This window comes from Brienomyrus brachyistius, unplaced genomic scaffold (assembly GCF_023856365.1).
Source record: "Brienomyrus brachyistius isolate T26 unplaced genomic scaffold, BBRACH_0.4 scaffold60, whole genome shotgun sequence".
Lineage (NCBI taxonomy): Eukaryota > Metazoa > Chordata > Actinopteri > Osteoglossiformes > Mormyridae > Brienomyrus > Brienomyrus brachyistius.
In genome coordinates, this window is record NW_026042335.1 from 1,125,619 (window position 1) to 1,187,235 (window position 61,617).

General features: G+C 43.5%; 2 protein-coding genes across 3 annotated transcripts; both read right to left on the minus strand.

The window, feature by feature from the left end:
• Positions 1-32,679: 32,679 nt before the first annotated feature.
• LOC125725054 (kelch-like protein 10) lies at positions 32,680-42,201 on the minus strand. Of its 2 annotated transcripts, none has more exons than XM_049001654.1 (6): positions 41,491-42,201; positions 40,474-40,963; positions 39,499-40,110; positions 38,745-38,894; positions 37,790-38,117; positions 32,680-33,759 (listed from the first exon to the last, which is right to left on the minus strand). In XM_049001654.1, exons 1-6 carry the CDS (start codon positions 41,649-41,651, stop codon positions 33,689-33,691), a joined length of 1,812 nt encoding a protein of 603 aa, XP_048857611.1. In that variant the 5' UTR covers positions 41,652-42,201; the 3' UTR covers positions 32,680-33,688. The 2 variants fall into 2 exon arrangements, with proteins under 2 accessions (XP_048857611.1, XP_048857612.1); XM_049001655.1 differs by lacking the exon at positions 32,680-33,759 and adding an exon at positions 36,256-36,814.
• A 4,212-nt stretch (positions 42,202-46,413) lies between these two features.
• LOC125725055 (kelch-like protein 10) lies at positions 46,414-50,729 on the minus strand. The gene is made up of 6 exons (XM_049001657.1): positions 50,543-50,729; positions 49,516-50,005; positions 48,542-49,150; positions 47,872-48,021; positions 46,877-47,237; positions 46,414-46,789 (listed from the first exon to the last, which is right to left on the minus strand). Exons 1-5 carry the CDS (start codon positions 50,701-50,703, stop codon positions 46,932-46,934), a joined length of 1,716 nt encoding a protein of 571 aa, XP_048857614.1. The 5' UTR covers positions 50,704-50,729; the 3' UTR covers positions 46,414-46,789; positions 46,877-46,931.
• Positions 50,730-61,617: the final 10,888 nt, after the last annotated feature.

Sequence of the window (61,617 nt, forward strand, 5' to 3'; positions counted from 1 at the left end):
TTGATTAAGTGCCGATCTATGGCGGGTCGAAGGCCAGCTCTAAATCAAAGAGCGCTGGAAAGTCGCGGCCAGCTGGACCGTAAAGTACCGCCACCTCCATTTCATCTTCTGGGCTTGGAGTGCGGAGGAGTTTGAGGTGCACCTTACCAAACGCACTGATGGTAGTGCAGAGTCCATTTTTATTTCAGAACAAATGCCACTGTGTCCATTATTTATGTTGAATTGCTAAGCAGACCTTTGTGCTGAAAGTTCCTCCCACAGATTACCATATCCATGTTCTTTCAGAGGATGTTTCACTGAAGATATTCGACTTGAGGATCAAACCATTTGAAATCTTCGCTCTTTTCTTACAGCTGTACATCGAAAGCCTCAGTACCCGCAGCTGTCCAAGATTTCCACGCTAACAAATGTAGTTCAATTAAACAGGCTGTTCATTCATTTTCCAAACCAGTCCGAGATCATGGCGCCCATCTCAGAGCAAAGGTGCACCCTTGGTATGATGCCAGACCATCTCAAGACACATATGCTCACACATTAACACTCTATGGGAAATTTAAGGCCATGGCAGCGTTCACCTCCATTCAAACAACACATTGGGGATTGGGGGCCTCCTGTTGGCCATGAACTGTTACTACAGTGGCGGGGCATAAATTTCTGACCACTCCTGTAGTCACCTCACATTAAAATGACAAAAACGAAATATGGATTATTTTATTTTCTAAGCAAAACGTAGAAGAGTCAAGGTTCAGTGGCTCCCTGTAAAACTTCACTTTAGGGGCAATACTTGTATTGCAGACGTTGAGCTTAACAAACATGCCATTTCCTTGGGGGGGGGGGGGGGGGCAAGGTGACTTTTTGACCAGGGAGAAAAAATAGATGGTAACTTACAAACTGCACTTACACAGACGGGGAGGCGGGAATGGAACCCACTCCTCCATTGTGGAGGTGGCAGGTGGCAGCCTTACCCACAGCAACATCACACCACACAGGGGTCCGGCGTCTCCAGCAGCGCGGCCTCGAGGACCATGACGTTACTGATGACAATCAGAAGGATCCATTACGTAACAACTGAGGGCAGTAGCGAAACTACAGAAGGACCCGGAAGCAATTCATGTGACATGGTTAAGAAAGCCGATGTGGAACAAGCCAGATGGAGGAGTGAAAGGGGGCCCTCTGAGGAGCCAGGGACCCCACTCGCCTGACACCCCCACTCCGCAAAGCTGCACGCCTTCCAAATCCATGGAGATGTAAAACTTGCTCGGTAAACGTTTACACATCCATTAAATGTGAAATATTCACAAAACTAAGACTGATTCGAAGAGCGATTATAGCTACTTTTGCCCTGACTGCAAGGGCAACAGGACTGGGATAAATAAAAAGGGTTTTAATCAGAAAACGGAGCAAACAGGCAGAAAGATGTCAATGGCAGAACTGGGGATACATACTGGAACGCGGACTGAAATACACAGGACTAATCACAACAATCAGAAAGAGCTGGTGAACACGGGGAATCCACACGGGGTAGATGAGGGGGCGTGGCACACAGGAGGGTCGGACGATCGGGGCATGACAGCTTTTACATTAAATATACGTATTGTTAAATGGCCTGATGGTTTTGAACAGGGTAGCAAGCAAACGTTCACATGCTGACAGGGTGTATTTCAGTGTGATATTAAGTGATTGTGCTACTGTGAGCTGAATAATCAGTGAGTTTGCAGACATTGGTAGTGGTATCATTGTCAATAAATGCTTAGGCAGACTGTGTTCAGACTGATGAATTTCAGAGCTGCACATCATTTAGACAGATCGATATTAACAGACGGCATAAACGGATGAGTAAGACTGCTCTGTCCCTAGAGCCTCTCCAGAAGTGAGGTGGCGCTAATTGCATCTGCTTCCCTTCTTCCTTTGCTCCTCTCCGCTGCTCCGCGGGGTCCATTATCATTCAGACCATCTTCACGTCCCAGGCAGGCGTCCAAAGAGTGCCTGTTTGTATATCCTATCATCCATTAATCTGAGCTGTTAGGACTGCACCATCTCCTGTTGCAATATGACTTGGTGACAAACGGCATCCCCCCCACCCCCCCAATATTCCCCTCCCCACAATTGGGAAGATAATTTATTGTTCCTTAAACCAAAAGTGATATAACAGGACGATTGTTTTGTAAATTCCTGATTGAATATCTGCTCTGGTGGGCGTCAATCTCTCACCACAGGTGTGGTTTGGATGAGGGACAGAAGATCAACGGTGGATGGAGGCTTGGGGGGCCCCCTGTTGGCCACAGTCACGACAATAAATATTAAATAACCACATTCTTTATGTAGGAGACGCTGAAGCAGCACGCATGCACTGTGATGGGCTGCCTTGTGCCCGTAGCCTCTGGGATAGGCTCTGGACTCTGTGACCCTGAATAGGACAAATGATAATAGATGCATTGATGAATAGATGGATGAAGCAGAATATACTGCTAACCGGCTAGCTAGCTACTATCTTCTGATTCTATTCGCTAGCTCTCTATTTAGGTTTTGAAACACCTGGGACAAGGGGGGTGGGCTATGTCACACATACCATGCTATGTTTTCACACGCAACCAACTATACTTTACTACAGCAGCACCATGGACTCTCTCAGGCACCAGATGAAGGGTTTAGCTTTCGCTTCTGAGATATCCATACCCTGCTTAGAGAAGGATAATCAAGTCTGGAGGCTCTTTTAAATAGATCTTCACTGCCTTGTGTAGTTCCAGATTCAGAGATGCTGGATGCCTTCACTCGGAAACAGAGAAAGGCTCAACGCTGTCCTGCCCGCATATCGTTCTCGCAGCCCCAGTATCGCTGCGCTCTGCTGCCACATAGTGGATTCTGCTGGCATTGACCTCCTCCGCACAGACCAACAGAGAACAAGAAAAGCAAAGCAGAAGCGGCAGGATCTCTGTTCTGTGCTGATTGGCGTATTTTCAAATGGAGGTGGACAAAATGAGCTTATCGCTACTAAACATAAACATAATTTCAGGTATGTTCCCCATATACTCCCAGCCAGAGTAGATTAATTATGGACTTTTCAAGTAAAAGCTGATTCACCAAAGCCTTGGGCAGTACAAGTAATATAGGGTAATCAACAAATTAGCAGAAGCACAATTGTAGTATATAATACACAAAGTCAAACACTATGAAAGCAATAATAACTACAGGAGGGTGATGATTACATGAAGGACGATCACAATGAAGACATGAGGCTGGCGACATAAGGGATGATGATTACATGAGGGTTATGACTATATGAGGGATGATGACGATGATGATGATGATTACATGAGGGTTATGATTACATGAGGGTTATGATTACATGAAGGATGCCTCTGCAGTCATGGTGGACTGGATGTAACAGCAGGGGTCCCCCTGATCATCAATGGCACTCGGATGTGTGAATGAATGATTTCTGTCTGACTTGTGCCTGACAGTGTGTTTTTGCACAAAATGCCATATTCAAACCCTCTGGCCCTGCATGGTCTCATGCTGGTAGATCCCATTAAACACAACATGAAGCCCGTTCCATATAGCATTGTATTTATTATTAAGCAGATGCTTTTTTACCAAGTGATATATTTCTGAGAAAACAAGGTCAATTAGTCCATGGCGCAATTGGGGGTTAAGGGCCTTGCTAAAGAGCCTACCAGTGAGCTGTGAACTAGCGACCATCCGATCATAAGTACAGAACCCTAACCCAACAAGCCATAGATCTGCCACCTCAGAGCATTCCTGTGCTTTGTCAGCATTCTGGGTACCATATAATACCAAATGGCATATCAGAGCTCAGGCGAGAGAGCAGCGAAGAGCACTTCATGGGCTGGTCTGTGCCATCTGTAATGTACAGTATCATAGTTACACATCTGACTTTCTGAATGCTTAACACATAACAGTACAAAGCAGGCTGGGATTTAAAGGGGCGGAATAACTGCCAGAGAGGTGAGGTTTAAGTTATTAGGCTCTGAAGGCATCTATCGACCACGTCTGCTTATTATTAAGGAATACTTATATTTCCTGCGCTGTAATCACAAAAAAAAAAAACGTTTCTGTACAGCATAGAGAAGTAACAAATAAACATCACTTAATTTGATATTGATCAAATTCTCACATACAAAATGCAATTTATGCAGTGGTGCCGTAGCAGCATGTCTAAGAGCTGCCTGCTAGTTTCTCTGTTTGAGCACATAGGTATAGTTTAGGAGTCGGTTCTGACCATTTGTTCTGCTCCGCCTGAAGTCACCTGACCACAGCGTGAGTCTTTAAGGTGATATCCTCCATTTCCTCGGCTCACATAAGAATATAAAAAGAGATATAAAAAAAGGTTAGTTCCCTTAGTGAGATGGGGCCGCGCATGGTGAATTTGACGAGCTCCTCTTGCACTCTGCTTCCGCCGAGGCTCCTTCACCTTTCTGCGTTAATTAAAGCGCCTCACAGCCCTCTCAGACGCCAGACGCGAGGCTAATTATCTCGCAGCCCCGCTCAGCTGCCAGCTTCATTTGAAGGCTAATGTCCCCTGACTCCTGTCTGCCCGACCTTCTCGCACTCTGGCACGTCTTCCTTATCATCTCAGCGGCTCCCGCATCTTGAGTTCTCCCCCTGGTGTGTGGGGGTGACTGGCGCCGTGTCTGCATGATCGACAGCACTGCTCAGCGCTCATGCCCTCATCGTCGCCCCCTAGAGGTCAAAGGCTGTGGTACTGTTACACTAATGATGAGGGTAACTGATGCCATGTCTCGCTCTTTGGACCTGGAAATAAACAATGGCATGCCTGAGACTTCATGCCCACACAAGCTCCCCCAGGAGGCTGGCCGTGTCCCTGCTGTGGTAATGACAAGGGAAAACGTGAGTGATGCATGTTTAGGCCGGCAGCCAGGCCTTTGAAATTACCACAATTGGCCTGTAGCTGCCCTTCATTTAACACAATGTCTGCCAGTAATGGTGTTTATGGACCAATTAGAAGGTTAATTCCCCTGAGGATGCTATAGTTAATGCCTGAAGTCTATTGACAGGAAACGGCTCACTTTTCAGGGCTTCTTTCTGTGTAAGTCTAAAGTTCAGGCATTCATACATCTCTCTGTTGTATTGTTTGTGTTACAAATTTGGACAAATTAATGAGCCAGTAACAAATATTTATCCATCTAAAGGCAGCAGAGCCTGCTCAATAACCATGAAGCTTAATGCTCAGCTACCTCTGACAAACTAGCTTCACAAATATGTCACCTGTGAGCTGTTTCTAATGGAGGGTTACGCAAACTCTACAGGTCTTCACGAGTCAGTCTCCACACGTGACAGGCTGAACAAAGGCTGAGCATTGACATAAGACCTGGAATTTTCCTTGTGTTTTTCTCATTACGGAGTTTTTCTTATAATATTTGCAGTGTATTTTCAAGTTAAACATTAATACCCACGTCAGTCGCCCCTTTTACACACCTTTTGCTCAAATCTCGTTACTGTAGCAGATTGAATATAAAATCTGAATAACTATAAGCTCTATAAAGTGCTGGTGAAATAATCTTGTGTCGGCTTGCGTCTGTCTGCATTTGGGGTCGGCACCACCGGGCGCAAGTCAACCTGGGCGTATCTCGATATAGGAGCTGTCCATCACATTACTGTATTCATACTGTATTACAAGTTAGATATGGACTGGGCGTCATTATACGGCTGGCAGTGCTGCCCATTCTCCTGCTCCTGTTATACTAAGCGATACACCTGCTGACCTACGTTCACATCTCTCAATCTACATATACTAATCACTATGGGCCTCAGATTGAAATGCCATTGAATGTGGCTCGATCAGGTGTAACTTGACATAAGAGTGTACTGAACATGTAATATTCCGCTGGTCCATGTTACTGTACTACGTAATCACAGGGTTGCTGGTTCAAATCCCCGCAATGGATGAGTGATTTCATAGTTGGGCCCTTGAGCATGGCCCTAACATCTACAGTACATTCATGTGAAAAAATTAGCTTTAATATTTAGTTCTTTATTAAGAAATATCAACATATCAGTATTAAATCTTCTTTTGAATTATATCTGGAGATAAACATGATGGAATTGCATCATCTATGCAAACACAAGAAATATGTGAATTTGTTTCTTGTTTTTGCATAGCTGATGTAATTACATCACCTTTATCTACAGATATAATTTGAAAGGAGATTTAATATTGATATTTTGATATCTTTGATTATTTGAGAATTAAATATTCAATAGGGTGCCCTATTTTTTTCACATGGCTGTATATATCTAATCGTAAATCATGTTCTCAATGGTGTGTATTATACTGGGACATCTTGTCGTGACGGCTGTATACACAATTCTACAGATAAAAACTGTACTAAGGACACATTATGGTTGGAATGTTTGAAATATGGATTTGGAATGTAGATAATCGTGAGATGCAGTTGTCTGCATTGTCAGATCCTCCAGGTGCCTTAAACAATGGGAATGAATAAAGTCACTTCTGATGTATGACGGAGATGAGGGTGATTTCTTTCTCCTTTTAAGCTCCAGCAAACACACAGCCGATGTGTTTGTGCCCCAGGCTGTCTGTTGCCACGCCTCCCTGCTGTCCGACTGCTGGATGCTTTTAAGCCCAGCATATAAATGTCAAAACACACTACAGATCCTAGCAGAATAACCGCAGATGTGCTGCACGCCTTGTCATGCTCTTTGCATAGATGGGGCCGCTGATTATGCTGTATGAGACATTGTTACGGTAAATTGGCTCATGGTCTCAGCGGTGGTGTGAGGCTCAGCAGGTCTGTGCACTGCGTCCATGACAAAGTTATTGGTCCAAATCCCAGAGTTGGCAGTGGGGTTTTACCAGTGGGTCCCTGATCAAGGCCCCTAACCCCCCAGTTGCTCTCGGGACTGGCTGACCCTGCTTCCTCAAACATGCATGCTGCTTTGTGCAAACATATCTGCTAAATAAATGAAATATACTCACTGTGGTTTTCTGTAGGGGGAGAGAGAAGGGAATTGCCAGACTTTCCAGTGCCTGACTGATACTCTGCTCTAACTTCACCCACCTAACAGTAAATTACACCAGATACTGCATTTCTTCTTCATGCAGCATCACAGATACAAATTCTAAAGTGCCTGCTATACACATTCTTTTGCAAAAAATACACACGAGATGTGTATGTGATCTTATACAGTATACAGGGGCTGAGATGTTACTTTTACCCCCACACTCCCCCCTGCCCCCCCCCCCCCCCAAGATGTTTTACAAACTAAATAAGTAGCTAGAAAGTAGAGCCAGAAGACACTAGCTAGCTGGTTAGGGGAACATGTTGCTTCAGTACCTTCTAAATACGAAATACCTTTACTTAATTAATGTAGTGAGTATTTGTGGCCAACAGGGGGCCCCCAAGTCTCCATCCTCTGGGAATCCTATGTACCCCATTCGAACTACACCTCTGGCGAGAGAGCGACACACAACAGAGCAGAAGGTCAATCAGGAATTCACAAAACTGCTAAAACAACTGCCTTGTTCTCTCACTTGCGGTTTCAGGAGCAACGAATTATCTTCCCAGCCGCAGGGGGAGCTATAGTGTATTGGCTGTTTGTGGCGACTGGGGGCCCCCAAACCTCAGGGCCCCACAGAAACATGTGGCTCGACTGGTGGTAAATACTGTCGTTACTTATATACCATTTATGAGTCTGTTGCATTGCTGAAAGCAATACAAATTAAAACATACCAGTAAAAACTGGGCGATCAGTAAATATATACAGAGAAAACGGCAGGTGAAGTGAATCAGTAAATAAAGGTAAGGAGCAGACAGACGGCTGAGAGGCTGTGCGCGATGGAGGATCCGTGTTTACTGCCTGAGGATGACCTTTGTGTTTGCACAGTGAGCAAGCAGGATGGCTGAGAATGAAATACAGGGTTGTGCTTAATAGCTGTTTAGTGAAACGTTCATGCTTAAGAAGATGATTTAGTTTGCATGCATTATGAACATGGCGCCACCCAAAGGCCTGTTTGGTTTAGCATTATTGCCCATCTATCTTCCTGCTGGTTTTCTTAATCGAGGCCTTTTTTTGAGGGGTGGGGGGGGGTGGGGTACCGCAGACTTGAGTTCTTGTATTTGTATCACCACACATCACCATGACAGGATAATGGACAAGGAGCCACTGGAAGAAGTTACCGTGGGATGCAACACTGAATTCTGTGATGTTTGAAGTCGTGGAAGATTTACTCACAGTGTTAAGTTTGGCTCTACGGTATTATGACAGCTAAAGAGACACATTGCTAATCTGGGAGCCTCCAGAGTATCAGGAAGAAAGTCATTCATGCTCATTTGCTGTAAATGTGCAGTACTATAAGAATCTAATGAGGAATTGTTATTCTGAGGAGAAGTTTTCTCATTAAAGCATAATCGTAAGTTTGCTGTAAGCGTTTAGAGGCAGCACAGTCCTGTTTACCATGTTCACCTCCGTAGTTTCCATCAACTTCACTGTTGAGCTTTTGTTCTTTTGCAAGTTCTCATGCTGTTCACTTGGGGTTCCTCCTGCAGCCAGAAGACGCACAGTTGGAGACACAGGAACTCTGTGATTACTGAGACCGATTACTGTGGTATTATCAGATTTAATTATATGTTTGCCCCTGAGTTCGGACACACGGGAGGGAACATAGCATGGGCTCAGGCATCAGCCCTTTGGGTCCTTGTGTTGATGATCAAAAACCTTGATGTTTTATTCCTAATCTTCTCCTTCTGCATTCTGTCAATAAAGATGTCCAGGACAGCTGCAGATGGACCTCCTGAGGCCCGGCTCAGGAACTTGTCAGTGATAATCTTGAAAGTCAGTTTGATGAATAACATCCTGGCAGAGATGCTCTTTTTGTCCTGATGTTCAAAGGTGCCGTGATGGGTGAGAGGGAGACCCTCCAGGGGGGCAGATGCCTCCTGAAATGTCCCTTGAGATGTTCTTCCATACATTTCATGACTCCGGAGGTCAGTGCCACCTTTTTTGACAGTGACACAACTGTAGTCCTAATGAGGCACAGAGCGACAGTGTATAGGGATGAGGAGATGTGGAAGATACCAGTGAAGATGGGCCAGTGGTGCTCCTTGTGGTTTTAGGACATGGGAGGGGAGGCTGTCAGGACCAGAGGATCTGCAGGCTTTGACCTTGCTGAAGAACCTCCCCATATCCTGCAGTAGTTTGGAACCTCATGCTTATAATCAGAAGGTTGCTGGTTCAAATGCCGGAGTTGGGAGAGTGGTCATTGGTGGAGCCCTGAGTAAGGCCCTTAACCCCCAACTGCCATAAGGAATGACTGCCTGTGCTTTCCCAAAAACACATAACGTCTTTGTTAAACCGGCAAAATGATAACAAAAAATGTCCCAGAAAGACTGAGCCTGGTTCACGCCCCCCCGGTTCCCGATTCCCATCAGCCCCTGCTCCCCATGCCTTGCCTTTTGATTCCTTCACAGTTGCCTAGCGCCCCGACAGTAATGAGTGTTGCCACTAACTTCTGATTGCTGGGCCTTTAATGATTTATTCCCCTTGCTGTTGTTTGACCTTCTCCGGTGACATAACGGCCCTCACTTCTGTTTTCTGCCACCTCCAGCACTACGAATCAAAATGATGCATAAGAGGCAGGAACCATCAAATTACGTCTGACAGATATGGGGCGTGACCTGCTCATACTCGTTTTAATATTGCAGTGCGTGTTAAAAAGCTTAATTTGACAATCACGAGGTACAAGGGGAAGCGGGTGATTGTCTTAGACTGGGCATGTTCCTGGGGCCCGATCCAGAAATTGACTTTCAGAGTTTTCTATATAAATAGCTAGCAAGCCAAGTCAGAATATGGTAGTTAGTTAATTGGTAGAACACGCTGCTTCTGCGTCTCCTAAGTAAGGAGGGAGCTCACTTATTATGTAGTGTAGTGACTGTTTGTGGCCAACAGGGGGCCCCACAGCAAATGCATGGTTTGAGTGGTGGTAAATACCCTCAATGGCCTCAGGATGAATGGAGCCCAGCATGCTACCTCGTCAGCCCCATCTCTGCGATGCATGTAGCCTGCTGGCTTCTCTCCGGTGGCGTGGAGTCGCCTGGATGAGGCTCTTACCCGACTCACCACGCATTTATAAGCTTCCCTGTCCGGATCCATCCTGTTACTCTTCCAGCCAGAGCGATGGTGATTCTTTCCTCAAGCACCTCCATGACACCCATTAACCCTGCTCACCCCACTGCCCTCTCTGGAGTTTGAAGCACATTGTTAGGACTCGCTTGGCATCTAGCAGTGCTTATTTTCACAGTTGCTTTTTTCTTTTCACTTTTCACTGGTCTTCATCCATGGTGAGCTGCTGATGGTACCAAACTCCACAGGTTCTACACCAAGCTACTGCACCGGCACATTTAGTACAAGATATACTAAAAAATAAATGCAACAAATTAAGCGATCAAGTCTTTTTTCACATGCTGAAGCATTTCTGCATAAGATAACCTTACTTAGTCTAAAGTAAAAAGTCTGGTCTGTTACCATAAAAAAAAGATAATAAAGGCATTTTTACTTCTTTAAGGCAATGCAACATATAGATGAAAGATCAGGGTCAGATCCAATGAGGGATCAGGGTAAGATCCAATGAGGGATCAGGGTCGGTACCAAGAGCAACTGGAGTTATGGGCCCTACTAATGTAAACACTCCACTGACTCTCAGATTGGAACCAGCAACCATCTGATTATAGAACAGCAGCCTAACCTGCTGAGCCACAAACTACCACTATATTGACCAGTTACTTCTTTTCAGGATAGATAGATAGAAGGTGGCACTGCCTTGCCCTGTTATTCAAAATCTTTAATCTGGATCAGAATGCTGGGTTATACTGAAAAGACTGAAGATGAAGAAGCAGCCTCATGTCTACGTTATCACTGTAATGGTGGAAGTGCAAAATATAAATAAACGGTAACTCTTTACATTAACTGCACCTTCATAATGCTTTTATATTGCATTCAAAAAATGTTCAGTACACCTTCATAATGTATTCATTAAGTATTCGGAAATCATTCATGAACGTCATGTATGTATACCTTAACATCCTAACATCTCTTAACAGCTGTAATATACATTAATAGTAAACATCACATGATTATACAATTATCCATCCAGCCATTTTCCAAACCGCTTATCCTACTGGGGTGCGGGGGGTCCGGAGCCTATCCCAGAAGCAATGGGCATGAGGCAGGGAACAACCCAGGATGGAGGGCCAGCCCATCGCAGGGCACACTCACACACCATTCACTCACACATGCACACCTACGGGCAATTTAGCAAGTCCAATTAGCCTCAGCATGTTTTTGGACTGTGGGGGGAAAAGTCTCCGCCCGGGCACAATGTGATGTATCTTGGCCGTGTGTGAGGCAACAGTGCTAACCACTGCACCACCATGCCGCCCCCTATACAATTACAATGTTTGTTATTATTATATAATGTTATTATATAATGTTTGTTATTAATTATATAATATATTAATATATATAATATATATATTAAAGCTGTTAAGGGATGTTAAATGTTAAAGTGTACTTGCATGCTGCTTATGATGTTCTATGAATGCATTATGAAGGTGCATTTAATGTAAAGTGTAAAACATATATATTAAATAATATATCCATCAATTTTCTGAAACTGCTTGTCCTATTTAGGGGGGTCCAGACGCCTATGGGGGAAAGGCAGGGCACAACCCAGGAAGGGGTGTCAGCTCACACAGCAGTCATTCACACATGCACACCTATGGGCACTTTGGTAACTCTAATTAGCCTGAGCACATTGTTTGGAACGGGGGGGGGACCAGAGTACCTGGGGTAAACCCCTTTGGCAACATGGGGAGAAACATGCAAACTCCACAGACAAGGAGCCGTGGCAGAGGCTAGAGCTCAGATCCCAGAGGCGTGAGGCGATAGTGCTAATCACTGCACCACTGTACCCCCACATAATGCAAATGTGGTATTTTTAATCCAGTTTTAAAGTTTTACTACATTTTACTCCAGAAATACACCCTGAATCCACCCTTCTGCTGGGATCAGGGTAATAGATTTTTATTTTGGATCAAAAGTATCCCAGTCCTTTCAAGGTTAGATCATGTTTCAAAAGCAAGACAGGATTATATGATCTACTTCAGTTTTTTAAATCATTTTCTTCTTTTGAACAACCAATTTCAAGATTTTATCCAATCCCAGTAGCCGAAAACTGCCATCAGATTACTTCAGAACGGTCTGGGCCCAGCTAATTATGCTTTTCCAGGAGTCAGGCATGTCGTTACTACACCAGCGTCTGGACCTCACATGTCCAACAGCTCCTCCACGATTTCCTATCAACTCCATGAAATCGCGCTTCTGCTGGGTGATCAGAGCAAATATCGCCTGCCTGTAAATCTCAAAATCCATCCATCCATTTTCTGGAACCACTTATTCTATTCACGGTCACGGAGAGTCCGGAGCCCATGGGCGCAAGGTAAGGAACAACCCAGGATGGTGCACCAACCCATCACAGATGTCTTAAAAAATAAAAACTAATTAAGATCCTAAATGCAGAAATCCTAAATGTACAGACCTCATATACCAGATACAGGTTCCGAGAACAGCTGCTGACCTCAGGGGTCATTACTTTGGCACCATCATGGATTTGAACAAGAAGGACCATCTTGAAAGTGATAAAAAGCAAAGAAAAAGTGACAGTAAATGGGTAGAGGGAACGATATGCATATGATTTATAAAAGGAATCACTCCTGCAAAAGTACTTAAAATAAGGCTAATCATGAACTAAAGGCTCCTCACCTATAAAGAGATGACATTTAATTAACGACAATCTGAAGTGAAATATAAAGCAGAACTAGCAGCACCTTTCTCTGTGTTCCAGCAGTTTCCACTGAGACTGCAGAAATCCTGCAATAACTCTAAGAATGGGCGGGTTTCTCATCCCTGGCGAGACATTTTAAATCCCAAAGGGCACAGCAGTATGATCCATGGGGAATTAGGGAAAGACGTCAGGGGTCCCACGCATACAGTACATCTTCCCTCAAAGGGAGGAGGTGAGACACTTTCAGCCATGTACAGATATCATGGGAGGTGGTCTGGTGGTCAGCGGACGCTGGTGTGACCGGAGTTATGGTTAGAGGTATGGTTAGGGTTAGGGTTACGGTCCCTTTCTCCCAGTATAATGGGCCTGTATGACCAGCATAGATATTTTTTAATGTACTGAATGAAAAAAAAAATATTTTTTTCTACCCAGGTCTAGTATTTATAACAGACAGGTATTCGACTCATTCCCTAATCTAAAAGCTCATTACACCGCAAATTCCACAAACCAACCATCCATCTATCCATCCATCCATCCATTCATCAATCCATCCAGTCACAACAAGGCACTGGAAATACTGGACAGGATGGATCATCACATGGTACACATTGCCACACTTGTTGAAGTGTTTGTTGCTTGGGGTAAGAGGAAGACCTCAGAGCGTCTGCATGAAACCTGCATGGATGGGGGGAGGGCAGTGGGAGGTGGCACTGGGAGGTGCTAGCTGCTGAGTTACCCCAAAGGAAGATGTTGGAGTAGTTCTCTATTGGTAATGTGTGGTACAGCAAAGAATGGACCCCCCCCACCTCCTACCTAACATAGACCTGGAAATCTCTGCAGATTTCTGGGGTGCATCTAGTACAAACTGTCTTTGTTGGTGTATTACATTTGTAGGTCAGCTCTATAAAAATATCATCAAAAGCTTATTATCGCCGTCAGTACTGGTGTCCTCCAGGATCTGCAGAGTAGCACAGTCACTCTAGGTGTCTGTACACTCAATGCAGCAAGTAAGCTGACAGTTAACTACTGCATGTTATCAAGTACATGGTGGGAATCGGGCCGAGATTCTCATCATCCCATTGGATGGGACCGGGGAGCCGGCTGGTTTCAGAGCAGTCGGAAGTTCAACTCACTCAGCCCAAAAGATTAATCTAGAAGTTGGCACTGAATCTACTGAGAACCATCAGCAGACATGGTCAACTTTTCAGAAAGAAATCTCTGAATTTATTGTGGAAGACTCAAGGGTAGAAGGACGGGAACGGGGGGGAGTTTGGGGGGGAACAGACTCAGACTCCGTTACTGATGTAGGGAGGGGCAGCGGGGGCAATGAGAAGACGCAGAAAACCAAACAATCAAAGACAAATAAAAAGTCACAATTTCAACAGGGACTGGAAAACAGAGAAAAACAATGAAATACCCACAGCAAGCACAGCCAAGATTATCAGCTTTCCTTAAGTCCCGAGGTGCTGTGGGGGGGGGAGATCTTTCCCAGAACACATACCTCCTCGAAAGGAAAATAATAATATATATTACAGTAATTCTGTCTGCCCATGAAGCGTTACCAAGGGAGACACCACCCACCTACGCTGATTAAATAAAAATACTAATAAATGAAATGAAACAAATTTGCATATTTATTTATAGTTCAAGATTATTATAATGAACGAGGTGATATTAAGGCCATTCATACCTTTAAAACCAGAGATTATGTTTATAATAATGACATTCTGTGTGTATATCAGTGAGCCACGGAACTGGCTTTAGACGCCTCTGCTTCAACTCTGTGGGTTTTAAATGAAATATTCTAGCCAGAAATATTCCATTATTTTCAGCTCCTTAAGTCTGAATGGACAACAGAGCCAAGGCGGCTCCTGAGATAGAGGGAGGAGTCACTGACAACAACGCCTATTTGATTCTACGTAAAGTTAGTTTGCGTTAAATGGTGGAAAGATGGCTTTAGCTAGATTTAAACGGCATCTTTGTTTGACTTACGTGTCCCGGTGGCAAAGAACATCCACATGTATAGATATTTAGGGAGATTTGGTGAAGGTCAACTTGACATGCATAACTAGGTAAGTCGTATTTCTGATTAATAATTATGCCAACAGTTAATCAGTTGAGATGTCCTGCTCTGTGGCATTCAGATGCTGCCGACTTACACATAGAGTCTGACATTTTACTTGTCAGCATGAAGGGCGAAAACAAGGTCACTTGTCTGTGGTAATATGGCAGAAATGTACAGTGAGTGGCTTTTAAATGCTGACTGGAAACCATGTGCTCTTCATTCATTCCGTTTTATAAAGGCCAGATCTGAAGAATATCTCGTAATACCACGGAAAGGGATGTTTGATTCTCTCCATTTAGAGGGGAAATAGAGGCAGCAGTGACGTCTGTGTGGAGATGAGCGATTTCTACCCATCGACAGACCTCAGTCACAACTCTCTCAACAAGCTAAATGTAATAGACTTCTTGATGTTTTAATCAATACTAAAATATCGAGGGTATATTTTCGGTTTCATTCAATCTGATGAATCACAAGGATGGGATGACATTAGTAGAAAAGTAATTGCCCGTCCCCCCCTCCCCCAATACCGGGGGCCACCAGTAGAGAGACAAAAAGAGCTTCCAACAATGACGGATTGACCTCAAATGTGCACAAATGTTTATCGAGGTTCAGCGCGTCAATGACAGTAATGTTTGAGGCTCGAGCTTACAAGTCTTGATTTTTCTTCAAAACAAATCCTACTGCACAATGCGGGTGACAGAACCCTCTGCAAGAACTGGAGGCCATTTGACGGAGTAAAACAATATCCACTTCCATGAACTACAGCATCCTAAACATCTTTAAACGCAGCCACAGCCCGAGGCTATAATGTCTACATTTACGCACATAATGTCTTCGTTTTATTGCTTCTCTCTCAGCGCCTGACAGACGTGAGTCTTCGCCGCGTTCGGTTATTTACGGCATGTTTTCCAAAGCTGGGCTTCTCTTGTGTTAAATACACTTTATAAAATATGCATGGAGTTCTGTGAGACGCATCCATCGATTGAAGCTGGGCAATGGCAGGCGTATTATAGGCCGAGGCGTAAATCCCTGAATTGAAAGGCCACAACCTCACATACGGTAATTCCATTAAAATGAAAATATAGGATATAATACATGTAAAGAGGAATGTGTTAGCTTTCGAATAGCCCATCATGCTCTGCTTTTTACGAGGCATACACACATAGAGGTGATATTGAAGCGTGGGGTCTGAGCGCAGGATCAGAGGTCTAACCCTCTGAGCCCCCCCCCCCCCCCAGTACTGCTTGTGCTGTTGTCAGTTACACCATGCCGTCAGATCTCTGGGGAACAGCATATTGCTTTATATTAGTCATCCTCAGTGAATGCCAGATTCACCGGGCCACACTGAAATGAGTATTTACGCTGTGCTATTCCTGAATACCTTTCTTTGGTCTGTCTCTGATGTGCACCAGTGTTTGTCAGAATCAACGCTGGCTGCAGCTGCAGCAAATACCTGATGGAGGCAGATTGCTCCGCGTCCTGCGCAGCACGTGTCCTGTTCTTAGACGTGGGAAGCTGAAGTGACAGCTGTGGTGGAAAATGAACAGGCAGAATGACGGCAAGAGCTCGACCGCGGTCCCCACCATTATTTGCACATATGAACACCTTTGGCTAAGATGCAAATCAGGGCTGTAAAGCAGCAAAGCAAAGAGTCGCACCGTTTAGTACGAAGACGCCACCCTTTCACTCATTTGAATGTGTGCTTTTTCACATCTCCTCTCCTGTCTGATGTGTCACGTATTATCAAAGGCACACTGCAATCACATGGAGCACGTGGCCGAAGGCAGGTATCGCTGCCAGATTGCTAACTTGATTCTCTGATGGCAAATGACGTGCCTTTTAGGGTAAAAGTCAACTGTTTGCTCAAACATTCTTGAATTTAATGAGTGCAATTCCTGGCAAATGAACTACTAATCTAATCTAGAGTGACTTACTGCATAAAAATGCAAATGAAGTGAGCACTAACTGAACTGAATGTCATTTCTGGAGCTCAATATGAACTCCAAAATAGTCACCTAGGCCTTTACTTGCCTGCCCTATGTGGGTTGCCGTAACGAGATTTTTCTGAGTGTGCATTAATAGTGATCGGAAGGTTGTTGGTTCAAATCCCATGAATGTCTGCAGTGATTCTACACCATTGGGTCCTTGAGCAAGGCCCTTAACCTGCAATTGCTTTGTCCTGGGTATGATGTTAACCTACATCCAGTCCTGCAAGGTGGCCCTCCAACTTACAGGGAAAATTTAGGGGTTAGGGGCAGGATTGGCACTCCAGCCACTGGAAAAAAAAACTCCCACTTTTTCATTCAGACTAGTGTGGTGCTGAGGTAACACCTGCTGCACGGCTGCAATCGGGTTCTCATCCCTGAGGTGGTTTGTTGTGTGGTGGGTGTGGCAAAACGCTGTAATCTGCATATGCTCCTTACCACCACCATTATTGTTCAAAATCCATTTTTATTGCTCGATGTTTCCTTAAAGTCGCACGGACATTAGGTGGGAGTGATGCGGGTTAAGAGTCTTGCAGATCCAACAGCTGAAGGGTGACTTTCCAGCCACAGGGGAGATGAATGTGTATAGAACAAGCGAGGTACGAAAGCCCAGGTCCACGTCTCTCAAAAAGTCAGGCTACTTCAGAAGGTGGCTTTGTGGCAGTGCTGGATGCAGTGAGCGAGCTCGGTGTTTACAGTGTGCCTCGTGCTTAGCCAAAGCTACACAAAAATAATAAAAGAAGATTGTCCAAATGACACGGCCCACACTTCCTGTCAGAAATATTAGCTGGAGAACCTATACAGGTGACAAGCTAAACAGCTTTCAGCAAATATAACTTTTATCCCACACAAAAATTATTTCACGGTTGATAGGTTCCAGGACTCCTAGACTATTTGCAGGAAGCCTGGGAAGGTTATAAATCAAGTCGAAGCATTAATATTTTATGATTTTCTCAAAGCGAGAAGAGAGATTGGAGGAGCTAATGGAATTGATGCGTACGCAGGCTGTTCGTTTTGGCCCTGATTTCCGGATCTTCCTCTGACAGACATTTTCTGCCTCGGTGGAAAAGATCATAAGAATCTCTGAGAAAAATAGAACTGGAAACTCTTAAGATTGCTACCCCCAAATAAAAGGTAGAAGATGATCTATATTGTCTACTTTTGGATGACATGAAAAACTGACCACAAGAAGATAATGACTAGCTTCAGGATTTCAGGAAAAACAGGACACAACAGATGATGCAGAAAGATAGGCTGAACAGGTGCAATCACTACATAAGTCTTGTGGCAATAAACATTACTGGACAAACTTGTTATTTCATATCTTGGGTATCGGGGCAGAGCTGAAGGTCTATGATTCAGCTTGGTGGCTTTAATGCCTAAGACAGGCAGAGGCAGTTGTGCGAAACAGAAATTTTGTTTCCTGCCGAATGCTGCAGTGGATAAAATCAGGGATAGAGAAAGAGAATCCAAATTCCAAATTCTAGTGAAGTGTGTTGCTGTCCTTAACAGGTCTCCCTGCACAGGTACCTCTTCTGCACACTAGATGATGCCTTCTGATTAACATGACCCTGATGGAAACTCTTCTCATTCCAGGTGAATTTTATAGAGCTTTGATCTTTAGCACTGTTGTACTGTGAGCTGGCGAATAGGAAGTGTGCAGGTGGTCTGGCGCCCTTCCCCTTCTGCAGCGCCCCCTGCCCTGCAGCCCACGTGCTCTCAGCGCCCCCTACCCTACAGCCCGTGTGCTCTCAGCGCCCCCTACCCTACAGCCCGTGTGCTCTCAGCGCCCCCTGTCCTGCAGCCGCGTGCTCTCAGCACCCCCTACCCTACACTCCGTGTGCTCTCAGCGCCCCCTACCCTACAGCCCGTGTGCTCTCAGCGCCCCCTGTCCTGCAGCCGCGTGCTCTCAGTGCCCCCTGTCCTGCAGCCGCGTGCTCTCAGTGCCCCCTACCCTACAGCCCGTGTGCTCTCAGCGCCCCCTGTCCTGCAGCCGCGTGCTCTCAGCGCCCCCTGCCCTGCAGCCCACGTGCTCTCAGCACCCCCTGCCCTGCAGCCACGTGTACTCAGTGCCCCCTGTCCTGCAGCCGCGTGCTCTCAGCACCCCCTGTCCTGCAGCCCATGTGCTCTCAGCGCCTCCTGTTCCAAAATCATAGCAGTACCCAGCACGCCAGTTAACAGGTCGGGATTCCAGAGGTGACCCAGGGGCCCTGAAACGCGACAAATCCAAATGAAAAGGAGCCAGGGACTGGAGCCGGTGGTCGAGGAAGGCCAGCTGTTACTGCCCCCTCCTGGGAAGAGCTCAGAAGACAGGGAGGTTAAATAGGGCTACAGACACAGACCAAGGTTAATGCAAAAATCACCGCCCCCCCCCCCCCCCCGCCCCCCCATCAGTATTCCACTAATAGAAATATATTCACACACACAGAATATAGTTAGCATACAGTCTCGGTCAGCATCCACTTCATTTGGGCTTCTCTGAATAATCCTTATGAAAAGGCTGACCGCAATCTTTCATGTCACTTAAAAAAAGTGCAGAAATTAACATTTGCTCTCAGTTAACTGAAAATAAGATATATTCACCTAGATATAAAACAAAAGTGTGATATTAGATGCTATCCGATGAGTTTGATCCAGGTTAAATATTTCATGCAGCCAGACTGTGTTTGGAAACACCCTCGTGACAGAATGCAGGGGTATTTTTAAGATGTAAACAACACTCAAGAAACGTCTAAAGACTAGAAGTTAAAACATACCCAGAACAGAGAACTCAAGTATACTGACCCATAATAAATTGAAGTATAAATAAAGAAAACAGCAATATGACTTATTCAGATCACAGCAAATGTCATAAACATCACGGCTGGGTGACGTACATTCGAACTTCTAGTTCGCTAAGACATTACCAGTAAGACATCAACCTTCAGGTGTCTTAGCTGAGGCGTTAGAGCTCTGTATGCCGCGTTTGCTCAGATCTACGTCTCACACTGGCTTTATTCAGCAAAACAGCAGTCGCTGTCTGTCATAATGACAGCGTCCTCCCTGACATGTGAATCAATGAGCAGAAATGAGGTCTCGTTCAATTAGCATCGAGGTCCTATTCAATTATCTTTCGCTTCTGCATCATGATCGAAATCGCAAATTCAGCCATGCAGCTCTTAGCTCCTGTGCAGTTGTGTATAGTGATGCAGATTTTCTCCTACAGTGAGACCTCCTTTCTGCAACCAAGGAGCATTAATGTAATGGCTCAAATTAGCCAGAGTCAAACCAAACTGCTTTATTGCATGAGAAAGCCTGTTAAGGCAAACAGGACCAGAACAGAAGGGCCCCCATGCCGGGTAATGATTGTTACAGGAATTCCAGACTTACACAGTGAAACTATGTAAAGCATCTGCAATGATGAGAGAGGGAATTTCAGCCCCTTCTAATGTTGCATAATATATCAGCACTGGCTGCGTGATGCCTGTAACACCTGCGTCACTTTCGCTAAGCGTCTGATAAACACATAACATAAATATAAGGCGAAACAGAAAGCCTGTAGGTGTAAGCGACCTTAGTAGAGCTGCGACTGCACACCTCGCGAGGTTTCTAACCTCCATAAATGAATGAAATGCAATGATGGATGACAGACTGCAATGAATGAAACAGAATTACTTTCAGTCAATCTAACCAGTTGGTTTGGCCGCATGCCACAAACAAATCCGAGTCCTTCCGTCTGTCCATCCATCCATCCATCTTCTAACCGCTTATCGCAGTCAGGGTTTGGGGAAAGCAGCTTAAATTCGCACAGGCAGATGTCATTCCCACCACAAATGAAAGCAAAGTACATGAACATTTTAATATATCTTCAGCAAACCCTCCAAACACCCAAGCTAACAAAGATCGCTCATTTTTCCCATGATCATTATTATTATGTATTAGAGGAGACCATAATGCACTGGCAGAGTATTCTTGTATAATGGCTATTACTCCTGTGTTTTCCAGATAACCTGCCATCTGTTCATTGCAGTCTCAGCCAGAGTGAAAAATATCCTGCAATTTCTGCTTCTGGATGACAGCAATAACAAACAGCGTTAGGATGGAGGAGGATGACTGGGATCTGGAGTGGGGGGTCAGGGGGCTAAACCCCCAACAGCATGTGTCTGACACCTACAGAAAAATTCTGACTGCAGGCCACATGGGGGCGTGTGACTTACAGACAGATATCAGTCATTTCTTCTTCAACAAAGTAGCTACGGCATCAGTGAGATGAGGAGACCACACAAGACTGCAACCAGACAGCTTCTGCTTTTCTTATAGATGGCACCAGCCCCCCATAAGGGGAAAGAAACTAAGAGTTTCAGCACTTAATAAAATTTAACACAAAAAGAAACACTGATGCTCGACTATTTGAGGATTTTCAGTCTCATCCATGGCAGCACAGGGCATACGGCAGGGTGCAGGGGACCAGACAACGGGTACAGAACAGGGCACAGGGCACAGAGTATAGGGCAGGGGACAGGGCATACGGCAGGGTGCAGGGGACCGGACAACGGGTACAGAACAGGGCACAGAGTATAGGGCAGGGCACAGGGCATACGGCAGGGTGCAGGGGACCGGACAACGGGTACAGAACAGGGCACAGGGCACAGAGTATAGGACAGGGCACAGGGCATACGGCAGGGTGCAGGGGACCGGACAACGGGTACAGAACAGGGCACAGAGTATAGGGCAGGGCACAGGGCATACGGCAGGGTGCAGGGGACCGGACAACGGTACAGAACAGGGCACAGGGCACAGAGTATAGGACAGGGCACAGGGCATACGGCAGGGTGCAGGGGACCGGACAACGGGTACAGAACAGGGCACAGAGTATAGGGCAGGGGACAGGGCACAGGGCATACGGCAGGGTGCAGGGGACCGGAAAATGGGTACAGAACAGGGCACAGGGCACAGAGTATAGGGCAGGGCACAGGGCATACGGCAGGGTGCAGGGGACCGGACAACGGGTACAGAACAGGGCACAGGGCACAGAGTATAGGGCAGGGGACAGGGCATACGGCAGGGTGCAGGGGACCAGACAACGGGTACAGAACAGGGCACAGGGCACAGAGTATAGGGCAGGGCACAGAGTATAGGGCAGGAGACAGGGCACAGGGCATACGGCAGGGTGCAGGGGACCAGACAATGGGTACAGAACAGGGCACAGAGTATAGGGCAGGGGACATGGCATACGGCAGGGTGCAGGGGACCAGACAACGGGTACAGAACAGGGCACAGGGCACAGAGTATAGGGTAGGGGGCAGGGCACAGGGCATACGGCAGGGTGCAGGGGACCGGACAACGGGTACAGAACAGGGCACAGAGTATAGGGCAGGGGACAGGGCACAGGGCATACGGCAGGGTGCAGGGGACCGGACAATGGGTACAGAACAGGGCACAGAGTATAGGACAGGGGACAGGGCACAGGGCATACGGCAGGGTGCAGGGGACCGGACAACGGGTACAGAACAGGGCACAGAGTATAGAGCAGGGCACAGGGCATACGGCAGGGTGCAGGGGACCGGACAACGGGTACAGAACAGGGCACAGAGTATAGGGCAGGGGACAGGGCATACGGCAGGGTGCAGGGGACCGGACAATGGGTACAGAACAGGGCACAGAGTATAGGACAGGGGACAGGGCACAGGGCATACGGCAGGGTGCAGGGGACCGGACAACGGGTACAGAACAGGGCACAGAGTATAGGGCAGGGGACAGGGCACAGGGCATACGGCAGGGTGCAGGGGACCGGACAACGGGTACAGAACAGGGCACAGAGTATAGGGCAGGGGACAGGGCACAGGGCATACGGCAGGGTGCAGGGGACCGGACAATGGGTACAGAACAGGGCACAGAGTATAGGACAGGGCACAGGGCATACGGCAGGGTGCAGGGGACCGGACAACGGGTACAGAACAGGGCACAGAGTATAGAGCAGGGCACAGGGCATACGGCAGGGTGCAGGGGACCGGACAACGGGTACAGAACAGGGCACAGAGTATAGAGCAGGGCACAGGGCATACGGCAGGGTGCAGGGGACCGGACAATGGGTACAGAACAGGGCACAGAGTATAGGACAGGGCACAGGGCATACGGCAGGGTGCAGGGGACCGGACAACGGGTACAGAACAGGGCACAGAGTATAGAGCAGGGCACAGGGCATACGGCAGGGTGCAGGGGACCGGACAACGGGTACAGAACAGGGCACAGAGTATAGAGCAGGGCACAGGGCATACGGCAGGGTGCAGAGGACCGGACAACGGGTACAGAACAGGGCACAGGGCACAGAGTATAGGGCAAGGGACAGGGCACAGGGCATACGGCAGGGTGCAGGGGACCGGACAACGGGTACAGAACAGGGCACAGGGCACAGGGCACAGAGTATAGGGCAGGGGACAGGGCACAGGGCATTCAGCAGGGTGCAGGGGACTGGACAACGGGTACAGAATAAAAATGCATCAAAATGCCTTAATACCGTCTTTAATATTCTTGCTTATTTATTCACAATGTCCAATCAACAATGTATTAAAATATAAAGTGATTCACAGATTGCTTCTTAAACACCTTATGTCTGGAAAAGTCTAGCTAGTAAGGGAAGATTGGCAGTAGTACGGCAAGCGAAATGAGTCAAAATACAAAAACATGGAACAGAAATCAAAGCATAATGTAGGAATATCTCATCCACTAGAGAAATCAGAGCAAGTAATGAAACAAAACATTAAAGCTGGTGGAAAAACATGACCTTTACTGCAAAATTGACCTTTTATTAAACTGTTCATTTTGAATCTTTCATTAATTTTGGGACATTCGGAAATGCTTAACACTGAAATAAGAGGAGCCGTACTCCATCAAGGTGCAGTTTGGTCATAAGGAGGCGGAGCTGGGCTCCATCATGGTGCAGTTTGGTCATAAGGAGGCGGAGCTGAGCTCCACTGGGCCCTATATATATTTAAATGCATGTGTTACAGTAACTTTCTTTTGACCATAAACTTTATTTGATCAGCTGTATTTGACATTTTTCTCCAATGCTGTTTTAGTTCGGTGCTTAAGAAATGTGATGGTCAAAATTGACTTTATTGAGTTTATTGCACTGTTGTTATTGTTACCATTTCCTGTACTAGTAATTTGTTCAGAATGTATATCTCCCATATCATGGTCTAGCGTACAGCACTACTTTTACACAAGCATTTAGTTATGAAGAGTACTATTCAGATTGACTGTAAAGTGTTTTATTTTTCATTAACTCTGACACTTTTTCAGAATTTTTGTTTGTGCTAGTTTTTTGTTGAGAGTAATGCTCTGGCTCTTATCACAATTTCAACTTTCAGTTTCAAAACATTTTAAGAGAAATACCTTGGCAGAAAGCAGCTTATGTCACTGGGACTGAGTCTGATGGGAATTTGGTTCTTCGCAAATCTGCATTGACTCTCTTCTCCGCTTTGAGGACTGGGTTAGTCCTGGAAGGAGCCTCACCACACAGGCAGACCGCAATGGAAGGAATTTGGAGGTGATGTTCAGTTGGGGTACGGTACCTATGGAAGCCTTTAAAATGGAACATGACTGGTCAGTGCATGGGGTTGACATAAATCCTGACTGGTCTGACGAGAGGCAGGTAGGCAGGTCTGGATAGAAAAGAAGAGGTGGCCCCATCACGACTCCTAAATCTCTATCTGTCTCCGTTATGTTTACTGCCAAGCAGGTGGTCAAGGCTATATAATGGCTTTCATAAGCCTATTATGGGGTCAGAGAACGCACTGTCCATACGGCCATCGGTGGCAGCTCTACCACGGGCCACATTCAGAAATTACTGCCTCCTTCTTCAATAAACTTGGAGCACTGGGCCTCTGGAGCACTGAAGGGGGAGGGGTTACACTAATGAGGATTTAATGACCCCCCCCATCATAAGCGAAGCCCCATGTCTTAGAGAGGTGTGGAGTCCATTACCGGAATTCCATATCCTGTCCTGTTTCTGGACAGGAAGTGGAGTGCTATCTTACTCCAGCTATAATAAAAGCCAGAAGAATGTAACTGAACTGATATCACAATGTACACAGTGTTTCATTATTAAAATAGGCTATTTTAACTTAGTTTGACATTGTGTAGGTGTATGCTGCAGCTATACTGTTGTAATGGACTATTGATGTTGTTCCCTCAGGACAAACAGTGGAAATTCACAGGAGTTAATCAAGGACATAAACCTCATTTAAAAATCTGCCCTGTGAGAAGCCATTCATTACTCGTCAGATGTGGAATTACAGCATTTTTCTCCTTTCATTACTACAGCATATAAAGGCTTAACAGTAGCCGAACCCCCTGCTGGCCACAAACAGTCACTACACTAAATATTAAATAAACATTTTTCTTAAGTTCTGTTAACCAGCTACTTAGCTATGAGCTCCTGACTCTACTTACTATCTATTTATTTAGTTTTTGAGAAATCGGGGGGGGGGGGGGGGGGGGGGTCTGGTCATTTTTAAGTTGAGCCCCGAATTAACCAACCATGCCACTACCTCATACTACAGTGATCCTAACAGGAAACTGCCTCTTAACAGGAAGCCCAAAGTTGCACTACTGCCCCCTACCTGCACAGCAGCATCAGGCACCCTCACAGGGGTCTCTGATTGTGCCACCAAGAATGACCTAACAAAGAAACACACCACTGGCCTTAACATCCCCAAGCAGCTCTGTAATCAACTGCTGACACCAATCTAGTGCCTTCCCTGGGGGGACCCTGTGGTGGGTCCGCCCCCCTCCCCCAGGCTGAAATACAAGTCTGTGGGTGTTTCCTTAAGTATTGATAATGCCCCTATCTCTGAATAAAACCCTCTACTCGGAATGGTCCGTGTCATGCGGTCATGTGACAGTGTCACCTTGACCTAATCCTACACTCATAGGCAGAAAGTATATATTTGGTTGCATCATATCCAAACAAACTGAAATGCTTTAATGTGTGCTACTCTAAACTCATAGAAGACATCTAGAAGGCTTTCTGTGTTTTTGTTGACGAGGGCTCTAGCAATAAAATTGTTCTCCGGTTCTTTCAATTTGACACACAAAGGTCAGTGATAATTTCTTAATATTTTAATTTCGAATGATTTTTTCCCCCCTATGCCATTATATTAGCATCTTAGTATCACATAGGGATTCACTCACTACAAACATCTATTCAGCTGGTTGCTAAGGCAATACAAGCATGTTTTGTTCCTTCTATGAAGATAATAACGATGGGCCCTTTCTGAGCAGGGAGACAGCGCCCCACAGAGGCTCGAGATACAGGATGGCAGAGAAGGACACCAAACCCATTCTGGAAAAGCCTGTGAGAAACACATACAGTCGAACCTCGTTACTACGTACCCCGGATACAACGTTTTCACCTTTTCAACGTACAGGTTTCTAATTCCCGTTTTTAGTCTATGTATTATTCTAATAGCAGCCATTGTTTACAGCGTACACCCTTACAGCGTAAACTTCGATACAACATACAAATTTCTAGAGAAAATACGAAAACTAACCACCGTTACAACGTACAGCGCTCTCCCCGCCCACCACAACTTGTATCGCTACATCTACCTGTATCTACCGGATCTTCGCCCGACAATGCACATTTGTCTATTGCGTTGCTTGGCTATTGTGTTGATTTAATTTGACCAATATTTCATTAATATTTCAGGTCAAATGCCAATTTGGATGCCAATGTTTATTTAAAAAATCCATTTTGACCAGCCGTTGTGTATTTTCGTTGCCGTTTATCGCCGGATCTTGAAAATAACCATAAAGCCCAGATACATGTACACAAAGGACGATACATCGATCTTATCTATCAACATCATTGCTCGTATGAGGGGCTTGGAAAAGACTGTTAGCATCAGCAATATTAATTTATATAATTCCTGTCATGGAACACTCTCTATACACAGAAGTTCTGCAGCTGTCTGAAGGATTTAAAGCTATAATCTCAAGGATGAAGGGTATCTGCGTAAGAGGTAAGCTCTCCTGATAGCTTAAAATCCATCGGAATGTGACATGACTTGATAATGGTGCATTAACGTTGGATGGATATCACTGACACACTTTAGGAACTTAAGCTGTGGTTGAATAGTCTTTATTTTGCATAGGAAGGTTTCTGAGTGAGATGAGCTAGAAGCGTCTAAGTGGCAGCTGTAACGGTGCAGGAGGGAAAAAGGTGACTGTCCACTAGTGGCTCCAAGACAAAAAGGAGTTTATTGAAGAAACTGAACAAACGGGGGGAAAGTATAAAACAAAAGGACCACGAGGAGTCAAAAAACATGCGGGGAAAAACACTGAATTCATTATAGACAAAGAAATTAAGCACAACTAAGGAACAAGGGAAGACTGGGAACCAGGTAACCCAGGGAGCCGAACCTAGAAACAGAGCGACGACACCCAGCTACATTCACAGATCCACATACAGCGACTGACTGGAAAACAGAGCAGGAACTTAAATACACACAAGGCTAACAAGACGCGACGCAGGACAGGTGAGAATAATACATAAATAACCAATGAATGAAAGCGCAGGGAACCTGGGCAATACATTAGGAAAAAGCGCAAAGACAGAGGAGGGAACCAGAGAGTCACCTGCAGCACCACCTGCTGGCCAAGCAAGGAAGAGACATGAAGGGCTGGGATGGAAGAGTGCTGATCCTGACAGGCAGCCAAAAGAAGAGCTGTTGAAATTCTCTAAAAGGTGCTTCAATGCTTCCTTTCTTACCGCCTTTAGCATAGGGACCATCCTTTACAGAACTGCCATCCCACAATTCCCTGCTGCGGCAACATTTAAAGTAAGGGGCCGTCAGCATGGATCGTAACAGATCATAATCAGCATATTAACCATAAAACAGAAGCTTGTCTTTGATAAAAAGAGAGATATGAAATGTTTTTAATCAGATGATCGTTGAATTTAGCATGTTTGAAACTGAAGGATGATGATGTGTAGTGGATTTATATGCCTGTCTTAACGTTATGCCTATTTAACAGTTAATTTAACAGTTAATAAATGCATAATTTAACAGTTATTCTCATGCAATAATTGGGATAAATATGTGTGTGACAATCATTTCCTTTCAGTTTTGTGACTGGTAGCCCACATTCCTTCCAAAACTTAAACTGCAACCTTGGTAATGAATATTTTTCACTTGCCCTTTAGACATCAGTACATAGGAATTCTTGCTTGTGCCATCCAGTCAGGGAAGTTAAACGTGTAACTGGATTAGATGGCACAAAAGAAAACAAAGGCACTCACAAAACATCAAAGGACTTAACTATGAACTGCAGAGATACAGTATATATTTGTGGAATAAGTCCTAAATAAACAGTAGAAGTTGCCGAAACTGAAAATATGGCTAACTAAAGTATAAATATATGAAATAATCCATCCATTTTGTGTAACTACTTATCACATTCAGGGTTACAGGGGGTCTGGAGCCTATCCTGGAGGGAATGGGCAAAAGGCAGGAAATAACCCAGGATGGGGTCCCAACCCATCGCAGGGCACACTCACAGAGTATTTATACCTACAGACAATCTGGTAACTCCAATTAACCTCAGCATGTCTTTGGACTGTGGGGAGATACTGGAGTACCCAAAGGAAACCCCACGATGACACGGGGAGAACATGCCAACTCCACACACGTGGAGCCATGGCGGAGACTCGAACCCTGGTCCCAGAGGTGTGAGGCAACAGTGTACTGCACCGCACTGCATTTGTGAATTTGGAGTATTATTCACCTGTCCAGTAAAGTATACTGCATATTTATGAGGTTGGAGTATTATTATTCTGGCCAGTAAAGTTTTCTATGCTTTTATGAGGTTGGAGTATTATCGCTATATTCAATTGAGTGCATTTACCAGGTTAGAGTATTACTGCAGGTACTGCAGCAAAACCATCTGTAATTAAATATAGAACACCCCATAATGCCCCCCGCCCCCACTCTGCTTATCCATGCCGCTCCCCTATGTCCTCCGTCCTTAATGTGAGCTATGGGGCAGGTTTAATTTAAACAGAAAATTTATTAAATGTTAACAACAAGGGTGTCGTCTGAGAGGGAATTCTGCTATAACAAGCTTGCATGTGAAACCCTTCAAACATCTGCTTGCTTTGGTGCTTCTTTGGAATAACAAGACGAACTAAATATGAAAATGGTGACGTTGTGTGTGGCTCCACACGTTAGGGCTCTGGGCCCGTGATCGTAAAGTCGCCGGTTCAAATCCAGTGTTTGGCAGTGTGACGATGTTTTAGGCCTTTGAGCAAAACCCTTAACCCCCAGCTCCAGGGGTGCTATGTCATGGCTGATCATGCGGCGTCACTCTCAAGCTCGCTCTCACCTGTCTCTGCGTGTCTCACGGAGAGCAAGACCACGTAGGCGAAAAGACAATTTCTCAACGGGGATCATTATCCTATATAAATATTGAAGATATGTAGTTGCATAACAGAGTGTCGAAATGCCTGCGACGTTTTCTGTCCACCGTGAAGAAAAGTCTCTTTATTGGTCACAGGCCATGATGAGCAAACCCATTCACAGACTGAGGGGGTGCTCTGGTGACATCTAACTGCTCAATTATTTACATCTCAGTGATGTTTGACAGAAAGGCCCCTGCATCATGCACAGCACACTGCACAAACACAGTCCTGGAAATTACTTCAGATCCACTCGGACAATCCTTCTCTTCCTCAAACGCTAAGCCCAATCTGTAGAGAGCCCGAACCCCCGCACACATCATTTCTAAAATCATCGATTTCTCACTTCACACACGTGCATTTGGTCATTTATAAACTGTGAGAAAATAAAAGCAATTTTTAAAATAAAGCAATAAGAATGTACTGTACAAAGGTTCAGGAGTAGCCTAAATATATATATTCGGTTATGAAAATGTATATTGTTGCTTACGGTCGTGTCTTCTAATTTAAGCTTGAACAAATGAATTTATTATTTAGGATCATTTTAAAAAAAGGAAAATATTCAGTTGGCAAATTGAAGTGTAGAGAAGAGAGCGACACAAGAAAAGGGCCGGTGTGAATGCAAGTTTTTGGGATGACCTTTAGGTCTGTTCAAACGCAGGACTCTTCAGCCAATCAGTCACAGTGGCCCTTTCTGGGTAAGACTGCCCAGGCCTGGCATAACCTAAAGATGTGTGTGTCCCATGTGGGACCCAAATGGTATATCCTCATAAAACTATTTCAACATTATAAAGCATTACAAGTTACAGAATTATTAATTAAACTTTACGCTTGGGTAATTACGAGCTGCGAATGAACGGGACGCCTTCTTTCAATATGCAATTAATATGCAAACTTTGCTCTGTGCATAGCTGACCTTTTTCAAACGTTTCACGTCGCGAAAAGGTCAGACGCCGAGAAAATTACAGAAGCGACAGCTTTCACCTTCTCGGCCACTTTCCGCTGCTAATGTAAATTCCTGAGCGCATTTACAGACGTACAAATATATTACAAGAAGCATGAAACACGGGCTGAAATCAAGCTTTATTTGAAAAGTGCACGAGAAAAAGTACATTGGGCTATGTCTGTCATCACGTATCCCACGATGCTCTGCTTTTTAAAACACATGCACTTACAGAGGTGAGAGTGAAGTTTGGGGTCTGAGACGTAGGGTGGGGTGTTTTTCAGGGATATACAAATCCACCCATTGACATATTGAGACATGGACAAAAGACATAAGAACGACCAAATACCGTTAAAAATACAAATGTGAAGTGGAGAATTTTAAAACACCAATTCAGCTAAACCACTACAGTATTCCATATGTATCCCTGCAGTGGCACAGGTATGACGTCTAATATCACCCACTGGTTTTCGGTTAGTGCTTTGGATTAGCAAGACCCCTCTAGGAAAATGTGAAAACCCAGTAAAATGTCATCAGCAGGTAGCAGGACATCATTAATCGTCTAGTAGGACTGGGAACCAGGCATTACTTCAGCACTAAAGCCAGCTAATCATATCCTGGAGCTCAATAGAAACTCGCCCTTTTCTCATGTAGAGAATTCCCTGCAGTTACTCTGTCTTGGCTTGTCATTTTCTTCTGAGTGAGAAATAATTTGCTTTGTCATGATATCATCGATCTGCTCATCTCCTGCTTGTCACAGGTTACACCAGTTATTAATCATTTGCTTGTTACTCTTAGCAGTCTTTACGAAAATGTCCACCTTCTTTCTTAGACATCACATCTCTGTCATCGGCCTGTCAGATGCGCCGTCTGAACCAGTAAGAAATCATTTGCATCTCTTTGGCTCATCATTCATACATCTCCGTCGAGTTGCATTCCTAATACTGATGACAATTTGTTTTATGAAATTGTGGAATTATTGAAATCTGGAAATTTAATTTAAGTAAAAATAATAGTTTTTATTATTCGGTTTCTTAAATTACATGATGGTTACTTTTATTTATGTACTGTATAGCGATACAGCTGTATTTCTGTACTTAACTGTGGGAAAATATGACTGGTTGTATCAAATGTCTGAATATGTATCAGGGCCACGAAAAGATCAGTCAATGCTAGTTATTGAATACCTGTCTAATGGCAAATTAGAAGTTTTCAGGAGAAGCAGTTAGCATATAGATGTCTTTTGAAAGGAGTTTGTAGGATATGGCCGCCATGTCAGCGCCCAAGGAATACAGAACAGATAAGTGGTGTGATCTGAAGAGTTGCAATTAGACTTAGTGTGAAGTAACTGGAAATCCAGTGTATTATGCCTCTCTCCTTACTGGGAACCTGAAATCCAGTGTGTGATGCCTCTCTCTTTACTGGGAACCTGAAATCCAGTGTGTGATGCCTTTCTCCTTACTGGGTACCTGAAATCCAGCAAGTGATGCCTCTCTCCTTACTGGGAACCTGAAATCCAGTGTGTGATGCCTCTCTGCTTACTGGGAACCTGAAATCCAGTGTGTGATGCCTCTCTGCTTACTGGGAACCTGAAATTATTTCCCCCTTAGCTCCGCAGCTCACATCACAATGATTATCTGTCTGAGAAATGATGAAAAACAGCTGAAATTCATTTCCAGGTATTAGATAAAAAAAAACCCTGTGTTTACAGTCCTACATGCCTTCAATATATAAGGAAACACGCTGTTTTTTATTGAGCAGATGCCATTTCTGTTAAAAAGTCAAACAGTTTAACAGTAAATCACAAAGGTGTAAAATAGCAGACCTTGAAGGAAAATCCATCAGGTTATGGGTTCATGCCCAAACTCTCTGTCATACTTACAGTATACACCTTTTACCAGCTTCTGCTGTTTTTTTTTCCGTGTCCCTGTGATTTAATATACGTGATATTTTGTATAAATACCGCATCCTTGGTAACTGTCTGAACTATCCAGGGTGCCACCTGCTGGCAGGCCTGTAGAAAAGCCTGTTTAATAATCATGCATAAGAGGTATTTTCGATAAGTAAAGCCATTATTTTTTAAATTACACTGTTTGGAGCATCATTGTAAGCTAATGCAACTGCTGGGATTAAGCATTATTATTTGTCCAGAATTACTTCATTTTTACTGTATTGTAACATTATTACAGACAGGGTCATACATTAAACATCAGTTATACAGGCAAATAAGCCAAGATTGGACCTTTTTATTGATGCATACTCATGTACATCACATTTATCCCAGCAAATCTTATTGGCTGTCGTCACGAATCATCGTATAGTTCCTGGAGAATCAACATTAGCCACAGAGATTTCTCATTTAGCCTTCCGGAATAGCAGAGTCTGTCTTTGTTATGGTGACCAGATAATCCATGTCAGGGAGGACACATTGAACTATGACAGGATTTTTAAAATACCATTTTAATTAAAAGAACCTGGATCTCAGTTATGCGCCGAGGCCTTGCTGCGTGCTGATTGGTCAGTCTCCTATAATCATGCATATGCCACTAATGTTAATGTCTAACAGCTGGATGAGTTTTTCAATCAAAGCAGTCAAAGCACAAGAAGACGTGAGCTGTTTAGCCAAGCACAGGTGCCTTTCAGTTTTAACGTAGTTTGTAAAACCTGGAGTAGCTTGAAGTGTCCTTCCTGACATGGATTACCTGGTCCACTAGTTTGAGCCTGGCTTTGGCAGAACAGTCACATGTCTGTGGGACTGTAAGCAAGGCCCTTTACCCCCAGCTCCAGGGGTGCCACACAATGGGTGACCCTGTGCTGTGACCCCCCCAAAGCTATGAAAAGCAAGATGGGGTAGACGCAGAGACAAAATCCTATACATGTTCTGATGCGTAAAACCATGGTTCTGTACTTTCTTTTTCATGACTGTATGTGTGCGTGATTTCTATGTACTACCAATATTCACATTTAAATAGTAACGTGTACGTGCAATTCATGTACACAATTATAAAGACTATAATAACATTTATTTACAACATACCAGCCAGGTGCAGGCCACAGACTAATGGGTATTCAGTCAAGAAACGTCTCTAATTCTTTTTTGATACATACTAAATAATTTTTCGTCTATGTGTAATGGTTATAAAATAAAGTATATCAAAAGCACGTTGTCAAACTTATTACTTATTTGGCCTTCAGCCGTCAAACTTTCAACGTGAGCAGAGGGTCCGGAGCAAGGAAAGAAAAATAAAAGACCCAAAAGAACCGCCTGCTATCCTGTTTAACAGGCCGTCTTACGTCTTCACTTATTAAAACAAGGTGTGGAACTGATGAAGGAAAAGAGAAATGAAGATCAGCCTGTTATCCTGTTTAACTTGCTCCGGTTTTTCCATGTTCCTTATCCGCTTCACCTGGTGCCTCAACTCACAAATTCCTGTGTTGATTTTTTTCTTATAGCCGACACCTGGGCCCCTTGATGTACAACAGCGTCTGTGGAATAGAACAAAAACAAAATAATCACATTCACAAGAGACAGCAGGAAATACAATACAATATCCATAATACTCCGATTAAATCATACAATCAGCAAGCAATCAGGCTGTGACTAAAGTTTATAAACACAATTCATAAATCAGATAATGGAATATTAAGGTTGGGAAAAAAAAAAAAACGTTTTACAGCCTTGAGATTTTTAAAGGCAGACAGCCGGTTATAAAACAGGGATGGTTTGAATTTTTTGAAGTGAGTTGACAAGGGTAGGGCAGGGTAATATGACAAAATATTTCAAAACAATATCAGTGTTTATCGCAACATAATTCAAATCATTACTTCTTTGTTTCGCAGTTGTATTTTAGCTTAAATTTCCCTTAGAATTGCCCTTGAACAGTCACAGCACAGGGTGACAAATTGGCTTTTTTACCAAAGTCATATACTGTAAGCTTTATATATCAATATATAACGCATATTAACACTCATGCGCAAACTATATTAAATGTATGTGTCATTAGTCATATATGTTCTTCATTCTTGTAAAATACTGTACATGAGTTAAACCACTCCGTAATGTCTTCTTAAGTACTCAAAGACTTCCAATACGGTTAAGGTCAAGACTGTGTCGTAGCCAATTCATATGTGAAAATGATTCCTCGTGCTCCCTGAACCGCTCTGACAGTTTGAGCCCGATGAATCTTGGCATTCTCGTCCTGGAATACGCCAATCCCATTAGGGAAGGAAAACTCCATTGATGGGATAACCGGGCCATTCAGGAGATTCAGGTACTCAGCTGACTTCACTTTAGTGCTGCATAACGCAGCTGAGCCGTAATAATGATCCAATCATTGGCTTTTAAGTATTTGCTGATTTAAATTCAAATAGTGTTGTTATCGCTGTCAGGCAGGATAGAGCGATAGAAAACCGGGTGCAGGGAAATGTGTTAGATGTTCTGGCATTTTCTTTAATTGATTTTTTTGTTTTATAGCTGATCTCATTTTCTTTCTCAAAGGTACAGGTAAGCATATTCATTTCCAATATAAAAAATAATTCCTCTTACAGGTTTCAACTGAATGTCTAATGTACAAATCATTTCCATGTATCCAATGTATTTTAATGGTCCAATGCCTTTTAACTTCAGAATTTTTACTTCTAATTTACAGCAAATAATATTCAACTTACTCATCACCACTTACGTAGCATTATACACCTAATAACCGACAATAACTAAGTACTATCTCAATTGTAAATATTACACATTCAAGTAAGAACCAACCTACCAACGATGCCCACCATTCCAAATGGCCTGTACGGAGCTCATTGGACACCCCGGTGGCGAATTTGCGTTTTGCTGGGTGGTTTAGGAAGATAAATTAATATTCTTGAGAAAAGCGCACCCTGATTTGCCAGTGAATAACTTAGACCAGAGGTAACAGGCAGACCGCGGTCCAGGTCCGGATCCAGAAGCTGTCCCATACAGACCCGGACCGATAGCCAACACAGAAAGTTATTTAAAACCTGACGGGGCGCTTCTATTTTAACCGACGCAGCTTTTGTAGTCTTTTCGGTAGTGGTTTAGCACTAGAACCGCAGTTTCCCACGGCAATGAACGTCAAACGTCTTTAACCTACAAGCAAGACGTAGTTTGGCGTATGCAGCCTTTTTTTGTGCTAATGTATTATTAGTATTAATAGCAGCAGCAAAGCTAACACCCACAACGAAAAAGCGTAATGTTCCTAATAGAGTGGCTGATCTGTCCTGAAATCGTAAAGCTTTTCAAAGTTTTCAAACACAGTATGTATATTATATAACATGTTAGATAAATAGATGTAATTTATTGGTGACTTCGTGTACATTGAAGTTTCCGCCTTTTAAACAACTATAAAGTAATGTTGTTTGTTATATAAAAAATGTACATTTAAATGTATGAAACAAAAAATGTATACACACACACATTACATTTTCGTTAGCTGTAAAATACAGTGAAGTGAAATCTCCATTATTTGCGTTGCAATATTCCACCACTAGGGGGCAATTTTGGACGGAGGAATCCCTTTAATGGCTGTTACCAACAGAAATGTTTGCTGCTACAGTATTCAGCTTTCTGGGTGTCCTGCAAAAAGAACTAGATGACTACAAGTAGTTATGGAATGCACACTGCCCATCTGACAAACCAGAAGCCAGTTTTTGAAATGTAAATTTTGTTATTGAAACATTTTGTTGGATTGCACTCTAGGTTTAATGGAAGAAACTGTGGATTCCATGTATCTCCTGAAAATCTTCATAGTCTTTGTGGAGACGATGATCTTCAAATTCACTTTGAAGTCTTGCAGAGACAAAATGAACTTGCTCCACCAGTCAGCTGGGTTACTGCCATGGAGAATTATATTGCATTCAAAAGTGTATCAGGTCTATAAGGTAATTCTGCTAACAAATCGTACAAAGCTCTCAAAAGTATTTTGGTTTTCAGACAACAAATAACATTTTTTCCACCCATTGTTCTCCAAATAAGACATTTATTTAAACGTTAAACTTTTAAGCGCTGGTTGCCTTTACATAAAGTCTGTAAAATAAAAATGTAAATGTATACAAAAATAATCTAAGCATATTCAATAAGAACACTTTGGCCATTATACACATTGCTGTGTATAGAGCCATTAAACTGCCCCCTTAAAGCTTTTTACTGCCAAACAAAGCTGTCAGGTCAAAAATCACACTGTTAAAAATGAAGTATAAAAGAATACAAAAATAACTTCCAACAACTTATAACACTTATTCAATAAGATTATAGAACAACATAATCATTACATTGCAATTCAATCACCAGAGGTGGCGTGGAGTACAATAATTAACAGCTTGGCTTCAGGGAATGCCAAACCCTTCAGGGAATGCCAATGTTATTTAACTGTCCCATTCTGTGTCCCTTCCCTGTTTGGCCAGTAGGTGTCATTGGTCATCTCGTCCCACGTGTTGTCAGTCTTTCTTGTCCTCCCCTGTTGTCAGTCTGTAGCGTTTCCCTTGTTCCCTGCCAGCTACTTGTTGAGCACGTGGTTACCTGTAATTTCAATTCATTAACTTACTGTTTGCCATAGGCTTTTAAATACATTATAAATAATTTTAAAAAATAACATAACAAGAGATAATACTATGAATTTCCTCACTGATTAATTGTGTTGCGGGTTGGAACTCAGTATGGAGTCCCCACAAAGATACAGATACCTTATATGTGTGTGTGTGTGTGTGTGTGTGTGTGTGTGCGTGTAGCAGGGCCGTAGCACATCTTCTTCTTTGTGTTCAGGAATTGCTTCTTGTAGGTTAAGTTAGAATGGTTTTCACAGTTCTTTGGTCTGGAGATCAGGCTGATTAATCACAGTTGATTTTTGTGGGCAATCAACCATATACATATATATGTACATATATATGTGTGTGTACAGTAGTGTGCAAAAAATCATAAGCAGTCAAAAGAAATTGTGTGATGTCACGATTGTTACGGTTTGTAGCAGCTAATCACTGCTGTTAATAGCAGCTAATAGCTGCTGTCTGTAGCAGCTAAACTACTGTTAATATAACTGCTAATAACATAACAATTTTCCCGTTTTTTGTGTAATAAAGTATATAATGTAGTAATGTGGTGCGTTTTTGATTCAAATATGTTAGTATGGTATTGGCAAGATATTACTGTATCAGCCTTTATTACATTAAGGGGGAAAATTAGCACATTATTGGCAGTTATTACATTAACGGTAGGTATCATATGTGCCCTTGAGAGGTAAAGTGGGCTATCCCACATGTCAGTCAAAAATGAGTTTAGTGTCCAATATTAATTATTGAGGGTCTATCTATCTTTTAAATATACTGAGATCTGTGCTACCTATGATGTATATCAATTATAGGGTATAGGCACACTTTGGAGCTCATTTTTTCAAAACTTTGTTTTTGTGGGATAGCCCACTTTACCTCTCTAGGGCACATATTATATAGGTCTAATGTACGAAGCATTAACGTTAGACATGATAACCTAGTTACCCACCAGGCAGGCAGATGGGGGCAGGTGGGCGAGGTGCAGCGTACTGTACGAAGCGGGGGTGCGCAGGCACTGTGCAGCAGCTGAAGTTCCTCTTAGGCGTAATCATGTCCTGCGCACGGTACCAGCTGCCTTTCTCTGCATCATAACATTCCACCTTTGCAGTGACTTCGAACCCATCGGAGCCTCCCATTACAAACAGCAAGCCGTCCACCACTGCGATGCCGAAATAGCTCCTTTGTTGTCTCATGGGAGGCGCAGCGTGCCACTGGTTAGTTGCAGGGTCATAAGCCTCCATACTCCGCACTGCATGAACCCCGTTGGTACCGCCCACCTGCGAGACACCAATGGTAAGTGATCACTCGGGTACCAAACGGATAAGTAAATATCAGCTTTCTCGAAGTCAGGAACTCTTAAGGAATTATCGCCCTATAATAGCAGGCTGCACAGAACCTCCCATTGTGTATATAGGACACAAGCTTATTACTAATTTGTGTTCAACATACATGTCAACATAACTGCAGTGAAAAAAGGGGATTTGGGCAACAGAAAACCGGTACAATTCAGCGAAAACTGTCAACCATCAAAAAAAGACTTCTTATGTTCATATATTTTGCTTTTATTATTATGTTTATTAGTACTAAAAATAATACTTGTAGTCAGACACTGAAAAAAACAACAACAGAGCAATTATAGTCTGGAACTACAGAATATAACTATACTAAAAAATCTAAGCTTTACTAAGCTTTACTAAGCGTATTCGTTTATAACCCAGATATGCAGGGAGCATATGTGTACTGAGATGGGCCTTCCCAGCAGGTCATTTTATCCACTGAATTCTTTTGTTTGTTTTAAGCACATTACAATCTGTGACACAGCAGCAGTGACAAAAAATATGAGTCTCAGATAAATCTTGAGATTTGACTCCTTTGTTTCGGAGTACAAGAAAGGAATCACTCACCGCATAGATGTTTCCCTGATATGCCGCAACTCCAAGGCCACGTCGGCAAGTGCGCATGGGAGCGATCAAGGTCCATTCGCCCGTGAGAGGATCATAGCACTCCGCAGTGGAAGTGGTCTGAGCTCCATTGCTACCCCCACAAATATATATCTAGGAAAGATGGTTCACAAGTGATGTGTGTTATGCTGTACATGATTGGAGATGGAGATCTAGAAAGCGTAAATGTACATTTAGCTAATGGATGTTTAATCCATCCACCTTCCATAAAAGTCTATTCAGTACAGGGTGGTGGTGAACCTGGAACCTACCACAGGAAGCACATGGGCATTGGTAGGGAATTTACAGTTAGTTGTGATCATTTCCCTTGTGAACCGCAGCTTAATCAGCTAATTAAGTTCACTAGGTTTGTTTGAATAGGGAAATCTGCAAATTGTTTAGGATTCTGACCCTCCAGGACTGGAATTGGGTAAAGCTCCTATGTTAACACCAGTTATTGTATCTCACAAGTCTTGGGCTGTGGGCAAAATTGCAAAAACACAGAGCTGGACACCACAGCACTGCCCAATGTGCCACTAATGCAGAGCAACAATGCAAGGTCATTTATGTTTTATCTAAACACTGACGTTTACTGAATTAACAATTATGGATTGAAATCAACCATTTGAAGACAAAGCGAGCTACTGAGTATGTAACATAATCAATTTCAAGGGGAAAATGAGGGTAACCACAGTAAGACGCCCTCCTATTAACCTACCTTTCCATTCAGGGTGGTGGCACTGGCATCCTGTCGCTCCTCGTTCATGGGCTGGATGATGGTCCACTCGTTGGCATTTGGGTCATATCGCTCTACGATATTCAGAGGCGACACGCCTAAACGGCCACCCATCACATAGATGAAGCCGTTACTTACGGCCACGCTGACACTACAGCGGCGCCAGTGCATCGGGGCCATGTGCTGCCATGTCCGTGCGACGGGGTCAAATCTGCGCACAGCATCGGTGAAATTATGGCCATCATAACCCCCAAAACAATACACGAAGCCATTTAAACACACACTGCCATGGCCGGACTGGCGAGTCTCCTGCCCCTGTGTTATATCGACCCAGTGGTCAGCCCGGGTGTCATAGGCTTCAGTCCAATTGGTTGTGCGGAAATTCCAGCCACCAATGGCCAATAAAATGTCAGCGGGTAGGCGCGGGCGAATCAGTGGCCTTTCAAAGTCAGATCGTGGACTTTCATCGTCGAGATCATATATCATCTTCAGTACATCACTGATAATTGGCCTGCACGCCGCATTGCCCTTCACCAGATCGTTAGCTTTGACGATTTTCATGAAGTACTCCGGATCCATACGAGCCATCCGAATCTACACAGGAAACAATGAGAGAATTCCCATGAGTTCTTTAGTGCTTTCTGTGAATCTCTGGAGATGAGCAATTCCTAACATTAAGGATACAGCAGTAAGTGCAAATTTTAATTTCTTTAGCTGAAGCTATTTACTTTGAAAGTCTCAGATGTGTCAGCTACACTTGTTTAATGTAAGACATCTGAGTGTTTTGTTTTCCATTATTTGTTACACTCTCCTCCCAGGTGTAATACCTGGAAGCCTTGGTTGTACACTTATGGGACATGGAAATCGGTCTTTAGCTACAGTAATAAGGACTTCACTCAATGAGCATTCTATTGCTATATACACAAGTCAATGAGAACATAGTATAACTATACTCACCTTGGGCAATAGGACTGAAATGTGGGCCTCTCGGGTGGCAGGCTCGTGCTCGATCCAACGGAGGATGGCCTCAAACACCACATCCTCTTCTCTGACATTAAGCTCATCCTGCTCTATGATGTCAGAAAGTTGTTCAAGACTTAGTTCTGGGAACTCGTTTGAGCTGATGGCAACCTCCTTGAAATTTTTCAAGATGAAGTTGAATGCAGACTGGTGCAGCTTGTTTACGCAGTAGACATCGGCGATTTTAAGAAGGCCAATGCAGTTGTTGAGGCAGAGCTGCTCATGCAGGAAATCACTGCAGCGCTGCACGATGCCCAAGACACTGAGATAATCAGCAGCTACCAGGAGGTTCTCCACATTGTCAGCTGTGATGACCACAGAGTACGTGTAGGCGTACTCTATGACCTGCCTCAGTGTTTCTGGGGAAATGCCTGGGAGTTGGTACTCCCGCTTTCCTGAGTCACTCCAGCCAGTGGCGAACAGAGCCCTGAAAACAATCCAGAAGTGACTCATCTAATAAATATGGGTTTTGCAGGCAAAGTTAAATAAGGGCTTTTCTAAATCTTCTGAACCAGGGACCCCCAAATGGAAATTAAGCAGAGATAAGGACCCCTGCTACAGATGATCACATAGGCATCTAAGAACTAGGGACCAGGGGCTTTAATTCTTATTTTTCCAACAGTAGCTCCCCCTTTAATATATTTTACTTGGGCTGGTGGGCAAGTGCCCCGGAATACTTTGTTTTGCCTGTTTGACATGGTCCCCTTTTCATATCTATACCATTATTATTGTTATTATTATTATTATTATATGGTAAAAGTTAAGGTGGTACACTTATCAGAAATATTTCTCATCAGCACTGACCTACATTAATATAATTTAATATAATGTATATTAATATAAACTTTCTGTCATCCTAGAGCCTTATTGCCAAGGAGAAGTTATTGCTAACGAGAGATAAAAACTGACTCCTTGCTGTTTTCGCATCTTCATATATGGGTCACAGCTACTTACTGGAAGTAGGAGCTACAGCCACACAGAATTACTCTATGGGCGTTGAATTTAACACCGTCTGCGATGAGGACCACGTCACAAAGCTGTCCTGCCAGCCGAAGCTTGTTGAACACTTCGAAAGCCGGGGACATCAGTACTCGCTCCATGTCGTGTGCCATCATTATTCAAAAATGTGGATGTCTCGTCTCTTTCTCCTTTTTATATCATGTAATGACCAGCAACGGACGTGTACATCAGCATAGTGACGATATGTTCTAAAACGCAAACACTGCGCTTTTGTGTCAGTGTCCTAACATACTGATTTTTTTTATTTTTATTCATCTATATTTGCGATTCGAAATTGATTGACCAGATAGTCATGCGCCCTGCTTTTTATTTTTAACAAAATGTGGAAGCCAATGAGAGACTTGCCGATCAAGTTTTCTAACACAGCTACTTTTGAAAAACCGACTTATCCCAGATGAGTTTCACCGGCATTAACTCATTCAAGATGAGGCATCTGATCTCAGATAATTTAATATTACGTAAAATACACCGGTAGGAAAATACCCCCAGTTACAAATTTATTGTGAAAAAATATTTTGTTTGCACAATCAGCTGTACAAGAAGACCAAGTGAAATGTTTTTGGTACATGTATACTATGTTCATCTCAGAATTTATGTTTTAGTTTTGCATTATGTATGAATAGTCAAATCACAAATTCCCCAGATTAAAACACCAATAAATCTAAAATTATTAAATGTATAATATTTTGTCCTCCTGTCTTTTCACTTCGGTTAAGATTCCACAAATTAAAAAAAAATGTACCCTGAATGTACCCTTCACATCTATTTCAGCGAGGCTGCAGAATCATGTGTCGTTAATCGACGTGGGAAATTGCAGCGGGAATGAAACCGTTTCATTTTCATTTGAGAATAGCTTTGTATATTATGTATAAGAATATAAGAAATTCACAAACGAGAGGAGGCCATTTGGCCATCAAGCTCATTTGGGGAGAAGTTAACTAATAGCTCAGAGTTGTTAAAATCTTATCTAGTTCTGATTTAAAGGAAACCAGGGTTTTAGCTTGTGCTACACTAACAGGAAGACTATACCATACTCTAACTACATGCTTTGTAAAGAAGTGCTTCCTTAAATTTGTTTTAAAATGTCCTCCCGCTAATTTCCAGTTATGGCCACGAGATCTGGTATTTAAACTAATATTAAAATAGCCATTTGGCTGAACAGCATCCAGACCTGTTAGAATCTTATACACCTGGATCATGTCCCCCCATAGTCTCCTTTGCTCGAGGCTAAACAGATTCAGCTCAGCTAACCTCTCCTCATAAAACATTCCTCTAAGACCAGGAATTATTCTCGTGGCCCTACGTTGCACCTTTTCCAAGGCAGCAGTGTCCTTCTTAAGGTATGGTGACCAAACCTGCACACAATATTCTAGGTGGGGTCTTACCAAGGAATTTATACGCTGCTCAAAAAATTAAAGGAACACTTTGAAAACACATCAGACATCAATGGGGAAAAAAATCATGCTGGATATCTATACTGATGTAGACTGGGTAATGTGTTAGGAATGAAAGGATGCCACATCGATTGATGGAAATGAAATTATCAACCTACAGAGAGCTGAACTCAAAGCCACCACGAAAATCAAAGTGAAAAATGATGCGGTAGGCTAGTCCATTGGCTGTCATTTTATTACAGTAGCTCAGAATCATACTCAGTAGTTTGTATGCCCCCCACATGGTTGTATGCATGCCTGACAATATCGATCCATGGTCCTAATGAGACCACGGATGGTGTCCTGGGGGGGATCTCCTCTCAGATCTGGACCAGGGTATCTCACAGCTTCTGGACAGTCTGAGGTGCAACCTGGTGCCATTGGATGGATGAAACATAATGTCCCAGAGGTGTTCTATTGGATTTAGGTCAGGCGAGCGTGGGGGGCAGTCAATGGTATCAATTCCTTCATCCTCCAGGAACTGCCTACATGCTCTTGCCACATGAGGCCGGGCATTGTCGTGCACCAGCATAGGGTCTAACAGTGGGTTCAAGGATTTCATCCTGATACCTAATGGCAGTCAAGGTGCCGTTGTCTAGCCTGTAGAGGTCTGTGCGTCCCTCCATGGATATGCCTCCCCAGACCATCACTGACCCACCACCAAACCGGTTGTACTGTAATACGGTGGCCCTCAGCGGCTGGATTTACAGTGAGAAAGACTACCCCAAATGCAGTGGAACAACACGTATTTATTTTCCATGCAGCTCTTCTTACAAGCATCTCACACGTCGAGCGTCTTCACAGCAAAAAAGAAAAAAAAAAAAAAAAAAACCCTCTAATGACAACTGGCAGCCTTCAATACTTTCAGCTGTCACAGACTAAACCATTCTTCCACTCACAGGTAATTTCTTAAATCCCCCCCTTCCACCATAGTACACAACACATCAACCTACATAAATAAATATACAACTACATTTCACATTTTCATATTAATAAACATCTTCCTCTTTAATCTTACCCAAAAAACCCATATTATAAAACCCCAAACCCCAGCACAAAAGATTCCCCACCCTTCCTTAAGCCATGGTCTCTCCCGGAACCTTTAAATGGTGTCTGGACCCCAGGGAAATATTTGCCCAAACACCTTGGAGAGAACACAGGAAAGAAAGGTGAGTAACTACATCTTACAATTACTTCTTTGCACCCCCTTTAATTCTAGATCTTTCACCCCCACCCATCTGCATTAGTTGTCCTTACTGGTAAACCTTATTCTCCCTCAATCACCATTCCTTTTCACAGACACCACCACCTTCCTTGATGAGGAGCCGCTGTGCAGTATCTGAAACAAGGCTACCAACTGATTTTAAAATTCCCAATAAATATTCAATAAATAAACTTTGTTTGCAACTGTTCTGTGCAAATCCATGGTTAAAGTCCGAAGCTAAATAAAGTGCTGTTATTAAAAAGGAGGATGTGCTGCTAACGTGCTATACAAATTACAATATAAATAATAGTAAGGGAGTCCTCTTCCTTACACTGGTCATGCTGAACAATGCTGCAGGCAGCATAATGTTCTCCATAGGCTCTCCAGACCCTTTCACATCTGTCACATGTGCTCAGGATGAACCTGCTCTCATCTGTGAAAAGCACAGGGTGCCAGTGGCAGACCTGCAAATTCTGGTATTCTATGGCAAATGGCAATCGAGCTCCATGGTGCTGGGCAGTGAGCACAGGGCCCACTAGAGGACGTTGGGGCCTCAAGCCACCCTCATGAAGTCTGTCTCTGACCAAACAATCAGAAACATTCACACCAGTGGCCTGATGGAGGTCATTTTGTAGGGCTTCAGCAGTGTTCATCCTGTTCCTCCTTGCACAAAGGAGCAGATACCGGTCCTGTTGATGGATTAAGGACCTTCTATGGCCCTCTCCAGCTCTCCTAGAGTAACTGCCTGTCTCCTGGGATCTCCTCCATGCCCTTGAGACTGTGCTGGGAGACACAGCAAACCTTCTGGCAATGGCACGTATTGATGTGCCATCCTGGAGGAGTTGGACTACCTGTGCAACCTCTGTAGGGTCCAGGTATCGCCTCATGCTACCAGTAGTGACACTGACCGTCGCCAAATGCAAAACTAGTGAAAAAACCACCAGAAAAGATGATGAGGGAAAAATGCCAGTGGCCTCCACCTGTTAAACCATTCCTGTTTTGGGGGTCGTCTCATTGTTACCCCTCTAGTTCACCTGTTCATAATTTCATTAGCACCAAAGCAGCTGAAACTGATTAACCACCCCCTCCACTACTTAACTGACCAGATCAATATCCCAGAGGTTTAATGGACTAGATGCTATACTCTAATTAAAAAGTGTTCCTTAAATTTTTTTGAGCAATGTATAATCGTAGCATCACTTCCCTTGTCTTAAACTCCACACACCTAGAGTTGTAACCCAACATCCTATTGGCCTTTTTATTGCTTCCCCACACTGGCGAAAGTGGGACATGGAAGCATCAACATACACACCGAGATCTTTCTCATAATCAGCTACCTTTATTTCAGTGGGACCCGTAAAATATCTGTACTTTATATTTCTGCTCTCTGAATGATTATCTTACATGTATCTACTGTATGTTAAATTTCATCTGACAGGTATCAGCCCAGTCGCTAATTAAATCCAGATCCCGTTGTAGCCTCTCCGCTGCTAGATCAATATCTGCTACGCCACCCACCCTGGTGTCGTCTGCAAATGTAACCAGTTTACTGTATGTATTGGTGTCAATATCATTAATGTAAATTAGGAACAGTACTGGTCCTAAAATTGAACCCTACGGTACCCCACTATGAACGCAGGCCCACTGTCATGCCCGGCTCATACGATCGTTGTGTGCCACGCCCCCTGATTATCCACGTGTGCTTCCCCTATCATGCCCAGCTGTACCTTGTCGTTTCGCCATGTCTTTTGTCTATATCAGTCCACATCTTGCCCTGTCCGATGTCCGTCATTGATGTTAGTGCTGTTGTCATGTCCCGTTCTGCCCATAGCCGTCTTCCCCCTAATAAAACCCCAGTTTTCCCCGTATTCTACCTCCCTGCTTCGTCCTTCCCTGCCTCCTTCCTGCCAGCCTGCCCGTTCGCACACGCAAACTCTGACACCCACAATATAATATTGTGTACAGTACATACTGTAATCAATCCAGAGGTAACATCACTTCTCCAAATTCAAGTTGCCAGTTATGTTTACTGTAGGTCCCAGGGGAAGGGGCTGCACTAAACCAGTATTTCAATTGATTACGAAAAACCTTAGTGCTTAATTAGTAATCACAGATGGTTGCAGCGGAATTTCTGAAGAGAACCGTCAAACGAGAACGAAGGAGTATATTCAAACAACATTTATCCAAAATGGGAAATTTATGACGCTTTCACAAACTAGATAATATAAAAAAGAGAACTTTATTTTAAGTATGCAATGTCAGGAGAAGATTCAACTCCGACCTCCAGCAGAGCTTCTCCCATGTCCTGGAGGACGCAGGGGACATTGAGTCCGAATGGGCCTTGTTCCATGCCTCCGTTGTGGAGGCGGCTGACTGGAGCTGTGGCCGTAAGGTGGTCGGTGCCTGTTGTGGCGGCATTCCCCGAACCCGCTGGTGGACAGCGGTGATGAAATGATGGAATGCGGCTTCGGCGGTCGTCGAGGCAAAAACTCAGGTGTGGGAGGAGCTTAGCGAGGCCATGGAAAATGACTTCCGGACAGCCTTGACTTCAAAGACCTCGATCCCACCAACACACCTTCCAATGAGGAAGCAGAGTCTGGGGAAAAAAAGAGGTGTCAATAGAAACTCACTGTATATTATAGGGAAAGAATTCGGGGTTGGGGGTGTAAATGAGGTTACGTACTGGGCATGCTGTTGTGGGCAGATGGGTTTCTCTCCTCCTTGGTGGCCGTTAGGGACTAACGAGGTGAAGCGTATTTTATGATGCGGGGGTGCGCAGGCACTACGCAGCAGCTGAAGTGTTTTCTGGCTCTGCTCATGTCCTGCGCACGATACCAGCTGCCTGTCCCCGCATCATAACACTCCACCTTGTTAGTTACCCTAAACCCATCGTGGCCGCCCATCACAAACAGGAGGTCGTCCACCACTGCGATGCCAAATTCACTGCGCGGTGTGGACATGGGGGCCACAGCATGCCAGCGGTTTGTGGTAGGGTCATAGACCTCCATGGTCTGCAGGTCATCAGGCCTGTTGATACCGCCCACCTGAGAGATGCCAAAGATTCATTATCACTTGGTTGCCAAAAGGATGGGCAAACATCAACTTTCCCAAAGTCATGAACTCTTAAGCAATTTTCACCCTATGAAGGCAGGCTCTTTAGAACCTCCCATTGTCTATAAATGACACAAGCTTATATACACATGTCAACCTATATGCAATGAAAACATGGATTTGGGCAACAGAATACTTGTATGATTCGGTGAAAACTGTGAGCCTTCAAAAATGACTCCTTATGCTAATATATTTTGCTTTTTTATTGTTATTACTTAAAACGAACACTTGAAGCTAATCAGACACTGAAAAAAACAACAATCTGACCAATTATATCTGGAACTAGGGAAAATAATTAATAAAAAATCTAAACTTTACAGCCCGAGCTAGTAGCAGAGACCCCCAGCAGATCCATTTATAACCCAGAAATAAATGCAGGGAGGCTAAAGAGGGTAGCATATATGTTTTTTATGTGTATTAAGATAAGCCTTTGCAGCAGGTATTTCTGGCATTTAACTGTTTTGTTTGGTTTAAATGCATCACAATGAAAGACACAGCAGCAAAGACAAAAAAACCATGAGTCTTACAGGTAAAATGTGAGATTTGACACAGAAAGGAATCACTCACCGCATAGATCTTCCCTCTATACGCCGTGACTCCAAGGCTGTGACGGGGAGTGCTCATTGGAGTGATCAAGCTCCATTCATTAGTGAGGGGGTCAAAGCACTCCACTGTAGAAAGGCTCTCTGTTCCATTGAAGCCCCCACAGATGTATATCTATGAAAAACAATTTAACTGTGAACACCGTTATACTGTATATGACTGGGGTTTGGAGGTTACAGATGAAGTTCATTGTGACTCAAAAATAAAAGTATATGCTATGCATAGTGTATGACAGGGTTCCCCAGTTCCGGTCCTGGCGGAACACAGTTTGCAGATTTCCCTTCTCAAACACACCATAATCAGCTAATTTTCAGGTTTAGTATGGCTGTTTGAAAAGGGAAATCTGCAAAGAGTTTTGAATTCTGCTCCGCCAGGAACAGAATAAAGGAAACCTGACATGGGAACACCATTTCATCTATCTCACAAGTCTTGGATATGACACCACAGCACTACCCAATGTGCCCCTAATGGAGACCAATAATGCATTTATGCAAATACTTAAATTTATTGAACATAGTAATTATGGATTAAAATCAGCAATCTGAAGAGAAAGAGAACTTATGATTGAGTAAAATACTCAATTTCAAGGGGAAAATGAAGGTAAACACAGGCAGACGCCCTCCCATTACCCTACCTTGCCATTCAGGGTGGTGGCACTGGCATCGTTTCGCCTCTCATTCATGGGCTCGATCTGGGTCCATTTGTTGGTTACTGGGTTGTACCGCTCTACTTTATTGAGGGGCCTGAAACCAATATGGCCACCCATGGCGTAGATGAACCCATCAAGCACGACCACACTAATATTGCAGCGCTGCCAGTGCATTGGGGCCATCTGCTGCCATGCTCGTGTGATCGGGTCATATCTGCGCACGGTATTAATAGAGTTTTGGCCATCAAACCCCCCAATGCAGTACACAAATCCATTATGGTACACCATGCCATGACCAGCTAGGTTGGTCTGCTCCTCCTGCGTGATATCCACCCAGCGGTCGGCCCGTGTGTCATACGCATCGATGCAGTTGGTAGTGCGCATGTTCCAACCACCAACAGCCAGCAAAATGTCAGAGGGCAAGCGTGGGCGGATCAGCGGGTTCTCAAAGTCAGAGAGTGGACTTTCGTCAAGATCATAGATGACCTTTAAGACATCGCTGATAATTCGCCTGCACGCCGCATTGGCCTTCACTAGATCGTTGTTTTTGACGATCTTCATAAAATATTCTGGATCCATACGAGCCATGCGAACCTACACAGAAATCAAGAATGAGAGAATTCCCATGAGTTCCTTAGTGCTTTCTGTGAATCTCTGGAGATGAGCAATTCCTAACATTAAGGATACAGCAGGAAGTGCAAATTTTAATTTCTTTAGCTGTAGCCATTTACATAGAAAGTCTCAGATGTGTCAGCTAACACTTATTTTATGTCAGTGTGTTGTTTTCCATTATTTGTTACACTCTCCTCCCAAGTGTAATACCTGGAAGCCTTGGTTATAGACTTATGGGACATGGAAATGAAGGTTCAGTCTCTAGCTACAGTAATAAAGACTTCACTCAATGAGCATTCTATTGTTATATACACAAGTCAATGCGAACATAGTATAACTATACTCACCTTGGGCAACAGAACTGAAATGTGGGCCTCTCGGGTGGCAGGCTCGTGCTCGATCCAACGGAGGATGGCGTCAAACACCACATCTTCTTCTCTGACATTCAGTTCATCCCGCTCCATGATGTCACAAAGTTCTTCGAGCGTGAGTTCTAGGAAATCGTTTGATGTGATGGCAACCTCCTTAAAGTTCTTCAGGAGGAATTTGAATGCAGACTGGTGCAGCTCATTGAGGCAGTAGACTTCTCCGATTTTGACAAGCCCAACACAGTTGTCAAGGCAGAGATGCTCATGCAGGAAGTCACAGCAGCGCTGTACGATGCCCAGGACACTGAGATAATCAGCAGCTGCCAGGAGGTTCTCCACATTGTCAGCTGTGATGACCACAGAGTATGTGTAGGCGTACTCGATGACCTGCCTCAATGTTTCAGGGGAAATGCCTGGGAGTTGGTACTCCCGCTTTCCTGAATCACTCCAGTCACTGGCGAACAGAGCCCTGAAACACAATCCAGAAGTGACTCATCTAATAAATATGGGTTTTGCAGGCAAAGTTAATTAAGGGGTTTTCTAAATCTTCTGAACCAGGGACCCCCAAATGGAAATAAACCAGAGATAAGGACGCCCTGCTACAGATGATCACATAGGCATCAAAGAACTAGGGACCAGGGGCTTTAACTCTTATTTTTCCAACAGTAGCTCCCCCTTTAATATATTTTAGTTGGGCTGGTGGGCAAGTCCCCCGGAATACTTTGTTTTTCCTGTTTGACATGGTCCCCTTTTTATATATTTATACCATTATTATTGTTATTATTATTATTATTATTATTATATGGTAAAAGTTAAGGTGGTACACTTATCAGAAATATTTCTGATCAGCACTGACCTACATTAATATAATTTAATATAATATATATTAATATAAACTTTCTGTCATCCTAGAGCCTTATTGCCAAGGAGAAGTCATTGCTAATGAGAGATAAAAACTGACTCCTTGCTGTTTTCGCATCTTCATATATGGGTCACAGCTACTTACTGGAAGTAGGAGCTACAGCCACACAGAATCACTCTATGGGCGTTGAACTGAACACCGTCTGCGATGAGGACCATGTCACAGAGCTGTCCTGCCAGCCGAAGCTTGTTGAACACTTCGAACGCCGGGGACATCAGTACTCGCTCCATGTCGTGTGCCATCATTATTCAAAAATGTGGATGTCTCGTCTCTTTCTCCTTTTTATACCACTCGAAATGACGTACATACGTTCTAATACGCAAAAACCGCACTTTTGCGTCACAGTGTTCTAAGATACCGTAACGTTTATTTTTAAATCTATATTTGAGATTCGAAATTGATTGGGGGGAAATATTTTCTATGCGCAATCAGCTGTACAAGAAGAACAAGTGAAATGTTTTTAATATCACTTTTGGTAAATGTATACCGTGCTTATCTTAGCATTTACGTTTTGTATTATGTATGAATTGTCAAATCACGAATTCCCGAAATAAATAAAATAGTTCCTTAATTAATAAAAAAAAAAAAAATCATATTTTTTCTCCTCAGCTGCGTTTCTAAAACTGAAAAACAAAAACGGTCCTTCACATGTCTGTCAGGAACGAGGTTAAAGTTCGTATCTTATTCCCTAGTTTCCACCTTAAACATAAGCCACTGAGCAACAAATGTCCACAGGACATTATTTTATGGGCTAAATCTGGTCGGCCCGTTGTGGCCTTTATTTAGAACAAAAATGGTCCTTGAAAATTGGGCTGCGTAGTCCGTCTGTTTTGGTCCACATTTAGCACAAGGCGGACGTATTTATCGGACCGCATATATCCCCAATACAGTCATGAAAACGTATTGCAGCAAGTGTGGAATTATCACAATGATTATTGTGCTGTGTACACTTCACCCAAATCCTGAACGCTATTGCATATAATCGATTATATATTATAGAGCAGTTATGTTACAATCAAGGTACAGTGTGCAATATCACTCCATGTGCTATTGACCATTTTCCTGTTTTATGATCTTTTCTTGAGAAATCGTTTTTTTTTTTTTGTAATTCCTCACTTCTGCCGACTAACTCCTCCACGTTTAATATATTTCCGTGCAGGTTTATAAGTTTGTTTTCCTGCAGCTTCACGGCACCCATCGTTCTTGCGCACCCCCACACAGATGGACGAGTTAAGTTAGAAGTGGATGGGAGTAGCGGCAGGACAGATATTCCGAGGGCGCCCATTGAACGATGTGAGTAATTATTATTTCTCGTTAGAATTCTCACTTAACACAGAATGTTGTGTTTGGCTGAAGTTTAAACAGTCGAGCTGAATTGTGGCAAGATAAGCTGAAGCTGTTCGCGTCCGTCGCTAATGCTCGCGCCATGACTAGCCAGCACATAGTGAAATGGCGAATGGATTTGGCGACATTTTCCGTTTGAATTGAGCACAGAGACGTATTTGGTGTTTTATTTGTGGCCCTGCTTTTACAGTGGACGTGTAGCAAAGTGAAGTTGGGATCAGCTTGCGTCTTTTGCAGCTAACATCACACTCGATATAGCCTAGCCGCAGTGTATGGTGGAATCGTCATTTTTGGTGTACACAACGCAAGAGCGCACGAGTGTTTTATATATTTATATATATATAAACAATTCTACTCTGGCTGAGTTTTTTTATTATTATTATTTTTCATGCTATACTATATACAAACGTTGTACAAGTACATCTTAGGATATAGTTCACTGTGACAATATAAATGGTAGGATGGAACTGAAACAGCAACGACTGTGTTTATGTAATTATTTAGGTCTGTGTATAATATCTTACTGTATCTAAAATCCCAAAGTAAATTAATTACTTTTACCCACCCACACACACACAAGACATATTAAGGATTGTACATTAACATATTTTATCGTAAAAAAAAACTGTTGTCCGAAACATACTGAATTTAACTGGATATAGATATATGCACACACAAACAAACATAATAACTAACATATAAATATAACGTTAAATATAAAACAAGCACACACAGAAGTCAAAATATGACATACATATAAAATGTATGGTCGGTTGATGGCCAGTTTTTCGCTGGTACTTGTGACTAGTGACATGGTGTATTGCAACAGCAATAAAGGGTTCTCATCATCATCTCATCATCAAATAGAACTTTAAATAAATATAACTTTAAATATAAAACAAGCACGCACAGAAGTCAAAATAAGACATACATATAAAATTATTATATTAAATAAGTATAAAAGGCAGATACAATTAAAATAAGGCATTCCTAAATGACACAATTAACATGATTGCACTTTGCACAACACACAGTGATATGAAATAATTGTCATCTATATCAGGACCTTCCTTGACTTCCTTGATGCAAAGTCATCAATAATGTCATCATATGAAATCTGGCCAGCAATTGCATGATTAATGCTGATGATAGCAAGGCCAGTGAGGCGTTCTTGAGACATAGTGGACCTCAGATATGTCTTCACAAGTTTCAGCTTTGAAAAGCTCCTCTCTGCTGAAGCCACAGTTACAGGTAGAGTAACTGCAATTCTCAGAGCAATGCACAAATTTGGGTATATTTCTGAGAGTTCGCTGTCATGCACAAAGTTCAGCAGCTCAAGACAGGTCATAGATTTTGATGGTAAGTCAGACGAATTCTTAATCTCCTGTGCAAGCTCTCCGGCATCCAAGTCTGATTGGTCCTGAAAAAGCTAAGTAGCACCGAGGGTCTTACACTGTTCAGTGAGGTCATCATTTGAGAGATTTGGAAAATGTGTCAGTCCTCCAAATTTCTGTCCCACATTTTCCAATGTGGTGAATCTCTCTTGGATGGAAGACACTGCAGCATCAACAACAACATTAAAAAAGGTCACCTCCAGGTTCTTTAAGTCATCACTCAATGGCTCATCAAATGATTTGTGAGAGAAGTGCCGCTTTGTAGTTCTCTGTCTTTTCTGCTGTAGAACAGCCTCTACGTTCATGTCCTCACACATATCTTTGGCTGACATTTGTGCAGATGCAAAGCCTGTTGCCCTGTACTTGCGGAGACCTCTCTCTGTCTTTTTGAGGAGATTGCCCGCTACATCCACATGCATGTTGGGAGACTGCATGAGCTTGCTCACATGGTGGGTTTGGTTCAGGATGTCACACCACACCACTGTACAAATGCTGAATCTGTCTGATCCCACCTCCTCCTCAATGACTGACTGCAAGTGCCTTTCTGGACACGGTTAATATGCTCTTGCATTATGGGATCAAACCTTGCCATGAGTTCAACTTCTTTTAGAAAATTGCCATTTGATGGAGAAAACAATGTTTCTGTGTGTCCCCTTAGTGCTTAATTTCTGATTGCGAGAGACTGAGTGATAATAGTGAGACGAGTCAGCGCCGCTCTCCATCTTATTTTCTCAGCCTGCAGAAGTGCCATCTCTTGTTTGTTAATTGTTTCACCATTTTTAATCCTCACTACCAGCTCTTTCCATGCTTTCATGGAGTTATGGTGTTCAGGACTATTGTCACGTGAGGTGAGAAGAGAACTGGCATGCTTCCAATCTATCAGCCCAGAACTTGTTAAACGGATGTGTCTTTTAGAAAACAAAAAAAGCAAAAAAGGCTGTTGTTTTTCTCAGAATATACTAGCCAGCTTTTAGGCATCTTTTCACCGCTAACTAGTGTTTTCTTAAAATACTGCTGGTGGCAACTTCTTCCATCACCCTCATTTCTAGGAAAAACAAAGTCAGGTGCTACCTTACTTGGTCCTTTGCAAAACCAGCGGTATTCGAATGCTGTCAGTGATATCTGAAGGCCAGTTTGCAGGTTCTGTAGGCATGGGCTTATCCTCAGGGGGTTCAGCTCCAGGCATTTCTATGAGCATACATTTGCATTAGCATACACAAGTTATTTTGAATACACAGCATTCATGGTGGCGGAACAGTCTTTGCAAAATATTTTGCCACACACACACTCAGGCAACGCACAATCACACCTGAAGTGGCTGCTATTGGCTCTTCATCCTCGGGATCAGACATTTGTGGAGACACATATGTGGCTGAGGAGGTGGACGGCTCCTCATCTTGGGCGGTGGCAGTGGCAGAGGGTGCTCCAAAATGTTTCAGAAGTGCCCCTGAATAGAAACCCACTATAAAACTCTGATACATGCATGCATCATTTTCATGTTTAAAACAAACATATGATTTTGCCCAATTTATCAAATATTCAGAATTATATGTATAACAAGCATTTAATTGAATAGGCTATCACAACATCAGTGTTTGGAAGCAATGCATTACTCTGTAATTACACTAAGGTGACTTTCCTAAATAATAAAAAAAAAATAATAATAATAATCCTTATAGTGTAAGGGATTTTTTTTGCTAAGTCAGCTAGACTACAACAGAATTCTGTCGTCCGGTTTTCGCATAAGATAGTATGCAAACGGCTAACAAACAGCCATTATAATTCGTCATACACTGAGAATAGGACACAAATCAAAAGTACTTGTCCATCTTCCATCTGTGTTAATTTTGCACTCCAATATCAACACCCATCCCCCAGCCCGAGAGTCTGGTGCTTTTGTCTTTGTTTCTTTGTTTTTATTTTGCTTTATTTTGCGTGCTGGTTATTTGACGCCACTCCAGCCAGCCGGAGAATCCCCCGCCGCCCCGCCCATCCTCTCTCCTCTCCGCCCCTCCCCTCTCCTCCCTGTGTGGCAGGCAGCAGGCACACCCCACAAATGGAGGGCACCCTCACTCCCCACAATAGGGCAATATAAAACCAGTCAGTGCCCATGAAATCCCAAAAATGCGCTGGCATGATGTCGGGGCAGCATGGGAGTGCAAAAATATATATATATTTTTTTGCCGATACCCATGATGCTATGAGGCACCAACAACCTTACGGCCACAGCTCCACACTGTTGCCTCAATAATGGAGTCCTGGGACATGGTTCATTCAGGCTCAATATCCCCTGACTATCTGGGGATGCAAGAGAAGTTCTGCCGGAGATGTGAGTTAAAGATTTCCTGGACGAGGACCTCCGCCAGACACTCCCTATGCACCATCACCAGTGCTTGGTCCCATACATCCATCCATCCATCCATCCATTGTCCAAACTGCTTAACCTACTGGGTTGCGGGGGGGTCCAGAGCTTATCCCGGAAGCAATGGGCATGAGGCAGGGAACAACCCAGGATGGGGGGCCAGCCCATTGCAGGGCACACTCACACACCATGCATTCACACATGCACATCTACGGGCAATTTAGCATGCTTGGTCCCCTTGTTAAATATTGAGATTGGGAAAATCTATTGTAGCATTATTTTTAGGGGATTTCCCCAGTCCTAGTCAACTCCATTTCCTGGATGGAACCGTGAGACAGTCAGAGAGACAAACCAAGAAACAAAACTAACGGTGGGTGTTTTCGAATATTATGACTTATGACAAAAATAAATATTTATTAAAATAAGATTTCAGTTTGTACTTTATTCAATTTTTCACATTTCTCATGTTCTGAAAGGGCAACTCTGATGGAATTTTATGCATTGAAATAAAGAAATGACTTGAATTATGAATTTACAGAGTGTACAATATTTCAATTTGAAAATACTGTTGACTGTAGCAATGCCAATGTAGGCCCATACAACTGTAAATAAGAGGGTTCCTTTTTTATTCAGTTTCTTTAATGTGCAAAAGGAACATATCAGTTCAGTCCTGTCATTTGCAAAACATGAAGATTAGAGTTTACACCTGTTCTGTATATTACACAATTAAATGTAATACTGTGACCTGGTTTGAACCCATATGAGACACAGTTTGTTCCGTGCTTTTGGGTTACACGATCAATCTCCTCCCCCGCCTGCAAATTTTATTTGTTCAGACCAAATGTGCCAACTTGAGTGAAGATTGATAGTTTGATCAATGAAGCCATGCATCTCCAGGTAATGGGGGCACATTACCTGCATTGTGAGGGATTGTCAGTTAGGGCACTACGGCCATGTGGCGCGTTTCCCTGAGGGTGATCCGGGTCGCAGGATCCTCATTGCTGAGGACCCAAGCGGCTGGACCAGACCAAGGGGATGCCCACGTACATGTAACACCTACTGTAGCTGTGGCAGATGGATGGCCGATGGATTGGTAGAACTGGACCGTGTATTTGCCTGGGGGATCGCCGGCCAGGATCCCGAGGAGATTCGCTGTGTGGTGGTTGACTTCATACATACAGATTCGATTTTATATCTTACATGAAATGCAAAACACAACAATAATCCTGATGTAGTTTTCTGAAAATCTGTAACAATAGAGTGAAGGAACTGATCAAAGGCTGGGTTACTCATATATGGTATGATGAATACAATTAAGTGTTTGTTTAACCCTTTAGCTAAAAAACACACACACAAATTCCATAGCACAACTGATTACATATATTTTATATATTTTAATCATCCAGCGATATTGTTTAACGTTGTTTCGTTGTTCACATTTCGTGGTGTGTCAACAATGATCAATGAAAAACAAATTAAATTGTTGTTATTCCAGTCCTCCTGCCTGTCGTCTGCCTCAGTCTGTCTGTGGCTGAAGGAGCACAGATGCCCTCCCCAGCTTCCAGATGTCTCTGTATGGTAAAGTGCAGCAGTGTCTATTGGTATCATGGTCTCAGAAAAGAACAGCAGAAAATGACAGGAACAAATGTCCATCATCTGATACTCGGACTCCTGGTGACAGACAAGTAGTCTCTTCCCGCCTCCCAGCCCAGCATTCACCAAATAGCTATAGAGACACTGTTGCATATGCATGAGCTCCTACATAATTGTTAGACTGAACATGTTTCCTTTGTGTGGTTACATTGCAGCATTCTTAGAAAACTAAGAAAGTATCCCAGTGTTCTGTAAGCACTGTACATTTTAGGGAAAGAATTTGAGGGGGGGTGTACTTGAGGTTACCCACCAGGCAGGTGGGTTTATCTCCTCCTGGGTGGCCATGGGGCTACCGAGGTGCAGCGTGCTGTACGATGCAGGGGTGCGCAGGCACTACGCAGCAGCTGAAGTCTCTGTTGGCTCTGCTCATGTCCTGGGCGCTAAACCAGCTGCCTGTCCCCGCATCGTAACACTCCACCTTGGTTGTAACCCAGACGTCATCAGAGCCGCCCATCACAAACAGTAGGTCATCCACCACTGCGATGCCAAAACGGCCTCGTGCCGTGAACATGGGGACCACAGCACGCCAGTGGTTCATCGCAGGGTCATAGGCCTCGACGCTCCGCAGGTAATGTGACCCGTTGGAACCGCCCACCGGGGAGACACCAAAAGCAAGTGATCACTCAGGTACCAAAAGGATAAGCAAATATCAGCTTTACCAAAGTCTCAAACTTTTCAGGAATTTTAGTCCTATGAAAGCAGGCTTCCATTGTCTCACAAGCTTATAACTCATTTGTGTTAAAGACACGTGAACCTAACTGTACCAAAGACAGGGATTAGGGTGGAGGGAAAACCAGCAGAATTAGGGGAAAATCATGAGCCTTCAAAAAAGACTCCTTATGCTCATATATTTTGCTTTTATTATTATTATTACTAAAAATGGCATTTGTAGTTAAACAGACACTGACAAAAACAACAATTATGTCTGGAACTAGAGAATATAAAACTGTGATCAGAAATCGAAACTTTACTACCCGAGCTTGTAGCAGAGTCCCCCAACATATTCGTTTATAACCCAGAAATGAATGCAGGGAGGCTAAAGAGGGTGGTATATATTTTGTACATGCATTCAGATAAGCCTTCACAGTGAGTTATTCTGACACTGAACATTTTGTTTGGTTTAAGGGAATCACAATCCATGACAGTAGCAAAGACAGATAGGTAAAACTTGAAACTTGTCACCTATGGTTCAAGGTGCAAGAAAGGAGTCACTCACCACATAAATTTTCCCGTGATAAGCAGCGACCCTAAGGCCACGTGGGCGAGTGCTCATGAGAGCGATTATGGTCCATTCGCCAGTGAGTGGGTCATAGCACTCCACAGTAGCATGTGTATCAGCTCCATTGTAGCCGCCACAGATATATATCTAAGAAAACCAATTCAAAAGTGATGAGTGTCATGATGTAAATGATTGAGATGGAGATCCAAAAAGTACAGGGTCGTAGTGAAGCTGGAGCCGACCACAGGAAGCACATGGCACAAGGTAGGAGATTTACAGATAAAGTTCACCGTGACACAAACATAGAAGTATGTGCAATGGATAGTGTAGGACAGGGTTCCCCAATTTCCGTACTAGCGGGCCAGAATCCAATGCAGCTTGCAGATTTCCCATCTCGAGCAAACTATAATCAGCTAATTAACAAGTTTACTAGGTGTGTTTGAATAGGGAAATTTATCTGCAAACTGTTTGGAATCTGGCCCCCAGGGCCGGTATTGGGGAACACCATTTCATCTATCTCACAAGTCTTGGACTTGAGAATGAGGGTAAACACAGTCAGACGCCCTCCCATTAACCTACCTTGCCATTTAAGGTGGTGGCACTGGCATCGTGTCGCCGCTCATGCATGGGCTGGATAATGGTCCGTTCATTAGTTTCCGGGTCGTAGCGCTCGGCTGTGTTGAAGCGCATGAGGCCGTCAAACCCCCCAATGCAGTACACGTATCCATGTAAGTATACTGTGCCATGGCCGGACTGGCGCCTCTCCACCTGCGTAACATCCACCCAGCGGTCGGCCCGGGAGTCGTACGCATCAATCCAGGTGGTTGGGTGGTCAACCCAGCCACCAATAGCCAACAGGATGTCAGAGGGCTGGCGTGGGCGGGTCAACGGGTTTTCAGAATTTGGGCTTTTAAATTCAAGTTCATACATGGCCCTTAAGACGTCGTTGACAATGGGCTTGCACGCCGCATTGGCCTTCACTAGATCGTTCATTTTAATGTTCTTCATAAAATATTCCAGATCCATGCGAGCCATCTGAACCTACACAGGAAACAAGAACAAGAGAATGTCCATGAGTTCTTTGATGTTTTTTTTATGTATCACTGGAAAAGAGGAACTCTTGAGATAAAAGATCGAACAGCATGTCCAAATTGTAATTTCTCATTTTCATAAGGCTTTAGCTGAAGCCATTTACTTTGAAAGTCTCACTTGTGTCAGCTACAACTTTTTTTAATGTAAGACATTTGAGTGTGTTGTTTTGGAAGCCCAGGTTGTAGACTTATGGGACATGAAAATCTCTAACTACAGTAAAGGAATTCGGTGAATGAACATTTTATTGTTATATCCACATGTCAGTAAGAATGTTGTATAATTATAGTCACCTTGGGCAATATAACTGAAATGTGGGCCTCTCGGGTGGCAGGCTCGTGCTCGATCCACCGGAGGATGGCGTCAAACACAACATCCTCCTGTCTGACATTCAACTCAACCTTCTCAATGATGACACAAAGCTGTTGGAGGGACAGATCCATGAACTCCTCTGAGTTGGTGGCAACCTCATTGAAGTTCTTCAGAATGAAGCTGAAGGCAGACTGGTGCAGCTCGTTGAGGTAGTAGCCATCAGCGAGTTTAAAAAGGCTAATGCAGTTCTGGGTTAGGGTTAGGGTTGATCGTGCAGGAAGTCGCTACAGAGCTGCACAATGCCCAGGATGTTCAGCTGATCGGCGGCCGCCAGGAGGTTCTCCACGTTGTCAGTCGTGACGAGCACAGAGTACGCGTAGGCGTACTCGATGATCTGCTGCATCGTATCTGGGGAAACGCCTGGGAAGTGGTAGTCCCGTTTTCCTGAATCCTTCCAGTCACCGGTTAACAGAGCCCTGAAGGACAGTACAGATGTGAGTCATGTAATTAATAATAGGGTTTGCAGACAAAGTTAACAAGGGATTTTCTAATTCTTAAGTTGAGGAACCTCCACTACAGATAATCACATATGTACTTAAGAACTAGGAACCAGGACAGAAAGGACTTTAATATTTTTTTTTTGCGGCAGTGGGTCCCCATAAAATTTTTCACTTGGATCTGTGGGCAGTCACCTGCAATATTAGTTTGCCTTTGATTGACGTGGTCCCATTTCAATATTTTTATACTACTACTATAATAATAATAATTATTATACTAATAATTTTAAGTATTATTTTTATTATCATTATATGTCCAATGTTAAGGCGGTTCACTTAATAACTAGCTCAGAAATATTTCTTATTAGCCCTGTACTCTAATTTAACACAATTATGCATTTATGAAACTTTCTGTCATCACAGACGCTCATTGCCGGGGACAAATCATTGCTAAAGAAACAAAACTAACATTGAATGTAAGAAAACAATATATGTGATGTTTAGTAAATTCATTTGAGTTAAAATTGTGTTAAAATTTCTAACACCGATGTTTAAAGGGACTTTAAGGGACTAGTTCATATGTATGCACGTGTATTTTGTGACAAATGTTTTATCACCTATGGAAAAAAAAATTAAGTACATGTATAATTAAAAAGTTTTAGATTTTTCCTATAGGCTTTTCCTTTGAGTAAAAAAAAGCAGTGAAAACGGGCTTTCAGGTAATTTACCTGGAAAAATAAAGTTTAAATAAATGAAATAAATGCTCTAATAGTACACGTAAGTTGGTGGTTTATTTATTGTTAGTTACTGTAATGTTGTGCTGCTTTATTTCTTTAATCGTCTAGTCTATGAGGAAGGCATTCAAGTACGAATTGCAATGTATTTTGTACATGACAATAAACTCAGAATCCTTGGAATAAATGTATTTGATCTTTTTCCTGGCAACTCTCTTTTTATACAGGGCCATTATATACAATAGTAAATTTTTTTCACTGCTGAGAGTTTGTACCAGAACTTGGTTATTGTAAATTTAATGTGCATGCAGGTGTTATTTGTATAGATTCATCTACACCCTTCTGGCAGTGCTGCTATCGCAGTCAGGTCTCGCACACTTCGAGCAGTAGTTTTTACTCCACCCCTACAGCCGCCGGCAGATGGCGCTCCACGTCCCGTCAGCTGCACACAGACCTAAGTCCGAGTCCAACGCACCCATAGTCTTGTGATGACATGTGATTGAGAAAATGTCATCAGGTGGCTGTTTAGCGGTTCAGAGGATTAGCTGGACTTGA

Coding starts and splice junctions, on each gene's coding strand:
- LOC125725054 (XM_049001654.1), bottom strand. CDS start 41,651: ATGATGGCACACGACATGGAGCGAGTACTGATGTCCCCGGCTTTCGAA. Junction 38,895..39,498: donor CCACCACCCTGAATGGAAAG/GTAGGTTAATAG, acceptor CATCTTTCCTAG/ATATATATTTGTGGGGGTAG. Junction 38,118..38,744: donor ATCAGGGAAACATCTATGCG/GTGAGTGATTCC, acceptor GGTGTCTCGCAG/GTGGGCGGTACCAACGGGGT.
- LOC125725055 (XM_049001657.1), bottom strand. CDS start 50,703: ATGATGGCACACGACATGGAGCGAGTACTGATGTCCCCGGCGTTCGAA. Junction 49,151..49,515: donor TTTCAGTTCTGTTGCCCAAG/GTGAGTATAGTT, acceptor ATTTCTGTGTAG/GTTCGCATGGCTCGTATGGA. Junction 48,022..48,541: donor CCACCACCCTGAATGGCAAG/GTAGGGTAATGG, acceptor TGTTTTTCATAG/ATATACATCTGTGGGGGCTT.